Here is a 71845-nt window from a genome sequence, read left to right as displayed (position 1 = left end):
TCATTCACGTAGTCAGGAGACAGGCTCCGTCCCATACCTGGGGCCCCCAAGCTCGGGCACAAAACCAAGTTTTCAAGACCTTGCAAAAGGTTACCAGGACTGGGGCTAACCTGATCTCAGAGATATGATATTCCAAAAGGTAGGCACCACAACAGAAAGGACTTTCCTGCTGGACCCTGCCAGCTGACAACCAATTCTCCTCCTGCCAGATGGATACAACAGCTGTCCTAATTTAGGACAGCTAGAAACAACCAATAAGAGATGGTTCCTTAAATAATTGGTCCCAAGCTGTGAAAGACTTTAAAGGTGGCTACCAGCATCTTGAATTGTACCTGGAAACACAGTTGAAGCCAATGCAGCTTGTGGAGCAGTGAATAATCGGCACCATTAATATCCCACACCACTGCATTCTACATGTGTAGAATTCATTACAGTAATCCAGGCTTGAACTCAGAAGGGCATGACTGACTGAGAGCAAGCCTCCCTAGTCCAGGAGTGGGGGCAACTGAATGTTTTCTATTTTATTCGTGCTCTAACCACAGCTGCAGAGGAAGCAGAAGTCAAAAAAGCTCTTTGCAACTTGTCACACCTTGCCAACACAACACCACAAAAGATGTTATGTTGATTATGGAAAAGTAGTGTGTTTAAAGTGAAACTAAAATAATATATGGAAGAATGGGTAAGTTTGGCTTTGCTGCACAAATGAAGCTAGACTATTTAACAGAGTTCTGATAAGGAAATTTAGATAGCAAATAGTATCTTTCAAAATAGCCTAAAAGATGGGCAGATTTACAAATGGACATCACTGGCTGGATACCAAAGAAATAGAACTGAATATACTCAAAGGTGCTTTTTCAAGAGGCAACTGGATTGTCTGGTTTTCTTTGAAGCTTCTTGGATGAGAAGCGAAACCTCTTCAAAGAAAACCCAGAAAGTCCAGTTGCCTCTTGAAAAAAGTACCTTTGGGACCTAGATGACTGAGAATCTCCATACACAAAATTGATTATAACAGCAAGAAAAGAAGACCTTTATTCAATCAGCAAAAGCAGATACTGAGTTTCACTCAGATCAAGGAAACCATCTCACAAATTTACAACTTGAAAGGAATACAACCCCCTTCCCCAAATTATTAGATAGATACGACCTGAGTGATATTCAGTTATACAGTGAAGATAAAGAAGAACTTTGGACTGAAATTCATGACATTTTGCTTCAAAGGAAGGAGGAAATAGGAAACACATATTAAGCATCAATTTTATTTTATTAGATTTTTATCCCTTTATTATTTATAAATAACTCAAGGCTGCAAACATACCTAATGTCCTTTCCTCCTCATATTTTCCCCACAATAATAACCTTGTGAGGTTTGGGCTGAGAGTAATTGATCCAAGGTCATCTAGGCACATACATCAATGTACCTATTGTATAATTCCTAAATCCAGTACATTCAGAATAGCTTAACTGATTTTTTTTCAAACTTCTATAGCATTTTTCCTATTGTTAATTGTCATTAAATCACCTTTAATTGATTCATCTTTTGCAGGACTCCAGTTGAGAGACACAATGATAACTGAAGTCTTCTTGAATCATTACTCAGTGGCTGCCTGAGGCTTTGATCTAATAGATGCCTCACAGGGCAGGTTCTTTTCCTATTAAAAGTTGTCTCCTGACTAAAGCATACAAGCATAATTCTCATGGAATATTCAAGCAGCTGGGGACATCCTTTGGATACTTGCCCAGAGGTTTGCTATCAATTGAAAAGATTTAGGGGCTTCTAATTTGGGTTGGTTTTGAATTAACCCAAGTCTTAAAAAGAGAAAGCAGCTATCGTGAATGACAAACGTTTGCTTAGAAGAAAACATTACATTCCAAGCTGCAAATGCTAAAATAAAGATCTTCAGGCCAATTTCCAGTTTTCACCAGCAGAGGACAATTCATGCCTTTTAATTCCCCTTCAGTTCATACCCAAGAGAGACAACAGTTGGTAGAGGGGCATTATTGCAAAGAAAATTAGCGTGGGCATGTTCTGGCTTGGTATGGTGGCATCTGGAGAACGAGTTGTTTTTCAGGGCCAGTGGTATGTCCTGTAATTTGAGGAAGTGTAAACTCCCTGGGAATGTATAGTCAGAGATTTGGGAGTCTACCAAAGCAAATGAGAAATACGGCTGCTTGTGAGGAGTGAGGCATAACATTTTGGACACACATTTTGCCTCCGGCTACTCTACCTGGAAGTTCCTGAGGGAACTTCATTCAATTCTGCCAGGCAGGTTTCCTCAATCCCTCATTTTGATGTAGCTGAATCATGGATACAGCTGGATTAATCATTACACTGAATATACAATACTCTTCAATATGCACATTATGCACATTATTTAAAGGGTAAGCAGTGAATATACAATTCAGTGCTTACCCTTTAAATAATGTGCATATTGAAGAGTATATCAAGCAGTTGTTTTAAAATTTTCCACAACTTGGAAAAACCAGGATGACCGATAATTCTGCAAATGGATAGCATCAATTTTAGGACAGATTTTCTCAGTTTGGAACATTGCAGATTGTAGACTATAATCCCTATCCCTTCTCAGTCAATATAATTGTTCAGGATGGGAATGAGAGAAATTATAATTCAACATTTTTGAAGGCCATCAGGTTGGGGGAAAAATGCTTTACTGAACCAGAAATTAAAAATTACACAAATTACACAAAACATCTTTTTTTCCTTTCAGTTTTCTACTATGCTGACAAATAAAGGCAAATATACATGTCCCAGGATAATGTTACAGTATCCAATCTGGGTCGCTCACTGAGACCAGAGGATTCGTCTTCTGAGCTTTCAGACTCAAGCTGGAGCCCATCCTCAGGGAACTTCTCTGTCATTCTGGTGAGAGAGAGAAGTTCCCTGAGGATGGGCTCCAGCATGAGTCTGAAAGCTCGGAAGACGAAACCTCTGGTCCCAGTGGTCATCTCAGATTGGTTCCTACTGAACTGACTGCTCTTGACTTCTGTTAATGTAGTATTCTCTTTAGACTGCCCTGTCTCCATTTTGTGAAATAAAATATATTCAGAGAAAATGTTTCCCACAACACCTCAGATTAGTTACTTTTATATCACTTATGGTTGCACTTTGTTCACATATGTGCTACAATAAACATTGATAAAAAGACCTTTCTTATCATCACAACAGTTGTTGAACTGTTCAGCCTTATACATGCCCAGAGGTAAAGCTATCCGAGTTCAGTTGGCACATAAATTTCAATCATTGAGATATTTTTACAATTTAGATATAATTAAAAAATCCAAAGCTGGCCCTTGAGCCTAAGGCAGGTCTCCAAATGCAGCACCACCAACTCTTCATAGTTAATCTTCAATTTACTCCATTGGATGCTCATGGAGCAGGACTAGTCACAGGGACATAGTATACAAGGATGGGGAATATCTCCCAAGCACTCAGAGGATAGGATAGAGATTTACTACACTGTAGAGCTCACACAGCCATAGCTTAGCCATAAAGACGTCACACTATTATCTGTCTCTATCTGGGCTTCTAGTCTATGGCTAAAAGACCCATAATCATAATACATTCAGATAAGACAAACAAACTGATCAATGCTACCACCTTCTTGCCTAGCTTAGATAGTGTCCACCTCCAAGCTGGAGGCATGGTGGCCAACTCTGGATGAAGACATGGAGCAAATTTAATAGAATCTAGACAAAATCCAACTTTTAACACATCTCCTTAGAATTGTTGTTGTTGTAGAACATTAGATGTGTTTCAGTGTATTGTATATTCAGAACATTTGCTGTGTTGCTGTACAACCTCCACAAATTTGATAAAGAGAATGTGATAATCTTTAAAAAGGCCCAAAACATCAACATGTTATAGCAGCTTGTTGGCAATTTTTACAAACTGCTCTTTAATGTCACAAAATCATCCCAGAAGACACACCCAAGGTCCCAACATAAGATAAGTAGAGATACTGTAAATAATGACATTCACAAGTTTAATTTTAGGGACTGGCCTGTGACCCAATGGAGGGTTCTAAATTGTTTATTTGAAGTCAAAATCTGACCTGTTCAAAGGTGAAAAAGCTGTTTAGAGAGACTTTAGAGCAGGGGTCTCCAATCTTGGCAACTTTAAGACTTGTGGACTTCAACTCCCAGAATTCCTCAAAGCTGGCTGAGGAATTCTGGGACTTGAAGTCCACAAGCTTTGCTGGCTGAGGAATTCTGGGAGTTGAAGTCCACAAGTCTTAAAGTTGCAAGATTGGAGACCCCTGCTTTAGAGGATCTTCTAGTAAGAGACAAAATATCAGAAGAAAGTCCTGTATTTAATCAATGAAATTAAAATTGGAAGGGCAGAAGACATCAGGCTAAGCCCCTTATTATTTTTGTTCCTGTTGCATTGAAAACAAATCTTTAGAAGACAATGGAACACCTGGGAGGGAATGGAGAAGAGATCTCTGAACTTGCCATACCATTTCAATCCCAGTCTGAGGAAATGCTTGCCCCTACTCACAAAAGGAGAGGACACAAACAACAACAACTAAGTTTCTGAATGAGCAAGAAGGTAATTAAATTTATCCACTTATGGATCCATATCACAAATGGAAGCCAAAGCCTATCTTACAAGAGTAGACCAACAACACTCTTCCCCCCACCTTTTCCATCTTCACACATGTCTCTAGCCATGCAGATTGGTCAAATACTTAATAGTCCTGAAAGCTATAAATCACCTCTTAAGTATCTGCGTGACTGAATGGTGGTGTCAGTTTTCACACTGTATGCTTTTTCATTATTCTCAAGAAGTACACAGACTGGGACACCACCCTGGATTCTAAATAATGCATTACTACATCAATTATTACAGGTTTCAAGTGGAAACCCTGAGATCCTTCATAAAATGCATTCAGAAAGAGGACACTCTGATCTTGTTGGACTTAAAAAATATCTTCATGTCCTATTTGCTATAACACACAGGAAATTCTTAAGATTCAAACACCATGGTGCCCACTACCAGTACAAGGCCTTTTCATATGGTCTCTCATCACCACCAGGGGTGGGTTCTACTTATCTTTACTACTGGTTCACAACGGGAGCATGCACACATACTTCTGTGCATGCACAGATTGTCAGTTATGACATCCGGGTGGGTCCTGCCGCTTTTACTACTGGTTCTAAAGAACCAGACAGAACCGGGAGCAACCCACCACTGATCACCACCCAGAGAATTCATAAAAGCAATTACAACGATCATAAGCCATCTCACATCCCTGGGAATACATGTGTAGTCCTATTTGGATGACCTCTTTATCTAATGCCCATTGAACAAGGGAAGGATATATGGATCACAGTGCAGAACCTCAGGGATCTAGGGTTCTTGGTCAAGAAAGAGGAAAGCATCCTTCAACCAGTACATAACTTACAATACCTGGGCACAATTCTGGTCCCAGCAAGGTTTTTTTTTTTTGCTATCAAAGGTGTAAAATGAGACCATCCTATAATTAATTGCATTAGTTCAATGGACCAACCAATTGGAACTCAGGACTTGCCAGTCCCTGGGATCAGATAATTGACTGAAGGAATTGTATACTATGGTGGCACTTGCTTCATTGAACACCCCTCCCCTTCTGGAACCAAATACTGTAGTCTGTGATTCCAGATTCTCAGTCCCAATATAGTGTAGTTGAATGATCAGACACATAAGGATTGTAATTTCCAAAATTCCTAGCCAGCAAGACTCTTCCTCCATGCTGGGTGAGGATTCTGGGTATAAACAACTGGAAGATCAAGGCTGAAGAAGCTGCCAGATAAAACCAAGGTACCATTCACTGATGCTTTAAGCAGGATGCCCACCTGAACTCTATATGGAAACACAAATCTCATATGGTTCTCTTCCTTGTCGTAGAGAGAATTCAGAACCCCCAACCCCAATAGTCTGATCAGCTGCACCAGAAGGAAATAAGAGTGGCAGCAGAGAGCTGATCGTGGATGATCCAGCTCCTGTGGGACAAACTCTCCTCCAAGGATCATGTGCCAGTGTTAAAACTGTGAGCCTTGGGTGAGAGTGGCTTCCCACACAAAGCCTTCTCTGTTTCTAAAGCTCATGCTGGAAAGAATCCAATTTGCTTCAGAGGAAGGCAAGGGTAGAGGAGACTTGTAGAAGCTTTTAGCGTTTGGACATTTTAACCCTCTCACAAGGGAGGCTGTGGGAAATGAAAAGCCTTGCCTTGGCTGTAGTGGAGCCGGTAATGAGAAGCCCAGAGGTAAAAACCAATAAAAGGGCTTCTAAGAAAGTTTGAAATAAAGCAATTTGTGGTTGCTCCTCTTATGGAGCAGAGTCTACCAATCCAGACAGAGAGATCTGCAAAAGTAGTGATCTGGCATCAGACCCCCAGAAAGCCCATGGCTAGCTGCCAAGGCTTCATCCCAGTTGAATTTCATTTCACTTGTCTGAATTTCCAGAATCAATCTGTAAACATTATTGGGTTGGCACGCTGCATTAAGACATCACAGTAGTGTTCACAAATTATCCTAAGCCATATTTTGCTTGACATTGCTTCACATTTCATGTTAATCCAGTTTGGTGGATTTGCATAAGAACTAAGCTATAAACAAGTATTTGCAAACTACAAGACACAGGAACAAGCAAAGCCCTTAAATTATAAGGTAGCATATCACGTGGTTTCAGCCAGTAGAATTGGTTTGGTTTGACCTCTTAGCGTGTTGTATGAACACTTCACTCAAGCACTCGATGAGTGGATGGCATATAAATTTAATAAATAAATAAACCCAACCATTGTACTTCAGTCAGCAAAGCCTTGGCTAAGTTTTAACAAGAAACTAAGTCAAAATGTGCCGTGCTTGTTAGTGGCTCTGCATGACGCAAAATCTCTGCCAGTGAAGTGTGTAAACCTTCACGTGTTACGTGGACCCAGCCAACTGTGGCTTATTCAGTAATTTTCCAGGTGCAAGTAACCAGGAACAGGAGTTCAGTTCAAAATTCTTCAAGTTTATTCCATGCTACCTATACACAAGAACCTAATCTACTAACGGTGGAGGCAAATTGCTTCTAGATAAGAGTCAATGGACTTCAAGGTGGACTGGATTTAGGTCTCTTGAGGGAGTGGAAAGATTCCAGACCAATGACACATTTGACCCCACCCTCTGAATCAGCCTGGTCATCTCCTACATAAATAATAGTTAAGCCATTGTTCCCCTTTCCTTCAATTAGCAAAGCATATTTCCTTTCAGCACACATTTGGTTTTCATAGCATTCCAAAGACTGCAGAGAAACTTCTACTCCTCCTCCATGTCGGTTATTGTTCTTTTCCTAAAATCTCTAACTATGCATTGCTTGTACAGATACAGGAATCAAATTTTTCCAAACTTTAGCAATCAGTACATAGATAAAGTATTTTTTGTTTGCAAGAATCAAGCGGTGAAATGTGGCCATAGAAGCAACTCAGAAAAGGGTGAGAAAATCTCACTGGCAGGACAGCCTGGCTAATCTCAGAAGTTGCAGCAACATTATCAACCTGTTCCTGCGTTAGGCATGGAAGGTGAAAATCAGAGCAGGGAATCAACTGTACAAAAGCGAAATGTGGAGACAAAAGTTGAGTGATATCTCTCAGCAGGGTGGGCTTCTAAACTGTGAGAAGCCAAGCCAGAATGATTTGTTTAGGCTCTCCTGCAGTGAGAGGAGCTTAGAAGCTAAGTTTGCTTGGCTTCAGGGATGACTGGGACCACCTGCTCTTGTACACTCTCTTTACTGTTAATGGAATGGCTCTTTATTCTATTAAAGGCTCTAGGACACCGGTGTCAAACTTGTCATGTCACTTGCCATCATGTGATGTTTTGTGACGTTTTCCCCCTTTGTGGAGCTGGGGTGGGCATGGCCTGTGCATCTGGCCTGCGGGCCGCCACTTTGATTCCTGCCCTAGGACATGGAGCAAGCATGGGCTTCCCCCGATCCCAAGGTCAAGGGAATAGCCCAGCAAGAATGACCAGGAGTTAGGTAGTGTCTCCCTTTCCCTACACCTTGTCTCTGAGTTACTATGGAACTCAGTAGGATATTTACTAGAAAGTACCTTGAATATTTTCTCACACTGGTCCAGCAGCCACTGGTCCTTCTCTGTACTATTTGTATGTCCTTGTGAAAAGCTTAGGATTGAATTGGAAAAGGAAGAGCTCTTTTTGAATCACGTACATGTAGTCCTCGACTTACGACCACAACCGACTCCAAAATTTCCATTGCTAAGCATGACAGTTGTGAAGGGAGTTTTGCCCCATTTTATAACCTTTTTTGCCACAGTGGTTAAGTGAATCACTGCAGTTGTTAAGTGAAACATTTGGTCATTAAGCCAATCAGGCTTCCCCCCCCCCCCATTGACTTTGCTTGTCAGAAGCCAGCTGGGAAGGTTGTAAATGTTGATCACATGACCCCAGGGCAGTACAACTGTCATAAATACATGCCAGCTGCCAAGCGTCTCAATTTTGATCACATGACCATGGGGATGCTGTGATGGTGGTAAATGTGAAAACGGTCATGTTACTTTTTTCAGTGCCACTGTAACTTCGAATGGTCATTAAATGAATGGTTGTAAGTCGAGGACCACCTGTAGTCACTGTGGCCACCTTTGCATTTGATGAACAGACGCAGGAGACCTAAACCAGGAGTCGCCAACCATGGCAACTTTAAGACTTAAGACTTGTGGACTTCAACTCCCAGAATTCTGGGAGTTGAAGTCCACGAGCTTTGCTGGCTGAGGAATTCTGGGAGTTGAAGTCCACAAGTTTTAAAGTTGCCATGGTTGGAGACCCCTGACCTAAATAGTCCTTTGGGTTCCACCTCTGAAAAAGAAGATTGCGGGCTGATGAAGCATGCGCAGAGGTCCATCTAAAGGGGGCCAATATCCCCTTTAAACAGCAGGCCAGAGGCATTATTGGGGTTCCCCCTCCCAGCAATAGAATCCCCGCATCCTCCATCTCCGGCCTCTCCCGTCCTAGCTAGCCACCACTTGTCCTCTTGCCTCGAGGCACCTGCTCCGACAGCTGGTCAGCTCCCGAAGGCCGAGCCCGGCCGCATTCCTGGAGCCGAGGCCGGATGCAGCAGAGCCGTCGGGCTGAGCTCTCTCTCTCTCTCTCCCGTTCGAGGGCGGAGATTCTTCCACAAGACTCTGGCTGGAGTGCCGAGGGAAGCCCGCAGCTGCGGTGAGCGGCCAGGCATCCCTTTGCTCCCAACTCCAGGAAAGCAACGACGTCGAGCGCCTAGGGGGAAAAGTTAGCAAGCCCCGCTTTCCCACCGCTTTTGCAACGCCGCCGCAGCAGCAGCAGCAAGCTCCCCTCCTCGCACGCAAATCACGCCCGGCTTTAAATCGCGCCTTTCTTTTGCAAAAACAATCGAGCGATTCTCTCCGGCTGGAAGGAACCACCTCGGTCGCCGAGGGGTGTGCCCGGTTGGCTTCGGGGCGCCCTTTCCCCAACCGATGCTTCCCCGGATCGCTCCCAAGAAGCGGCTCCCCCCCCCCACCCCGCAAGAGCAGAGATAGGCTGGCCAGGCTCCGGCTCCTTTCCTCCCCAGGAATCAGAAGGAGGCGCCGAACCCCTCGCTTCTCACCCCCCCCACCCCTCTAAGCCGCTTTCCACCCACACCCCCCCCCGCCAACTTTTCCGCTGGCCCCTCCTTCCCGCCTCGTGAGGTCACTTTTCAGCTGTCGAGGCCAAGGCTTCTTTCGCTGAGTTTGCCACGGGAGGGGTAGGGGGGGCGGCTAAGGAGGGGGGGGGGGAACACACATATTTTCGACCCTCCGGGGAAAGGCTCCTTCTTTTCTTTTCGGCCGATCTCGGAGTCTCCGGCAGAGGTGGAGTCTGGGGGGGGGGATGTTGCTTTTGCGGAGCGATCGTGGCTGTGCACGGTGGTGGGAACCTTTTCCCAGACTGGTAAGTTTTAGCATGGAGGTTTCCCCTACCACCCCCCTTTCACCCCATCCCCAACTTTTGTTATGCTGGATTTCCATCGATGGGGACGCGAGTTCGGATGGCCGTTGATCAACCTGATCGGCGATCCCTTCCCTCTTCGCTGTCCTGCCAGGGACCGGGTTGCTTGTTTGGAGGAGAGAAGGAGTTCGGTGGGGAGGGGGGAGGGTTTTTGCATCATCCTCCGGAGGTTGTGGAGGGGGGGGTCTTTTGCCAAGTTGGACTTGGACACGTGACTGGAGGAAAGAAGAGGAGGAGGAGGAGGGGGGGTCTTTCCAAGTGGTGGAGGGCTCGGATTTGAGCCTGCCAAGTGGTGGAAGGAGCTTCTCCTGGACTCGGCGGAAAAGCATTCTTCGAGTTAAACTTTTAAAAGGAACCAAAGGCGTGTTTTTAAAACGAACAGTAAGAAACGTTCTCTTAATAATAAATAATGCAGTTTGTAACGTGGCTACGGTAACGGTTGCTTTGCAAAAGGTCCTCCGCGTCTTTTTTTTTTCTTTTTTTTTAACAGAACTTCGCTGCACACCCTAAACAGTTGAGAATTGCTTACTAATCCATCCCTTCCCAGCCTCCCAGCTGTTTCTTTTCCTCCCTGGCTGCGCGTTAAGGGAGCCGAGTGGCGTTTTTTTTTAAAGGGATGCTGGACTCTTTGATTCCAGAAGGGAGAGATGTCATTAAAAACTCAGCGCCCTCCTATTCCTATTTGGGATAGGAGCCGCGGGTGGAGAAAAGGAGACCTCTGAGTCTGCAGATGGTTTTTGTTTACAAGCACATGAAGCCCGCAGCCAAAATAAGAGGACCCATTTGGTTAAGCTGCAGGTCGAAACGTGGCACATGTGTATTTGAAAGTTCCCCAAAAGGAGGATGGATGGGTGTGAGATAGTGCCTTCCAGCTCAAAGGTCTCTCTTAGAAGTTTAAATACTGACTTAATAAACTGAGGCTCCTAGGTAAGGATCACAGATAATCTCATGCTTCCTATACTTTCAGACTGTCTTCTTCCTCATTCAATAAACTTTAATCTTTTGCTATCTACACATGGGTTTGGAGGTGCTTGCTTCCCTGGAAGGAAAAATGTTTGATTTGTGGGACCAATTGCTTAAAACTTATTTTGTGTCACCTTCTGTCAGGCTTGGGGTAATCTTGAAGACTTTAAGAAATCCTTTCCTTGCATGATTATGGATAGATATTTGTGGAGAAAAAGTAATTTTAAGACAGGAATAATCTGCTATGGTTCTATATGAAATATATGAGCCCTAAAACTTCAGAACTAGCCTTAGTTATTTGATTATCTTGCACAGGAGAAGTTATTCTAAGAGCCTCCTCGTAAATGCATTTCTGAGGGAGTGGGTTGTTTTAAAAATTGATAAATAAATAAATCTCTCTCTCTCTCTCTTTTTTTTTTTTTTGCTTTTTCCTGCTCCCCCCCCCCAAAAGTCTGATGCCATATTTTACAGAGCATTTTTATTTACAAAAGTGCGGCTGAAGTAGGATTAGGGTATCTTTATATAACCCTCTCAAAAGTTCCCTCAACTCCTGTGCTGAAAATGGATGTTTGTCTGAACTGATTGTTTGAGCAAACTGATTGTTTGTGTCAGAAATGCTAAAAATGGAAAGTAAATAGTTAAGTAAAAGTGAAGCTGTCAGCTGAAAAAGCTGAGTAGAAGTAGAGATGATCCTGCAGGGAAATAAGGGAATGTATTAGGGTCCTGTGGCGCTGTAGTATGCTGGATTATGGACATCTTAATTACAGGGTGTCTTAAATTGCCTACATTTCCTTGCCTTGCTCCCTTCTCTAAATAAGACCCATCTGAACAATGGTGGATACCGTCCTCCCCCCCGAAGCTGGGAAGAGAGCCCAGAAGTTCTGGCTCCCACTTTTACCTTCTGCTCCAATTAACAAAGCTTCCCCTTTTCCTGACAGAGCTGGGAATAGGACTCCGAACTTCTGGCTGATGACCAGATTTCAATAGCCGTTGAATTTAAATGTCCTTATAAACTTCCACGGGGATGAGAGGAGAGATTCCAGTTTGAATGCATAAAGGTTGGCTCGGATTTGCTGCGATCGTTGCCAGATTTGGTTAGAGGGCCGCAGAGTGGGGCGTTTTGTCATAACTAGCTGGGGTGGGGAGATTATTCACACTTGCATCACGGGGACCATTTAACTCTTGGGCAATGAAAGTAAGAAGGGAAGGATTTGGGAATTGGTGGGGGGTGAAGAAATAAGGTGGTTGGGCCCATGTGAACCTAGGTCCTAGGAGGAGTCACACTGGACTAGACCAAATGGTCCATCTAGCTCAGCACTTTCCTTTGGTGACGGGGACCCTCTCCCACCTTGTGTCTTTCATGCCTTAGGACAGGGGTGTCAAACTGGATTTCTTCAAGGGCCGGATCAGCATTTTAGTTCTCTGCTGGCTGCCCCCCCCCCCCCCCGCGCCCTGTTTTCAGCCTGGGCAGCCTCCTGCAGCACAGGCCCCCCCCTCCCCATTTTGCCTGCCAGAGGCACCACGGGCCGATCCTTTGCTATTTCCAGCCTACCCCCGTGGGTCAGTTTTAAGTACTCCATGGGCCGGATCTGGCCTGCGGGCCTTGAGTTTGACACCCCTGCCTTAAGACATAGGATCCTGGATTCCCAGCGACTTTTGCTGCAGGTAGTCCTCAACTTAAGATCACAGCTGAGTCCAAAGTTTCCATTGCTAAGCCAGACAGTTGTTAAAGAGAGTTTTGCCCCCTACTTTACAACCTTTCTTGCCATAGTTATTAAGTGAATCATTGCAGTTCTAAAGTTAGTAACATGGTTGTTAAGTGAATCTGGCTTCCCCATTGACTTTGCTTGTCAGAAGGTCACAAAAGGTGATCAAAAGGCCTCAGGAAACGGCATCCATCATAAATATGAGTCAGTCATATTTATATTCACATCATATTCATACGCCAAGCATCTGGATTTTGATTATGTGACCACAGGGGATAGATACTGCAATGGTCGTAAGTCTGAAAAATGGTCAGAAGTCACTTTTTAAATCATGGTTTTAACTTTGAACAGTCACTAAATAAACTCTTGTAAATCGAGGACTAACTATGAGCTGCAGTGCTTGGGAATTCCAGAAACACAAGCATGAAGGACTGCTGCATTTGGGCAACACTCTGAAGAAAGAAAGCTAGATAATTTGTCATCAATGTTTGCTGGAGAATTGACATTTTAGGTAAACCGCAGCATAAAAGTTTTGGTGTCATTTTATTTGTTTCTTTAAAATATTTTTATAAATGTCTTACAGCGAACTCTAGGCAGCTTCCAGTTCTGGACATTTTGACATTTCTGTGTTTCCTTTGTTATGTTTCAGTGTTATCCTCTCCTTTTTTAAAAAAAAAACCAGCTACCAATCCCAAGCAGAGCTGTATTAGGGATATAAAGAAGCCATACTCTTATCTCCCTCTGCCCCAGACATCCCTCATTTGTAGGGCTGTTGTCCAATACCCTGACCGGGGATAGGGAGAGGAAAGTGGCAAAGAAACATGACATACAGCTGCCTTGGGGGTAATGTCAGGGATGGGAAGAACCAGCATTAAGAATAATATCAAGTGCCTCATGCCAAGGCAGTTGCTTGTGGCTTCATCATATCCATTTCACCCTTTTGACATGTTGTCAGATAAATAGCAAAATCCCTACAGTGGAAATTCCAGATGCACCCAGCATCTTTGCTTCCCCTGAGTACTTCTAGGACTGTCAGAGGCACTGGGCAGAAAGAATGATGGACACAGCAGGAAACACATCCTAGACTAGAGCAAGGACCTCACCAAAATTCAGAGGGTCCACTTCCTGTGATTATTGTCAAATGATGGGTGGGGTGAAAATATCACCAATCTTTAGGCTCAGCAGGTTGCAGGACACCAAAAGAGAAAGGGAGACAGTGATGAGGCAGGCAGGACAGGGCTTAGGGGCATCTTTAAAGATAAGCCTCAGCCTCACATTCAGGTTTTCTTGAAAGCTTGACCTGAACAAACTCAAGAAAGTTTGGGGCTGGGTTCACACATCAAGCTAAGTTAATACAGGTAGTCCTTGACTTACGACCGCAATTAAGCCCCAAGTTTATGTTGCTAAGCAAGACAGTTGTTAAGTGAGTTTTGCTCCATTTTACAACCTCTCTTGCCAAAGTTAAGCAAATCACTGCAGTTGTTAAGTTAGTAACACGGTTGTTAAGCGAATCTGGCTTCTGCGCTGACATTGCTTGTAGGTCGCAAAAGGTGATCCCATAACTCTGGGATACTGCAACCATCATAAATAGGAGCCAGTTGCCAAGTGTCCAAATTTTAATTATGTTCATGTGAAAAATCATAAATTTTTTTCACTGCTGTTGTAACTTTGAACAGCCTCTAAATAAATGGTTGTTTTATGTCGAGCACTACATTACAAATTAAATTTACAATGGTGTGACATAATATGTCAGCCAGGTCTTGGTCCTAATTGTGCAACTTTGGGAAGAGGAGTTTGGTGGATTTGAGCCCTGTAGGATTCTCTTCCAGCCCTAACAAAATTCTCTCTCTAGGCTGCTTTTTCCATTTGGATGGCTCTGGCAAGCTGAGCTGTTTCCTGGCTCTTGAGCATGGATCCGACCTTGCTGCTACCGGTTGCTGTTACTCTTGACCCCCGGGGTTTTAATCAAGGGACAGCAGAGCCCACTGAGCCCGTCTTGGACCCTTGCAGTCTCCTTTCAGAAAGGCACTATGAAGTGGTGCCCTGCGTGGTTTGTGCTCTCTGCTGCATTTTTGGAGTGGCTTACTGCTGTTTTGGTGAGTAGAGGGGAAGGGGGCATTTTTGTTGCAAGCTCCTTTGCCACCTGCTCCTTAAATGATCCCCAGCTCCTCTTTCTTAGCCGCTCCCCCTTGGGTAATAAGGATTGCAAGCAGTGGTGAAATCCAAATTTTTTTATTACCGGTTCTGTGGGCGTGGCTTGGTGGGCATGGTGTGGCTTGGTGGGCGTGGCAGGGGAAGGATACTGCAAAATCTCCATTCCCACCCCACTCCTGGGGGAAGGATACTGCAAAATCCCCAGTCCCTCCCCACTCCTGGGGGAAGGATATTGCAAAATCTCCATTCCCACCCCACTCCTGGGGGAAGGATACTGCAAAATCCTCATTCCCTCCCCACTCCTGGGGGAAGGATATTGCAAAATCTCCATTCCTACCCCACTCTGGGGCCAGCCAGAGGTGGCATTTGCTGGTTCTCTGAACTACTCAAAATTTCCGCTACCAGTTCTCCAGAACGTGTCAGAACCTGCTGGATTTCACCCCTGATTGCATGGTTCAAACAAATACCTCTCTGTAGAGCAGGAGGGCAGACGGTTTGCATGGTGCTTCCAACAGGGAAAGTGTACATTTTCCTGTTGACTGAAACTTTTCTTTTATACATAGAAGCTCCAGCTGGATGTGTAATGCTTGGCTGTGTTGTGCAGCTCCAGGTTCAAAACAGTTCAAGAATTACAATTTTTGGAGCATTATTTTCATATTCTTGAGATGCACACATTATTACAAGTAATTGGCAAAATATTTTACCTAGCTTATCAGATAGATGGGTTGGGCATCAGATATTTAACCACAGCTTGGAAGATGACAAAGCAAAAATACTGTTTCCAGTGTCCAGTGATTTTCAATCACTGAAATTATTCTTACCTGCCCTGCCAGTGAACCTGTGAGTCTATGTTAGCAGAGTTGCTACCTGATTTCCATACCTGTTAGGACAACTCCCAGAATTCCCAGCAAGCATCACAAACAGCTGGGGGAGGAGTCTAAGGTTGTGCTTTTTCAGGCTGATTTCATGCCTTGCTCTCATAAGGAAGGGAAGCTTTAGGCTATGTCTTTAGGTTGTATGCCAGAATTTAGTGAAATGGAGACTGTTTTGCAGTTTCTGAAAAGTTTTTGTTGAAAAGTAAAAATGTGGGGTTGTTGGTGCTCTCTGAGCTTGGTTGTTTTCTTGCAGTTGTTTTATAGCCCAGCTAAGTAACATCATCAGTGCTAGAACAAACCCCACTTCCTTCTAGCACTGATGATGTTACCTAGTTTGGTCATGAAACATTTGCAAGAAAAAAAATTAAGCTCTGAGAGCTCCAAGGGCCCCACAATTCAACCCTGAGCCACAAATATTCTCTTTTGTTGGAGTGGAAGACCTGCTATGTTGCTTTTCAGTGTGCCCCGTATCCACCTTGAAAGGAGGGGTGCATTGTCTCACCAAGAAACCAGAAGAAGAGGGGGAACAGCTAATTCTTTACCTCTCAGAAAATGGTCATGAGAAGTTGCAGTTAGATACAAGTACATGGGAATGGGTGCAGATTAGTTAATGTAGCAAACTGAAGTGAAGCAAGAAAGACACAGAATGGACTGGGGTAGAAGAGGTAGTCTTTGTGTTTTCCATCAATTTCCATTAAATTTTATAATAAATGAAAATAAAGATAGTAGGGAAATGGAAAAGGGGAAAAAGAGAAGTGTGGGGTAGGGGAAAAAGAAGAACGAAGTGTTCACATCCAACTTTTTTCAGTGCAATAGAATAAAATTAATAGGGTTCAGCTTCAACTTTTTACTTTTACATACTTAGTGTACTAGTCATTCCTATAACAACAGAATTACATAATCAGCAAATCTCAAAAATCAATTTATTTTTTTTCTGTCCCAAGCACCAAGTTGTGAAGGAGTTTCCAAGCACAGTAGAAACAAATCTAGATGTTTTCTTTGATTAAAGCAGTAAATTTGACCACCTCTGCAAGCTCCATCTGTTTTTCCATCCTTTCTTCCACTGTGAGGATTGGAGGTAATTCTCACCTTGAAGAAAAACAAAACCATCTTTTTTTTTAAAAAAAAAAATCTGTTCTGGGTGCTAGTAGTTCATTTGGAGTGCATAGTGAGAGCAAAATATTGTCTTTTAGTCTTATTCTCTAGACCTATAACCCAGAAAAGAATCGCTAAAAAAAGGCTGTTGTTTTAAAGTCATCCATTACATTTTCCCCTTTTCAACCCATGCTAAATAACCAAGCTCCCGTGAGCACAGTGTCCTTCGTGTCTTTCAAATAACATCAAGTTCCAAAAATTGTTTTGTAGTAATAATGATAGCGGCAAGTCCACATTGCAAATTGCATGAAACCTTTGTTCTAAATAATTATGGCAAAAAGGCCGTTAAAAAAAAACCAGCTGATTTCTCTGGCCATTTTTCTTACTATTGAGAATTAACTGAACCATCGTGAGTATTTGAACATAATGTTTCTTCAGTTGCCCTCTTAACCTGCCCTCCTGTTCATAAAATGTGTATTCACTTGCCTTGGTAGTCTTATTTCCTTCTTTCCTGTCAATAGGGTATCGGTGTTTCAAGGCCATCATGTTTCTCTCTGGTCTCCTCTTCGGCTCCGCTGTGATCTTTCTGCTTTGCTATAAGGAGCGTATCTTGGACACCCAGCTCAGCTTGGAGGTCAGCGCTGGCATTGCCCTGGGCATAGGAGTCTTGTGCGGCTTGGTTACTATGCTGGTGCACTCCGTGGGGTTGTTTCTGACAGGGCTTCTGCTTGGCTTGCTGGTGGCCACTGCTGGGCTGGTAGCCACCGAGCCTTTCTACAAACTGCCCAACGGGTGGGTCCCTGCCGGGGCCTTGCTGGGTTTGTCCCTCTTAGGTGCTGTCTTGGCACTGCGCTGGCAGAAGGTCCTCACGGTAATCTCCACAGCCGTGTTTGGGGCTGCTGTTCTGACTCTCTGCTTGGACTACGCGGTGGAGAACCTGGCTTTGGGCCACCATGTCTATGACCGCCTGCGTCTGGCCCCTTCCTCCCTGCTCTGCTGGTGCGGCTGGGCAGTACTGGCTACGTGGCCTGCCCTTGCCTTGATGGGCATCCTGCTGCAGTGGAAAGTGACCGCTGAAGGCTTCTCCCACACAGACGGTGAGTGGAAATCTTGGATCTGACTGAAGGAGTAGGCCTAACTGAATAGGGATCTCCTAGGGCAGTGATGGCTAACCTTTTTACCTTCGCGTGCCAAAAGCGGGGGGAGGGGGGGGTCGCACACACGCATGCCCACACCCATAATTCAATGCACCCCGTGCTCCCCCTGCTTTTGGCATGCGATGGCACGGTGGGCCCGGTAGACCTGCTTTTTGCCCTCCTCAGGCTCCAGAGGCTTTCTTGGAGCCGGGGAGGGCAAAAAGGACCCCCCCCCGAGGCTGGAAACGGCCCATTTCCTGAATTCCGGTGGGACCAGAAGGCCTGTTTTTCACCCTCCCCAGGCTCCAGAATCTGTCTAGAAGCCTGGGGAGGGCGAAAACGGCCTCCCCCCCCCCGGTGGCCCTCCAGAGGCCGGAAAGAGCCAGTTACCCGACTTCTGGTGGGCCTGGAAGGCCCAAAAATCAGCATGCGCACTAGAGCTGAGCTCCAGATATGCCCACAGATATGGCTCCACATGCCACCTGTGGCACACGTGCCATAGGTTCGCCATCACGGTCCTAGTAAGTAACAGAGCGTCTCGTTTTTTTCTTGCTGTCCTTTCCCTCTTTTGCCCCTGAATATACCCCTCCGCCTATACAGGTAGTCCTTGACTTACAACCACAATTGAACCCCAAATTTCGATTGCTAAGCGAAACATTTGTTAAGTGAGCTTTGCCCCATTTTACGAGCTTCCTTGCCACCGTTGTTAAGCGAATCACTGCAGTTGTTAAATTAGTAACACGGTCGTTAAGTGAATCTGGCTTCTCCATTGACTTCGCTTGTCAGAAGGTCGCAAAAGGAGATCACATGACCCCAGGAGACTGCAGGCATCATAAATATGAGTCAGTTGCCAAGCGTCTGAATTTTGGTCATGTGGCCGTGGGAATGCTGCAATGGTCATAAGTGTGGAAAGTGGTCATAAGTCGCTTTTTAACTTAATGTTGTAACTTTGAATGGTCACTAAATGAACTGTTTGTTGTTAGTCGACTACCTTTATATTTGTATGTATATATTTTTATATTTTATGTATACATACAGTATATTTATGGCTTGTCATACATACCTACAGTGCCTGTGGCTCTTCGGTCACACTATGCAAACATGATATGCTATAATGCACTCATAGTTTGTTATCTGGCCCTTGCCCATGATATACAGTAACAAAAGTGAAAATTAGTACAGATAGTCCTCGAATTACAACCATTCATTTAGTGACCGTTCAAAGTTGCAAAGACACTGTAAAAAAAGACTTGCGACCATTTTTCACACTTACGACCATTACAGCGTCCCCATGGACATGTGATCAAAATTCAGATGCTTGGCAACTGGCACATATTTATGACAGTTGCAGTGTCCCAGGGTCATGGAATCACCATTTGTAACCTTCCCAGCCGGCTTCTGACAAGCAAAGTCAATGGGAGAAGCCAATGACCGCATTATTCACTTAACTGCAATGATTTACTTAAGTGTGGCAAGAAAGGTTGTAAAATGGGACAAAACTCACTTAACAACGCTCTTGCTTAGCAATAAAAACTTTGAGCTCAATTCTGGTCGTAAGTCGAGGATGACCTGTAAGGGCATGCATAGGGGAAGATTCTGTAAAGATGTTGAGGTTAACATTACGGTATTGTGGGGAGAGAAAGGTGAAATTGATATGTAGCTAATTGAAGGAGGGTGGGAAGAAATTGCTTCTGCCTTTTGTCCTGATCTATAAGGAAGATCAGGAGATTTTTAGGAATTTTATGTAGCATAATAACAAAAGAACAGATATTTTTAGCCTTTCTGCTCTTGAAAGAGATGGAGGATGGAAGGAGTAGGAGACAAGACAAACTCCAGAACTTATAAGTCAGAGGCCTTAGTCTGAATCAAAGCTTCTCTTCCAAGTGATCTTTTTCTCCCAGAATGGGGCTGGGCTAGGCTGGTTCCGTGTGGGATTTTAAGCTAAGTCTCCATCATCCAGTCTTACGTCTCTTTTCTGTGGCCCAGTGGTCCTGAATCGGCGCCAGAAACAATTGCAACTCTTACGGATTCGACAGCGGGAAGCCAAAAAGAGGCAGTGCCAAGCTCCACAGGAAGGCTCCTACCGGCACAAGGCCAGTGCCATCAAACGCTGTGCCGGAGACGTCCTTGCACCAGTGAGTAGCTGCGGCCAGTGGCTCCTCCGCCCCTTCATCCCTGAGCTTCTAGGAAGCCAATCCCACCATCTCAGCCAATGGAGCCTCCCAAGCTTTCTCCAGAATGGCTTTGGGATGCCAAAAATGATAACGGTGAACAATTTTTGTGCCTGTTTGGGAATCCCTTTCCTATGAAGAGTTGCTTGGCTCCTTCTTCATTGCCTTTGCAGCCCCTGAAGATTTACTTTCTCGCCCAGATTTTTATTTCATTTTTTCTATTTGTGCTTCAGTGTGCCCTCCATATATACAGATACATATTCATATATGCTGTATATATGTGCCCTCCATATATACAGATACATATCCATATATACAGATACATATCCATATATACAGATACATATTCATATATGTACATGCATGCATATACACACACGCCTTAGCTTTACGCAGAAGCTAATTTAACTGATAACTGTCTTACACCTATGTTTTATTATTAGCAGCATAAAATGTATCAAAAGCATTCCATATTTTCATTCATTTTATGTTGATATAATAAGACATGGGGGCTGGCTTTCAAGTATGACGTAAAGCCCTTGGAAAATATTCCTGATTTGAAGTGCAGCAAATCGGCTCTTAAATAATTTGTCAGTCAAGAGGGTTAATGTGCAAGATAGCTATTTTACCATCAAGTGTTTCGTAGGGAGAAAACATTTCTTTCCTTCTTTGATCCAAGGGCCTATGAATGGGAGGGTCCCTGTTCTCTTCATTCTGGGAAAATCACCATCCGAGAGCACCAAAGGGTTCCTGGCTATGCCCAGAGGACCTTCTGAATAGATTGATTAAATTCTCTCCTTGCTTGATTGGAAATATATCACCAATGCAATATAGTAATATTTGGATTCATAATGGAACCTTAAGAGTTAGAAGAGCCAAAAAGGCTCCGTCTGCTTAAAACTGCAAAACCTTTGTCTCTCATTCATATGTTTTGGGCAATGTGAGCCACCCAGACTAATGAGGAACCAGACTACCAAATTTTGAAATAAATAAACAGGCAATTGGTTGTAATACAGTCATATTAGAAGCATATTCCGCCACTCAGTGTCTAATCTCAGTTTAGATCCATCTGAGATTGATGGTGACTGCCACATGCAATGCGTGGCAAGAAAAAATTCTGACTTTTGTATTTTGTACTCAGGAGGCACTGGACTTCCCTGTTTTATTTAGCATTTGGGTGTTTATTGAATACTGAATGTTGGGACAGATCCCAGAATCAGATACAAAGAAACCAATTTTAAAACTTTAGGGCAATGTTCCGCAACCTGGCTTTCTCCATATGAATTGTGACCATTCAAAGTTTCAACGGCCCTGAAAAAAGTGACTTATGATCATTTTCCACACTTATGACCATTGTAGCATCCCCAGGGTCACATGATTAATATTCAGATACAACTGACTCATATTTATGACAGTTGCAGTGTCCTGGGGTCATGTGATCACATTTTTGTGACCTTCTGACAAGCAAAGTCAATGGGGAAGCCAGATTCACTTAACAACCATGTTACTAACTTAACAACTGCAGTGATTCACTTAACAAATGTGGCAAGAAAAGTTGTAAAATGGGGTAAAACTGATTTAACAAATTTCTCACTTAGCAACATAAATTTTGGGCTCAATTGTGGTCCTAAGTTGAGGACTACCTGTACAACTGGGGAAGTACCAGGATGGGAAGCCATCTTCATGGCAGAGGGAAGTCAGGATCCTTGATAGTTGGAAGTGACCACTTCAGTATGGTTCTTTTCTAAAGATTTGATCTGTGATACAGATGTTTTTGTAGCTGTGTTTTATATGTAAAGTTTGTAGGAAAGAGGTGCCCTAGCTGAAAATGCAGGAACATATATAGTACTATTTTATTTATTTTATTTTTTAGATATTTAACTCACCTTTATTACTTTATAAGTAACTCAAGGTGGCAAACACACACAATATTCCTTCCTCTTCCTATTTTTTCCACAACCACCACCCTGAGAGATAGGTTGGACTGAGAGAGAGGGACTGGCCCGAAATCACCCAACTGATTTTTCATGCAGGACTAAAACTCAGAGTCTCCTGGAAGGCCAGCATCTTAGACTACACCAAACTCGCTCTTGTTGCAACAATATAGATTTAATAAACAGACAAACAAATAATGAACAGCATTAAAAGAAGGAAAGGCCCTCTGAATGACCTTGGGCCAGTCCCTCTCTCAGCCCAACCTCCCTCACAGGAAGGTTGGAGGAGGAGGAAGGTGTATTGTGTATAATATGTTTGCCACCTTGAATACTTATAAATCAACAATGGCAGGATAAAAATCTAATAAATAATAAATAAAGTAAAGATAAGTCCTTGACTTACAACCATTTGTTTATTGACTGAAGTTATAGCAGCACTGAAAAAAGTCACAACTGTTGCAACCGCCCCATGATCACATGATCAACAGGCTTGGCAACTGGTTCATATTTATGACAGTTGCCATAATGAAACAAGCAAAATGTTAAAAAGTTATGATATTTATGTAGTTCCTTACCAAGTACATCTAAATTACATTAAACTAACCAAAATATCATTACAATCCCCAAGGCATGTCACAACGTTTGAGCACCCCTAATTCAATTTGGAAATCGAAAGTTGAAAAATTTGACACGCCCTATAAAATGCAATATCCCTGGGTCATATGATCCCCTTTTGTGACCATCTGACAAGGAAAGTCAAAGGGGAAGCCAAATTCACTTAACAACCATGTTACTAACTTAACAACTGCAGTGATTCGCATAACAACTGTGGCAAGAAAGGTCGTAAAATGGGGCAAAAGTTGCTTAGCAGCAGAAATTTTGGGCTCGATTGTGGTCGTAAGTCGAGGACTACCTGTAACCACGTTGTCCATCCTCTTGTTTTGCCTTCGTAGGTCCTTCCTCACATCAAAAGTGGCTAGAGTGAGGTGCTTTAAAAAATGTGAGCGAGTTCCTAATGCGACACCCCCCACACCCCTGCCGTAACCACTTATTGAAGAGAATGCATGATTTCCCTTTCCCCTGAGGTAATTTCATAATCTCTCATTTCCCGCTTGCTCCCCAAAGAGTTACATCCAGAGCCTGCGGGATCGTCAGCACTTGGGAACCGGCACCTCTTTGAGCAACCTCAGCACAAGCGCTCATACTACGGTGGATCTGGATTATGACTCGGGATCTACCGTCCCCCTCACCACGCCATAAGGTTGCCTCTGAAGGATGCGTGGGTATGTGTGTGTTTGTGATGTTGCTGCGTTGTCTTCCTCCCCTTCTGCTTTTAGCAGAGCCAGAGCACAAGCCGGCCCAGGGTTCTGAATACGTTCTCTCCTGTCTGCAAACATCTTTGGGTAGCCCACTATATTTTTTTTAAAAAAGATTGCTTTTCAAGTATTCAAACCAGATGGGTCTGTCTCCTCTCCTCTCTTTGGGAAGGGCCATGGCTGACTTAAATGAGGAGGAGAGAAACGATTTAAGGAACACACATTAATGTATTTCCACTTTATCGATGAAGGCAGTTTTCTTGAGAAGATCTTGACAGCTTCCCCCAAATTTTGCCGGAATAAATGGATTAATGTCTTGTCACCATCTCTGAAGCGGATTTTGTCTCTCTCTCAATGCTAAGCCATAGCTGGATCTTTCTCTGGATTGAGAAGGCAATCTGCTCTACTTTGCAGCAAATCTGAAGCAAGCATCTCTTGGCCTCGATAAACTGCCCTTTGTAGAAACTTAACTCAGGGGTAAAATACAACCATAATGGTAGCTTACAATGGTTTGTTGCAATAGAAACGCATGGCATACATGTTCTGATTTGTGGCGCTTCTCCTTCAAGATGTTGCCATTTTCTTGTATGTGTGCCGTACGAGAGATTTATTATATTTAGTTTATCCTTTCTCTAAGGGCAATTAAGGTTGTTTGTCTCAAGAAGGGAAAGCTGCTCCTTCTGTCTTCTCCTTAATCTAAGATCCAAGATGGACCCTTCAAAGCCATAGTCGGACATTCACCCTTGCCATAATTATGGTCACCTGTGGTGCCCGGAATAGTCTATAAAGGTCCCCAGCAATTTCAAAATGTAATACTGCATTAACAAAAAAAATTAAGTATTCACAAGATGTCAGCTTTCTCATTGAAATCTATTTGACCTTAAGGTTATGACTGAAACTATTTGAGACGCTCTCATTGATTGCACAAGATTGTATGCCAGAAATCACCTCTTGAAGATTGTTAACTCTAGCCAACAGGAAGAGTAGCAACATTCTTACTAGTCCAATCTTTCCATATTTCCTCCACAGACATGAACTTGCCATAATATCTATCTTACTGAATGGAAGGGGAATGGCACGATCATGTCTGTGGAGAGAATGGTCTTCTGTGGTCCTTCAGATATTGGATTTTGATCTAAATCACCATTGAAAACCTTTATGATGGTTGTGGTCTGTCATCTGGAGAGCCACAGGTTTCTTAATCTCTGTTGTGGTAAAGTCTGACCAGCAAGGTTATAAAATTTATGGGCGGAGCTTATATTTGCAGAACAGGCCACCTTCATGAGATGTTCACCTTCACTAAGTTGGTGATGATGACTAGAAATCAGCTGGGATGTAGCAAGAAAGTGATTGCACTTCCTCCACTCTTGTAACCCACAAAGGAATGAATGCCAAATAAAACTGTTATTATTATTTGGAGTGCCTTTTCTAGCATGTATAGAGCCATACACGCTTCGGAATGATTCCGAATTTAACTTGACAATGGTGCTTTTACGAACATGTACATAAGGATTAAAAATAAAAAGAATCCTAACCTTTGAACTCATAACTGGTTAAGCTAACTCACCTGATTTTCAAATCCTGATTTTTTTTTTAATCCAAATTCACTCTGTGTGCATAGGTTCAAATCCTGTTCAAGAAACCTTTTTGTTATTGTGATTGTTTCCTATGAAATGTTTGTTACTGTTTTATAACTGTTCCTGTTTATAAAACTTAACACAAATACACTTATGTTATGCAGTTTGTCTCCTTCACATCAGTTCTTGGTGTGTGTGTGTGTGTGTGAAGTAAGCTCATGTTTTGGAGGTCCCTACACAGACAAAAAGTTCTCACTGTTTCCACCCATCTCTGGTTTTCAGAAGGGGGAAATGTGCTGCTAAAATCTGCTAAAGCTTTGATCATCCTGGTGTCTCCTGGGACAACTGCAGCAAATGTCTTATTTAAAAAAAATACAATATAAGAAGGGCAGGACAAAGAGGCTACTTCTGCAGAGTTAAATAGGAATCTGTAGCTAAACTTTTGTACTTCATCTGCCTTTCTCCACTAATATTCAAGTGAATGGATGAAAGGAAGTGTTTGCAGCTCATAACACCTGCCTTATGTTGTACATCCCACTCAAAGCAGCATCTGGCTTTGGTCTTCATTGAATCTCAATACTCCATATGGAGTTCTCTTTGATCCCTCATTCAGCTCCTACTGGCACTGTTATATTAAAAAAACATTATTAACTTTTTTTTTTACTGGTAGTTCCCCATTTCCACAGTGCCACTCAGCTTTATCACTGTCATGCACAGAGGCTGTTCCATAGGAAGGTAAATAATTGGACAGTCTTAAACCAATTGACAGGGGGAAGCAGAATAGGAAATCAAGGGAACTTGAAAGATGTCACCATATGGAGGGGTTCTGAATGAAATGCCATCTGGACCCACGAGACTCTTGGGCCTTGGATTCCCCTGATAAGACAGAGGAGCTGATTCAATTGAAGCATTGTGGGATATTTAAATGGCTACCCTTTGCTTTCATAAGAGGCCCTCGGGATAAACAATATTTCTTCATACGTTGATTTAACTACTCTGAAACTACTCCAGTCTTGTCTCCAATCTGAATTGTGATATGGAACCATGCTCAATTTTACATTGCTGGTTCTAACTTCCCCAATCATCCTGAGTTTTCCCTTCTCCTTGTTTTGGGGAATTGCTGCTAAGAGAACATGTGTGTGTGTGCATGTATACAGGTCGTCCTCCACTTACAGCAGTTCATTTAGTGACTGTTCAAAGTTACAATAGCTCTGAAAAATGTGATTTATGACTGTTTTTTACAGTTACAACCTTTGCAATAATCAAAATTCAGATGCTTGGCAACTGGATCATACTTATGACCATTGCTGTGTCCCAAGGTCATGTGATCACTTTTTGTGACCTTCTGACAAGCAAGGTCAATGGGGAAGACAGATTCACTTAACAACCGTGTTACTAATTTACCAATGGCAGTGATTCACTTCACAACTATGGCAAGAAAAGTCCTAAAATGCGGCAAAGCTCACTTAACAAACAGAAATGTTGGGCTCAGTTGTGGTCATAAGTCAAGGACTACCTGTACATTTGTTTGCAGAAAATCTAGAATGTGGGCAGGAGCCAATAATGCCCATTATGAAACTGCAGTGAAATAGATTCTAGTCACTTCTCAATTATAAAACTAGATTACAAAAACTAAGGACAAAGTAGTACCCACCAGCCTAAAACTTAAGCTGGTTAGACATTCTCTCCAGTGGTGAAATCTAATTTTTTTTATTACCGGTTCCGTGGGCGTGGCTTGGTGGGTATGGCAGGGGAAGGATACTGCAAAATCTCCATTCCCTCCCCATTCCAGGTGAAGGATACTTAAAAATCTCCATTCCCACCCCACTCTGGGACCAGCCAGAGGTGGCATTTGCCAGTTCTCCAAACTACTCAAAATGTCCGCTACCGGTTCTCCGAATTACTCAAAATGTCCACTACCGGTTCTCCAGAACGTGTCAGAACCTGCTGGATTTCACCCCTGATTCTCTCCCACTTGCCAGGTGTTCTGCTTATAATGCTGCAGGATCTGGTCAACAGCCAGCTCTTTACCCTTGCAAAAATGTTTGTCTCATCGTGTATTAAATTTGAAGCAGGCTTCAGGATTCCTTGCTATAATCCTCATGTCTGTTTGCAATGTGGAGCAGATACACATCTGTAATGTTTTTACATGCATGTCCCTAAGCTCAATGTTTCAGAAACTTTTGGAATGCACCAACGTAAGTGCAAAAAAGAAACATTATTTATATTATTTATAAAACTGTTAACATAAAATGTTTAATTTATAAAACTTATTAATAAAACTAGACTTTCTTCCAGACTAAGGCAACCAGTAATTTCAATGTCTATCTCAGGGGTATCAAACTCAAGGCCTGTGGGCTGGATCCGGCCAGCAGTGTGGTTAGATCTGGCCGTGGGGCCACCCTGGAAAGAGCAAAGGACCGGCCCGCAGTTCCTCTGTCAGCGAAAACGGAACTTGAGAGGGCTGTGTGCAGCCCTCCCAGGCTCCATTTTTGCTGGCAGAGTGCTAGCAAAACAAACTATTATAAAAAGTGGCATTTGATCACAAAGCAAGGAGGCATCGAGAAATGTTTCCCCTTTTGTATTTAAGCATCCAAGAAGGAACAGGAAAGGAGAAAGGGAAAGAAAAAGAAAAAGAAGGAAAGATGGGAAGAGAGCAAGGAAACAAAAGAAGGGAAGATGACAAGGAAGAAAAAGAATGAAGAGGGAAGGGAAAAAAAGGGAAAAGAAGGAAGGGAATGGAGGGAGGGAGGGAGGGAAGGAAGGAAGGAGATTATAATGAGAAGGAGGGAGGGTCAATGGATCCTCCCAGCCCCACCTGGGCCACCACAGGTGCCCCTGGCACAAGTGATGTCGAGCTGTCCACTCCCACCCTGTCCACGCCGACCCAGCCCCCCGAGGTCAAACACAACCCTGATGTGGCCCTCAATGAAATCGAGTTTGACACCCCTGATCTATGTGATGGAAATGTGATTGAGCCAATTGTAGTTAATGAAAATTATTAAATTATGGAGTTGGAAGGAATCACAAGGATCACATAACTCAGTTTGGTACAGTGGTTTAGGTGCTGGCTTAGAAACCAGGAGACTGTGAGTTTTAGTTCCAACTTAGGCATCAAAGCCGCCCGGGTGATTTTAGACCACTTACTCTTTCTCACAGTTTGGCCAACTTCAGGATTGACACCCAATACACTTCGCAGGGTGGTTGTTGTGGAGAGAATAGGAGGAGGAAGGAATCTTAGTGATGTTCTCCACCTTGAGAGAACATAATAAAGGCCAGATAAGAAGGTTTATCACCACCATCCCAAGCAACTGTTTACCTGTCTCCTGTTTACCAGGAGAAGTTAATTTACTATCAGGGCAGTGGATTATTGAATTAGGAGGCTGCTTCCTTTGTGGAAATGCAGATTAGGAGTCCTGAGTTAGATTTATTTCGCCTGCCATACCAACATTCTCATTTCAATTTTGGAATAATATGAAAAGTGAAGATTCAAACAAGCAGAAGCACATGGGCTTCTCTCAAAAAATCAGCCATTATGGCTTTCAGCCACATTGGGAGAACCAAATGGGACATTTTCTTTCCAACTGCTTTAATTCATGACAGGCTCAAGTTACTTTGGAATCGTGGGAACAACGTGCCTTTCCAATGAGCAAGGCCACCTCAGCCCTTGGGGAAAGGCACCAGATTGGAGATGACCTATTGCATGTGCTAGTATCTTCCTCTCCCAATATGGTGCCTTCTCAATTTCTTAGAAAGTAGGAATAGATCTGATGCATTCATTCAGCGCAGCTCCTTGACTGGAGTGCCTATCGAGTTTCTTTTAAGTCCAGCCAGCTGGCTGAGATGGCAGGAGAAAGGAAGCGGTAAATGAGACAGACACTTCTGGACTAGGGCCCTTCCACATAGTTTGTACCCTTCCTCTGAAGCTTGTGATTGCCTGCTCATTGTTCTTCAGGAGCTGAGCCAAATTACTTCTTGCTATAATGTAAGCATAACTACTGTGAAACCGCTTTCCACTTGAAAATTTGGAGCTTAGGGATGGGTCATGAAAGAATAATTGATCCACTGGGTTCTCTTGCCTCAGCATTCCTCCTAATCCCTGTGTTTTAGCTGGTGTAGCGGGTCCTCCAAGTGGAATGCTGGCTCGGCGGCTACACATCTTCCCCTCAATAGTTAATCAAAATTGCAAAGATAAACCAGAGGAGATTCTGTCAGTTTTCCCCATTGGCAGCATGACATGAAGGTGTCAAAGTACCAGACTATCTGGCTTCATTTCTTTTATTTCTCTTTATGTAGTATGCGTTGGTAGGAGGGAGTGGGCGGGATTGAAGTTTGTGGCTGTAGAATCTACAATGTTTTGACTGTTGTTCATTGTTCTCGGTGATGCAAAGCTGGCAGCAAAGGGAGGGGGGGTAGAAACAGTGGCATTGTGAGCAACATGGCACTAAAGGGGAATTCTGTACTGTGACTTTTTGCAAAATGAGATCAGAACTATATTACAGAAATTGCAAGCTGACCTTCGCTTCTTTCTGAGAAAACCGATAATGAATCCCACCTCCTTTCTGGCAGGGTTAGCGTTTTCTTCTGAATGGGTAACAGAAGACTATTGTGAGTGTTTTAAGGCAGATTGGCATTGACTGTTGCTCATGCTAGCCCAGCCAATTATTTTCAATGGATAATTTCAATCGTAGCGGATCATGAAAGTGGAATAATGGTCCACAACTATGTTCAGGCCTGTTTGTAGCCAAGCCTCTTTGAGATAAGCTGACTACATTTCCTCCCTCTTCGTCTGCAAAAAAGTAAAATGGAGAGGAAAGGATTGTTCATTGTTAAATTTCTGTAACTTTTTCCCCCCATTTCGAAATATGCGCCTGGGATCTTCTGCTTCCGATACTAAAATAACAGTTTTGAACCACAACCAGTGCAAAGGAGAAGAAGGGACGGCTTGTGCTGCTCTGCCTTAGGCAACCAAACATTTGGCCTAGTTGTACCCAGCTAAACAAAACCAGAAAGAAAAATAATTTCCTTGTCAGAAGAAAAAAGCATAAATACATATAGAACAATATTCTTTTTTTTTTATTGGAAACCCGGTACACTTTGTATAACTGGAAGCAACATTCTAGTCTTCAGTCATCCTGCTGGATATGTGAGATTAAATTATTACCATGGAATCTGCAGTTTGCCCTAACAGTGATGTTTGTGTGTTTGTATGTATGTGTGCATGCATTGCAAGAAATATACTCCTGTACCTCAGGATATTCCATACATTTTCCTTGTGATTTCAGCTTTAATATTTTGCTGTTCTTCTGACAGAGGTACAAGTAACAGTGAATCATCAATACTCTAAAACTCTGCAGCTCTATTTGACTAAACACAGCCATAGAACAAGGAATGATACTTCTAAAATGCCCTTAAAGTTCCCTTTAAAAAAAACAAAACACCTCTGATGTTGAATTATTATTCTACAGACTGACTTCTTAGCTATAGTCTCCAAGGTCTCCTGAATCCTGAAACTGGGCTAGTTCCTTCTGCAGCTATGTTGCCTCCGAGATCATCCAGATATTTTTTTAAAATCCAGCATTTTATTTATTTATTTATTTATTTTTTAAAAAAGGTAGATATGTCTGCAATGAAGAAGCTCAGCGGAAACAGAGTTTCCACAAAATCAGTGGTTTTCTTTGCTCCTCTACCCAAGTTGATCCCATTCAGAAGACTTGCTCTTGTGCATCACCTGTAGGTGTCGCTGTGGGGTCTCTTAAAAAAAACAACAGCACATCTCAATTGCTCAGAGAAGGGCCTGCCCTGTCTCTGAAAGTTGTAAGCCAGAGCTTCGCCCTAAACATCAGCAGTTCATCCAGCGCTCAGCTGTGCTTAGCGGGTAGCCTCTCTCTACCCGAAGCTGGTCATTGAGTCTCCAGTAGTTCTGTCCCTTGAAAAAATAGACCTTGCCGTTCTCCCAGGTTAGTGCAGCATCCAGATGCGAAGGAGCCCCGGTGAAGAGGGAGGAGATCTTTCTAGGGGTATTAGCAAAATGGCTCCCCAGTTCATCCCATTGCCAGTACTCCGTATCCTGTGAAAAGAGATTAAGAAGGAATTAACGCCCTTCCTATCACTGTAGCTCCTTAGTCTGAATGCCAAGAACTACCTATCCTAAGCACAACACATATTTTGGAGCCTGCGCAATAATGGAGCCTGCCCAATTTTCTTTGCTGTGGTCGTTAAGCAAACACTGCAGTTGTTAGACAAATATAGTGGTCATTAAGCAAACCATAGGTGCTGTTTTGCAGAAAACCTGGAAATAAGTGCTATTGTTTGGCAAGAACCATCACAAACACAGTCCCATGACCGCAGGCCACTGCAAACAGCCGTAAATGCAGCTATGTTACCAAGTTCCTGAACTTCAGTCACATGACTATGAGCCCAACTGTTGGAACTTCAAATCCAGATCACTAAGTGACCAGTTGTACATCAAAGACTACCTTTGTATCCCCTGTATTCAGAGAACTAGAGAATAAGGAGCATAAGTTGCAAGGATGAACTACAAAAACTATCTGAACCACAAAGAAAGAACCTTCAAAGAAAAAACAAGAAGTCCAGTTGCTTCCAGAAAAAAGCATCTTTGGGACAACCATGACCTGGATGCCTGGGAATCTCTACAAATTACTATCTTAACCACAATGAAGAAAACAGGTTTTTTTGACCAAAACAATGTCATATCCTAGCATATCCCAATAAATCAGGCTTATCTCTGTCTCATGTATCTCCGAACTTGTATTTTCCATTTTAGGAAGCTTTTTGATTGAAAATGACTTCTAGCTTAATGCTTCCCAGAAGTTTAAACCCTCATGGTTTGTATTTTTACCTTAAATAAGAATATCTTCTTATTTACTGGCCAATAGAGAGCAGCATCTATCTTGGCGGGGATACGAGTGAGAGGTTTAGGGTAACCGTAGTCCAGCTTGAATCCCCGATAACGCCATACTTTAGTGCCTGGTAACCAAGATGGAATGAATACAGATTAAAAACAGACAGTAAAATACAGTTTATAATCATTAATAGCAACTACAGAATCTATGGTCAAACCCCTGGTAGCAACTTTGTCTTCTAAAATTATTTACCCATTGTTGTGCCTATATAACAGCAAGGACAGCTTTATATCATTTCAGCAATGGCTGAGGGAAGCCACTAGTGTGAAAATGCCCGATCCTGGAGGCAATTACATTATTTTATAATTACTTTGGAAGCCTTGTGAAGAGAAAAAAAGGCATCATCAGAATGGAGGTAGAACTAAGTTTGGAAAAATATGTTTTTATTTATTATAAAATGAATGTGCTGCCCATCTTGCCAAGAGATGACTTTGAGCAGCTTACAGCAAAGATGTATCACTTTCTTTATAAAAAGGGATCAAGTTAGAGAATTTGAGGAAGGGGAGAGGGGTCATTTCAATGCACAGACCTTTGAAGAAGTAAGTGCGCCCCGTACGGGGAGAGTACACAGCGGCATCCAACCATCCAGGCAGTCCCTTCCACAATGCTGAGATCTTCAATGGAGGATTGGTACCGAAATCAGTCACCATCCACACATAATCACCATGGAAAGCATACGTCTTATCATGTGGTCCTAAATAGTAGGAGAGAAGAATTAAAAATCAATAATTGGACTCTAGTTGTTTTTTCTTATTTCTGAAAGGACACAGAACATTATTATTATCTCTTTTATTCATTAAACATGAAACTCAGTCAACTGAACATTTAAAAATGTGTCATAAATACAATTGACTGGTGCTAATGGTTGATACGGGTTGCTGCCAGCGTCTTAGGTATCAACCAAGTATTTTCTTAAAAGTATCTTCTTAAATTCCTCCTCCTCCTCCTCCTCCTCCTCCTCCTCCTCCTCCTCCTCCTCCTCCTCCTCCTCTTCCTCTTCCTCTTCCTCTTCTTCCTCTTCCTCTTCCTCTTCTTCTTCTTCTTCTTCTTCTTCTTCTTCTTCTTCTTCTTCTTCTTCTTCTTCTTCTTCTTCTTCTTCTTCTTCTTCTTCTTCTTCTTCTTCTTCCCCTTCTTCCCCTTCTTCCCCTTCTTCTTCCCCTTCTTCTTCCCCTTCTCTTCCTCTCTCCCCTCCTCCTCCTCCTCCTGCAAGAGTTAAAGCAGGAAGAGAGATCCAGAGATCCATGTGCCTCTTTAAGTGTTCATGGGTCTTCTTCAGGTCCTGGATTAAGATGGATGAATGGGTCACCTAAGTTGTAGACAGATGGCTTTAATCACTTGAACAACTGCTGTTTCATGGATGGTATCATTTGTACTCATGTTGTTGTTTTTCAATTCTGTGTCATCACTCAGAATGATTTAGGGTACGATGGCCACAACACACATTCAGGATTCCCTTTAATAATCCACAGCAATTATTTGTCTAACTAACCCATAAATCTCAACTCTGCTGGGCTTCTTCTATGCCTCCCCCTCAAGCATCTTAATGGGATGGCAGGCTTCCCAAGTTTTGTATTCTTTATCATTTTTTTCTGCTGCTGAGTTCAAACTTGGCTTTTTGGCAAGTGGTGGAAGAATAAGCTTGGCTCTAGAAACCAGGATGAGCAAGATGGCTTACCCAACATGATAGCATCCAAATCATCTCTGCAGGGGTCAGGGACTTTGCTAGGTTTCAGGGCAGCGGCAGGGGCTGTAGGGAGGGCAGGGGAGGTCTCGGGTGCAGTTGTTGACAGGGTCTTCTTACCTGATTAAAAAATTAATTTGAATTGTGAGTCAAGCCTAAAAGAACAGGGAAAATAATTGGGATGAAAAGAAAAAAAAAAAAGGGGGGGAGAAATTTGTCAATTTATTTGGCTAACTACTGATCTCTTGCTACAAGTAGTCTCAATTTACGAACATTCATTTAGCGACCGTTCAAAGTGATGACGGCACTGAAAAAAGTGACTTATGATCAGCCTTCGCACTTATCACCAGCACAGTGTCCTGTAGTCATAACTCAGATGCTTGGCAATTATTGCACATTTATGACTATCACAGTATCCCATGGTCATGTGACTGCTATTTGCGACCTTCCCAGCCTGCTTTCAACAAGCAAAGTCAATTGGGGGGGGGAGCCGGATTTGCTTAATAACTGTGATGCACTTAACGACGGCAGCAAAAAAGAAATAAAATCAGGTGTGACTCACTTAACAACCACCTCGCTTAGAGACAGAACCCAATTGTCATTGTAAGTTGAGGACTACTGTATTATATTGATTCCAGACTTGCTTTCTTAAAGTCAAAAGCTTATTCAGAAATACATCAGGAAGAAGTCCAGACCAATTTTGTCAACAGTCTTGGCTTCCTCTGCACATGATTTCAAAACCACTGGATCAGATCCCTTCATGACTGTCATTGTGGGAAACAGAACTCCTTGTTGCTAGGGGATGGACTAACCGGAGAAGACACGCCAACAGCCAAGAGGTCAAGTGGGAGGGTGAGAGGAAAAGGAAAGGGAAAAAAGACAGTATCAGAATTCAAGCACAATGGAAAATAAACAGGGAGTTTACCCTCCAGAAGGAGCCTTCCTTTTGGAAGACATAAAGTAAAAGTTCATTATTTGTCAAGGGAGCTCTCCCTCTTCCCTATATAGTCAGAACTTTTTGTTTTACATAAAACTGGCTTGGACATATTAGGTGTAACAGGAATAATAAGTCTACAGCTCATATGCTTCCCAGATTAAATTAACATGGGATTCAATGCAGTTATTTCAAATATTTCTATATGCTATTCTTTAAAAATTCATAGCGGTTAAAACTTAAAAGTGGACTCATAGTGAAATAATGCACTATCAAAAATTACACACACACTATATATATACTGTATGTGCACATATGTACATACATAGATACATACATACTGTGTTTCCCCGAAAATAAGACCCTGTCTTATATTTTTTTGAACCCCAAAATAAGCGCTTGGCCTTATTTTCAGGGAGGTCTTATTATTTTGGGGCACATGGAGCTCCTCTTGCCGTCTTACCTGATTTCCAGCTCTGCGTTTAACTATTTTTGGGGAGGGCTTATTTTCGGAGGGAGGCTTATTTTAGCGCATGCCCTCAAAAGCCCGATTGGGCTTATTATCAGGGGATGTCTTATTTTCAGGGAAACAGTACATACATACATACATACATACATACATTACACATATACATATTACACATACGTATACTACATATATACCCACTATGTCCATACCCATGACTTAATTATCCTGCTTTTGTTTCAACTCCAGCAAGCTTATCATAAGCCGACCCAGAGTCAAAAACCAGCCCAAATTGTCTGTTCCCAGAAGCTTCCCCAGAAGTTCCCAGAACTTTCATAGGAATTCCAGCTGCTGGGGCTACACAATCACAGACAAAGAAAGAGGGCAGAGCAGCTGAGCATGTTAAGAATGACCTTTGAGGGTCGGGCCAAAGGCCAGGATGACAGTTCTGTCCAATTGCATGCAATTGGGCAGACAGATTCCCAAGGGTGTGTGCTGGGCTGCTGAGTTCCTTACCGTAAAGGGCCTGGATGCCTTCAATGTCATCCTGATGCAGGCGAAAGAAGGACCGATAGCCATTGTAAGAAGGAGCCATGAGTGCGGTCGGGTACCGAGAATGACCCAGGCCAAGCGCATGGCCAATCTCGTGGGCTGCTATGATGCGGAGGTTAATCCCACGGGAAGTCCCTTCTGTCCAATACTCATCAGAATCAAAGTGAACTGTTCCTAATTCTGGGATATCTGCATGGGCCAATACGTGACCTGAGAGAGAGAAAGGATTGAGTGTTACTAATTTGCAATTTAGGCTTACACTTGTGAAATTTTGTTCTAAAGATGAGTGTCTTATCCTACCAATTCTTCTGCTCAACACAGAGCCCCATTTCCTCCTCCTCCTCCTCCTCCTCCTCCTCCTCCTCCTCCTCCTCCAGAAGCACCAGTCATCCTATGATGCCCTGCTGCTTGAAGCATGGATGCCACCAAATGTGGCAGGAGAGACATACACATATAATTCAGTGGTGAAATCCAAATTATTTTACTACTGGTTCTGTGGGCGTGGCTTGGTAGGCGTAGTGTGGCTTGGTGGGCGTGGCAGGGGAAGAATACTGCAAAATCCCCACTCCTGGGGGAAGGATATTGCAAAATCTCCATTCTCACCCCACTCTGGGGCCAACGAGGTGGTATTTGCCAGTTCTTCGAACTACTCAAAATTTCCGCTACCATTTCTCCAGAACCTGTCAGAACCTGCTGGATTTCACCCCTGATATAATTGTTTAACCATCATCTGATGCATTGCCTTCTAAATGGTTGAAGACTGAGATTAGTGTAAGCCTTATGATACAGATTTAATGTGAAAATAAGGACATTATAGTTGTTTAAAATTTTTATAGAGAAAACGGAAAAGGGCAGCTGTCTATTCTTTTTCATAAAAACACAGCATTTTTAAAAGACAGGTTAAAAACTACACAAACAGGTTGAGTAGTATTTTCAAGAAGAGTCTATAACTGCTCCAACTTCTTTGCTGATAACAGGGATGTCAAACTCAAGGCCTGTGGACCGCTTGCAAACCACGGGGTGCTTAAATCTGGAAATATCAAAGGACCGGCCCGTGGTGCCTCTGCCAGCCAAAAGGGTCACAGGGGGGGCTGCGTGTGGCCCCTCCGCAGCCCATTTTTGGCCTCCACAGCTTCCTGCAATACTCTGCAGGCCAAAAATGGGCCACCCAGGGGCCTCGCAGGGCCTCCGCGCAATCTGTTTTAGGCTGGGAGAGTGCTGCAGGAGGCCATGAAGGCCAAAAATGAGGCACAGGGAAGGCGCAGGATGCTGCAGAGTTCTGCAGGAGGCGTCCGTCCCGTTTTGGCCGGCAGGGTGCTGTAGGAGGCATCCAACCAGTCTCCCCCCTGCTCCCCGGCCCCCCCGCTGGCCCGCGGAGGAGTACTACAATGCTGATCTGGCCCTCAAAGAAATCCAGTTTGACATCCCTGGCTTATAGGATAAAAAATGATTCTATTATGAGTATTTCTCACTCTACACTATTGAAAAGGTTTCTTGTAATGTAACAACTAGACTAAGAGTTGTTCAACTTCACGTACAACCATGAATGTTATTAGGATCATCTTGAGGCTTTCACTGTCGCTCTTTTCTCTTTTGCCTCACAAAGTTGTCATAAGAACAAAATGGAGGTAAAGCATGTAAACTCCTGAGATTCTTTGGAACAAGTGTTATGAAAGAGATAAGCTTTTGGTCAAGGCAGCTTTTTTGTGATCTGGAGAAATTCAAATGGGGGCCTTGAAGTCTACCAAATCCAGTGCAGAGGGTCTTGTCAAAGTTCCCTCTGGGCAATTTATCAGATTGAGCAAGGTGCAAAAATACATCCTTCTCAAATTTACCACATTATGAGATGACCAGTCGATGAAATTTAGAGATTTTGGCCAAATCTCTCTGAAAGTGTCAGCCCTTCAGTTAGGTCATGTCAAGAAACAAACCATACAAAGATAACTGGAACATCACTTTTCTGTTGAAGGATATAGTTGCCAAAAATTTAAAACCTGCTAGGTTTTCTCTGTATATATACACCAAAAGAATCAAGGCAGGGTTATTTAGACATTTTTCTCATATTTCTCAATTTTCCAGGACTGAATTGGTGTTCTCCTCCCTTAAGGTTCTTCCATTCCTTTAACAACGTTATTATCATATTCATTTACAGGAGGGGACTTTAAAACCTCAATTTAAGTTATCTTGATTTAAAATCAATGCATCTTCATGAGTACTAAGGCTGGTACTAATTGTACATTCCATTTATAACGCATCTTGGAACTTAAGATGGTACAAACAGTTTGTTATCATTTTACTATATGATTTCCCCTTTTGTTCTGTGAGATAAACATTTGCAAATACACCCAGTGAGTTCCATAGTTGAGGGGTATTCAAATCCAAGTATTCCCAGTCCTAGTTCCAATCATACTTGCTTACAATACCCTAAGAGGTAAAGGTAAAGGTTCCCCTCGCACATATGTGCTAGTTGTTCCCGACTCTAGGGGCTGGTGCTCATCTCCGTTTCAAAGCCGAAGAGCCAGTGCTGTCAGAAGACGTCTTCGTGGTCATGTGGCCAGCATGACTAAATGCCAAAGGCACATGGAACGCTGTTACCTTCCCACCAAAGGAAGGTAACATTTTCTACTTGCATTTTTTACGTGCTTTGAAACTGCTAGGTTGGCAGAAGCTGGGACAAGTAACGGGAGCTCACCCAATTACATGGCACTAGGGATTCAAACCGCTGAACTGCCACCTTTCGATTGACAAGCTCAGCGTCTTAGCCACTGAGCCACCACGTCTCTCATACAATACCCTAGTTCTATCAATAAAGCAAAATCAGGCTTGTGGTCTATCATATCCTTGCCAGCTGCTTTACCCCGTTTCTGCTAACATTGTTCTCATTCAAACTCCAGCGAACTCCCCCTACCCCTTCCCCAGCCCTGCTTGGGTCCATACCGGGTCCATCGAAGGGCCGTGAGCAGATCCAAGGAGAAATACCATGGAAGGAGAGGCGGATGTCCGCACGGCCAGTCCGCACCTCCTGGAAAGTGAGCTGGGTCACATCACTCCAGTACTTGAATGCTGTCTGGATAGCAGTGCGTGTGGCAGGGATCCCCAAATCTTTGCTGTAACTGTAGATCCTGTAAGTTAGATGCTTCTTGTGCCAACGACCTGTAGAAGGAGGCACAGAACTAGAGGAATCAATGATTGAGCACTGGCTCCCCTACAGAAATAAGGCAGGATGAAGGTTGGGAGAATCCCAGCCTTTGTGTGAATCCTAAAAACAAACACAAGAAGGGGAAATCACTACTTTTAAAGTTTGTGTAACAGCACTCTCTCCCTCTCCCTCTCCCTCTCCCTCTCCCTCTCCCTCTCCCTCTCCCTCTCCCTCTCTCTCTCTCTCTCTCCTTCCCTCCCTCCCTCTCCGTCTCCCTCTCTTCTCTCCCTCTCTCTCTCCTTCCCTCCCTCCCTCCCTCTCCCTCTCCTTCTCTCCCTCTTTTTTTGAGAACTTAAACCTAAATGGAAATCCTGAAACAGAAAATCTAGAATCCAGTATACTGCCAAGAGTCACAGATAGCTTAAACTCTACAATATTTTATCATAGTCCTATGTTTTCTGGAATTATCTTTAATTAAGCCTCCAGTGCTATGCACTTTTATTCTGGAATACAGGTAGTTCTTCACTTAACAACCAGAATTGGGACCAGAATTTCCATGGTTAAACAAGGCAGTTAAGTGACTTGTGCCTGATTGTATGACTTCTTTTGCCACAGTTGTTAAGCAAATCACTGCAAATCTTAAGTGACTCACATGGACGTTAAGCAAATCCAGCTTCCCCCATTGACTTTATTTGTCTGAAGTCATCTGGAAAGAAATGGGACACTGCAACCATCATAAATATATGCCATGCGTGGCAGGTTGCCAATCATCTGAATTTTGATAATGTAACTGTGGGGATGCTACAGTGGTTGTAACAGCGATGGCTGGTTGTAAGTCATTTTTTTCTGTGATAACTTTGAACAGATGCTAAAGTTTATCTGATTCGTTTAGCAGCTAAACGAATAATTGTAAGTCAAGGACTACCAGTACAAGAACCAATTTTACTGAACCTTGCTGTCAAAGACCAGCAAATTTATTATCACATAAGCTTTTATGGATTTCAGTCTATTTCATCAAGATAGCTGAAATATAATTCCGAGAAGAAGTTTAAAAAATGTACATAGCTGTATAGGAGGGGAAGGAGAGATAAGAGACAGAGATACAAAATTCCTTCAGACAACATGTAAGGAGTCTTCCTTTGGCCTTTTATACCGTAGAAATAACCAAGTGTTTTGAGTGTATTTTTTAAAAAAACTGTATGCCATACATCTGAGATACTCAAAAACCTATCTGATTATAAAGGTGTTAGTCTTTAGGGCAGGGGTATGTAACCTTGGCAACTTCAAGGCCAACTTCAACTGATGCTGGCTGGGGAATTCTGGGAGTTGAAGTCCACCAGTCTTAAAATCGCCAAGGTTGGACATCACTGCTTAAGTCCCAAAGGTGCTTTTTCAAGAGGCAACTGGTCTTTCTGGGTTTTCTTTGAAGACGTTTCGCTTCCCATCCAAGAAGCTTCTTGGATGAAAAGTGAAATTTCTTCAAGAAAAAACCAGAAAGTCCAGTTGCCTCTTGAAAAAGCACCTTTGGGACAGCCATGACTTGCATGATTGAGAATCTCCATAGACATCCCTGCTTTAGGGTATCACTTTGTTATCCTGGCTGCAAAAGACCAACATGGTCGTAGGAACTGATACTCATGTTTTCCCGAAAATAAGACCAGATTGTATTTTTTGGGGACCCCAAAATAAGCACTAGGGCTTATTTTCAGGGGGTGTCTTATTTTTTCCCCCATGTACGGAAGGCCCACTTCTTCTGCTTGCTCGCGGCTGCAACAGAGCAGTAGACAGAGCGACGTGCCTGTCCTTGCAGCCACAAGGCGGGGCTGAAGTTGCCCCACATGCCCCACACCAACTTACCTCAGAGCCTCCTCAGCCAGACCATCCATGCCCCAACACCTGCCTTACCTTACGGCCATGGTACACCACTCAGCCTCATGCTCTGTTGCGGCCGCGAGCAAGCAGAAGTGGCGGCCATGTGGGCTCCTGCTGCACATAGCTGCAGGTGCTGCCTCCATGAGGCAAGTGTCGGGGTGTGAATGCCCTGGCTGTGGGAGCCCTGAGGTAACTGGTGCGGGGCGCATGGGGTAGCCACAGCAACACGAGCAACCAGATAGAATGGGTGGGCAGCTGGCAGCTTAGGCTCTTAAGTAGGACTTATTTTAGGGGTAGGCCTTATATTAGATGCATACATAAAATCATGCTAGGTGTTATTTTTGGGATAGGTCTTATTTTTGGGGAAACGTGGTACTTGGAAATATACCCTATACCTGTGATGGCGAACCTATGGCACAGGTGGCATGCGTAGCCATATCAGTGGGCACACCAGCTCAGCTCTGGCGCGCATGCGCGTGCCAGCCAGCTGATTTTCAGGCCTTCTGGGCCCACCAGAAGTAGGGAAACAGGCTCTGGAGGCTGGGGACAGCAAAAACCGTCACTTCCTGTCCCACTGGGAGTTGGGAAATGGGCCGTTTCAGTCCTCCGGAGGGCCTCTAAGGGAGTGGGAAAGACTGTTCTCGCCCTTCCCAGATGCATAGAGAGGATCTGGAGCCAGGTGAGAAAGAAAAACGGGCCTATCGGGCCATGGCGTGCCAGGAGCGGTGGGGGGAGGTTGCATGTGCATGCACAGGGCAGGGCGCATAGAATTATGAGTGTGGGCACGCACACTTGTGAATCTCCCCCCCCCTTCCTGGCACGCGATGTCAAAAAGGTTAGCCATCACTGCCCTATACTAAATAAATTTATTGGACTTATTTTTTCAGTCAGCATGAGTAAAACTGGATTTCCAGGCCATTACAACCACAACCATTACAAGCTGGCCCTAATTTCTACTTTAGGTCAGAGCTACATGCCCATTCCTTTCATACTAAGCATGGGTGGAGTGAGTAGACTAATTCATTAATCTTGGCTTTGTGCATCTCTTTGCTCAAACATATCTGCTCAAAGTAGATTCAAAGATACTTCCAGGCAAATCCAAAATCAGCCTTTTGAGACAGGCCTAGTTAAAGACCAGACACCGCAGGAATGCCAGAAAAGCAACTTCATTTTTGTTTGATACACTAACAAAAATCTTGAAAGTCTGCTCAAACTCTTCACTGCTCTTTTTTAAGGACAAAAGAAACTCAAGGTAGATTTTTCTGAATCTCTTTCTCACCTTTCTACTATCTCGGGGCAGAGCAACTGTTTTTCTTCCCCTTCTTAAATTCTTCTTCATCTGGGGATCTTTAAAAAGGAAGACATCCAAATTCTGGAGAGTTTCTCCATGGTCAATTATCTTTCACTGCAATGTGCAACTGCTTTATATTTGCATGGTGAGTTAATAGTTTTGCCTGGCTATGATGGAGACTATCGAAAAACGCCTTGGCTATAAGCTAATTAGGGAAGTGGAAAAGACTTCATGGAAAAAGATAGGGGAAATATTTTTTTCTCCATATTAGAGCCAGAAAATTACCTAGACTTGTCCATGAAGTCTCTGCAAACTCAGCATGACACACTTTTGATCACTGGCACTGATGATGTCACCTATTCTGGTTAAGGAAACTTGTGCAAGAAACCAACTAAGCTCAGAGAGTTCCAAAGACCCCTCATTTCATCCCTGAGCTACAAATGTTCTCCTTTATTGTTTTTTATCAGTTTACATGGAGGAAATTTACAGCAAGTAAAAGTCTTACAATTGAAATGATTGCCTGCTAGTTCTCAACTTACAACCATAATTGAGCCCAAATTTCTGTTGCTACTGTTGAGTTAAGTGGTAAAGAGTTAAGAGTTTTGTCCCATTTTACCACCTTTCTTGTCACCGTTGTTAAGTGAATCACTGCAGTTGTTAAGTTAGTAACATGGTTGTTAAGTGAACCTGGCTTCCCCATTGACTTTACTTGTTAGAAGGTCACAAAAGGTGATCACCTGACCCCGGGACACTGCAACCGTCATAAATATGAACCAATTCATATTGAGGAGCCTTGGTGGTGCAGCAGACTAAAGTGCTGTTAAAGTAGCACTTAGCTGCCAGCTGCCTGCAATTACTGCGAGTTTAAATCTCACCAGGCTCAAGGTTGACTCAGCCTTCCATCCTTCCGAGGTAGGTAAAATGAGGACCCGGATTGTGGGGGCAATAAACTGACTTTGTATAAAAAAGAACACCGCTTGGGGGGGGCCCAAGCAGGTATATACAAAAGTATGACGGCTATTGCTTAACGCATTGTAAGCCACCCTGAGTCTCCGGAGAAGGGCGACATATAAATCAAACCAATAAATAATTGCTAAGTAGACAATTGATTTTTTTTTTTACTTTGGTCTCAGTATTCCATCTCTAAAATGAAAATAAATCTTTAAAAACTGCAAAATGTCTTTCCTAATCTGATCTTTTCTAACTCAGCTCTAATATTTTTAAGAAAATGGGGAGAAAATATACTTGCAGGAATAGGAATATTCTTTATTGGCCAAGTGTGGTTCGACACACAAAGAATTTGTCTCCGGTGCATAAGCTTTTAGTGTACATTAAAAAGAACCCAAAATGGTAAGTAATAGATCATAAATCATAAGGTACAATCCTAAATCACAAGATACAAACAACATGTGATAAATCATAAGATACCAATAGGAGAAGACAGTATGAAAGATGAGAAAAATGAGTAGATGTAGCTGCCATCATAACTGAGAAGGGAAGGCATCATCATGAAAAATGCTTTAATCCATCAATTACAGATTTTACTAGTTTTACTGGGTGCCTTTGATAATCCTCTTAGAGACTTTCCAGCTCTTTGCTGATGATTATAATATTTAGAGAACATACAGAAGTGTCACAAGCCTCTTAATTCTTATTTTCTCCAAACTGAAAAGAACTTTTACATCCACCAGAATCCTTTGGCAAGTGATGGCTTGGGAAAGAGGCCAAGTCTTATCTCCCTTGCCTTAAGTAAGATAAGAAATAGTAGTAGTCTCCCACTTTATCAGCCCCAAGAAGACTTACCAATGAGATAAATCCTTCTTTGAACTGAACTGAAAAATTGAATCAAGTCTTGTCAAGAAATAAAAAAGGGGGGCCATTGATTTCATTCCCTAGCAAACCACATAGATTCCTACCTTACTCATATAATACTGGTTTGTCCCTGCAAAGCGTGGATATACAGGTAGCCCTCGGCTTGCAACCACAATCGGGGCCAGGATTTTTGTTGTTGAGCAGGACAGTTGTTAAATGAGTTGTGCATGTTTTGCAACCTTTTCTGCCACGGTTGTTAAGTGAATCACTACAATTGTGAAGTAAATCAGGTGTTCATTAAGTGAATCTGGCTTCTCCCACTGACTTTGCTTGCCCAAAGCTGAGAAGGCAGCAAATGGGGTCACGTGAACCCACGATCCTGCGACTTTTGTAAATATTTGCCAGTTTCCAAGCACCCAAACTTTGATTACGTGACTGTGTGGATGATGCAATGGTTGTAAGCACGAGAAGTGGTTTGTAAGTTATTTTTTTCAATACCATTTTAACTTCGAACGGTCACTAAACAAATGTTTGTGAGGACTCCCTGCCATATTAGGTACACCTCCTTCATAGGTGTTTTGAGGGCAAGATTGTACAGGTAGTTCTCGTCTTAACAACAGTTCATTTAGTGACTGTTCAAAGTTACAACGGCACCAAAAAAGCAACTTATGACTGCTTTTGATAATTATGACTTTTGCAGCACCTCCATTGTCACGTGATCAAAATTCAGATGCTTGGCAATTGTTTCACACTTACGACCTTTGCAGTGTCCTGGGGTCATGTGACCCCTTTTGCCACCTTTGCCACAAGCAAAGTCAATGGGGAAGCCAGGTTCACTTAACAACGGTGGCAAGAAAGGTTGCAAAATGGGGCAAAACTCACTTAACAAATTTTTCACTTAGGAATATAAATGTTGGGCTCAATTGGGGCCATAAGTCAAGGACTACCTGTATACAGTATAGAAAGCCATGCTCCATTAAAAGCCCCGATAACAAAAACTTGCAGTGGAGAACAGAACCTTGATTCCAACACACTTTTCTATCCTTCCTTTATGGAGTTTTAACAATCTCCCAATTAACCACCCAGTATTCTATGTTCACTGAGCATGCTCAGACTACACTGCTCTATCTTTCAGGATTTGTCTGTGTATTACAATTTATATGCCACTCAGTCCAACAAGGCTCAAAGCAGCTGGCAAAAGAAAACACCAATACCCTTGAGTAATGTTCTTAAGCCAAATAGAAATAAAGCAACAGTGCCCTGAGGAATACACATACATACACACAAACACACAATCCCCAGCAGGAGTGCCGCTTGTCACCAATCTACTCTGAGATTCTTTGGAAGGACCACGTTTTAATGATTTTCTGAAAAACCAGCGGAATGGGAGCCAATCTAATCTGGGGAGGCACGTCCTTCAAAGAAAAGGGACAGCAACAAAGGAAGATGTTCCCTCACTTGAGGGTATCTGGCTCAGGTTCCCCCCCCCCTACTTTGGCAGACCTTGTAACTCCCTTTTGATAGTTCCCTTTTGTGATAGGTGATAGTTCCCTTTTGTGTGTGAATGTGCCATTCGGGCTACATAAGAGCATCTGAAAAAAAGGTGTGATTTCTCTATTATGCAAATCCCAACATCAGAGAGGCTTTCGATTCGAACACAGGGCCCTGCAGCAGAATTCCCAAGGATGAGATCTGCATCTCAGGGCAACTGAAGTCCCTTTCTTGCACCCTTTAATAAGCCTTCACCCTTTCCCCACACCCAGGCCTTCTGCAGGAACTAGATCTGCCCAAATGCCAGCCACCAGGCCTCCAGGAAGCAAGTTGAGGTATGCTCACCCAAGAGGCGATATTTGAGGGTCCTTTCATTGAAGGGGTCATCCACACCACAGCGAGGCTGCCTCATCTGGGAGAGGGTTGCCATATCCACCTGCCCAGTTGTTGGCAGTCCTGAAGCAAGCTGAAAAGCTCTGTTGAATCAGAAACAGGAGGGAGGAAAGAATACACACAGTGATTGGCATTGTCCAACACATGGACTCTGGTTTACTTAAAAAACCAAGTTCCCCAGGTTGCAGGACACTCAACTCATGCCCCCCCCTCCTAGTAGCCTAAAATGTGCTGGGCTTCTCCGTGGTTCCCTTGTGCTCCCCACCCAAGTGAGACTGCTGACAGGACAACCCAAAGTTTTTAGTGTGTTTTCCTGAAATATATTTCTGATTTAATATCCCTCAGCTCTTTATTTTACCTCAAAGCAACCTCGATCTCCTCTTCTGTGAACTTATGTGAGAATCGTTCTAGCGGCTGCTGTAAGTATCCAAATTGCAGCAGGAAATCCTGAAACAGGGAAATAAAATTTAAAGGTAAGCTCACCCCCAACATTACTGGAACACAGACAGTCCTAGTAAACTGGGTGTAGAAATACAGAGCCAAAGGTGCTTTTTCAAAAGGCAACTGGACTTTATTTTGTTTTTCCCTGAAGACGTTTCTCTTTTTATCCTAGAAACGTCTTCGGTTCTTCAATCAATCAGAACAGAAGAAGCTTCTTGGATGAGAAGTGAAACGTCTTCAAGCAGGGGTGGATTCTAACCGGCTTTACTACCGGTTCTCTTTGTGTGCGTGCTTTGCGTGCGATCGCCGCGCATGCTCGGTTCGCTCGCTGGCACACCAAACTTGCGCTTCGCACAAGCGCGTTGCGAATCTGCCCAGCTGAGGTGCGGCAATCTGCTCTGCCGCACCTCTCAGCTGGGCGAAAAAAGAAGAAATATAAGGTCAGAATAACACAGGGGCGGGTGGGAGGGCCCAGCTCCCGAAAACAGAGAACCGGTTCGGTGATGTCATATCGTCACTGCTACCGGCCCTCACGAACCGGGCCGAACCGGGAGGAACCCACCACTGTCTTCAAGGAAAAACAAAAGAAAGTCTAGTTGCATTTTGAAAAAAGCACCCTTGGGATAACCATGACCTGGATGACTGAGAATCTCCATAGACAAATACAGAGCCAGTTTGGTGAAGTGGCAAAGGTGCTGACCTAGAAACCAGGACACTATGAGTTCTAGTCCCACTTTAGGCATGACAGCCAGCTGGGTGACTTTGGGCCAGTCATTCTCTCTCAGCCTAACCCACCTCACAGGATTGTTGTGGGGAGCATAGGAGGAGGAAGGAGTAATATGTATGTTCTTTACCTTGAGTTACTGATAAAGTAATAAAGGTGGGATAAAATTCTAATAAATAAAGGTGACCTTGATGAAGATAGGCAGGAGCCATTACTGAGGCAAAAGGGGCTGAAACATTTTTAAAGGCCAGAACAAGAAGATAAGAGTTAGAAATAGCTCAAGTGTACGCCTCCCTAGTCCTTTATAAAGACAATAAAATATAAAGAGGAGGAGGAAGCTGGACACAATCAGACTTGTGAGAGTGTGCCGTTATAACCAATCTCAACTTCTTTTGGAGTGATTTTTGGATCCGATCCACCTAAACGGGTTGACATTGAGTAACCTCCGTGAGATCCTGTGGTAATTTCTCTCTGTGCTAATCAATGCTAGATTTTGCAGGCCACAGACCTTCCTTTTTCTGAACCTATTTGGATCCCCCTGCTGTCTTTAAGTGAATGGAGATAGCAAAATAGCACAAATGCTAGGAGTTTCTCATGCAGATGCACATTTTAGAGGATCCTCAATAGCCACTTTGTTCTTCCAAAGCATTATGTCTCTTTCACAGATACATTCACACTGGTGTAACTGTTGCTACATTTTGTGGCATGCACACATTATTATAAATAGCACACTGCTGTTTCCTTGATCCGTCCATGATCGGACCAGATTCTTTTGCTGTGAGCCAAAATTGCAGCCTTGGTTGTACAGTACCGCAAAACTCCTCAATCTGCCATTTCAGCTCATTACAAGTGAGTCAGCCATTCATTTTGCTACAAGAACAAAGTCCGTGATAAATTGAGTCAACATGGATTAAACCAGGCAGATGAAACCTGAGATTTATTAAAAGCCAGGAAGATAGATGCAAGTCTGAGACGGAAGTGAAGATAGATACAACTAAAATAAAAATAAAGACTGGCTGAATTCACCCATTATTGTAAGCCAAAACAAATGAACCAGTAATGGTTTATTACAATATGTGAACCTTATCAATGCAATCTTTATCCACCCAGTTTAATATATTAATTTTTGTCCTTGGATCAAGGCCTAGGCAATGATTAGATAGATAGATAGATAGATAGATAGATAGATAGATAGATAGATAGATAGATAGATAGATAGAAAGGTAGGTAGGTAGGTAGGTAGATAGATAGATAGATAGATAGATAGATAGATAGATAGATAGATAGATAGATAGATAGACAGACAGACAGACAGACAGACAGATAGATAGACAGACAGATAGATAGATATAAACATAGATAGATATAAAGATAGATAAGAAGATAGACAGAGAGAGAGACAGACAGACAGATATAATAGACAGAGAAAGAAAGAAAGAGAGAGAGAGAGAGAGAGAGAGAGAGAGAGAGAGAGAGAGAGAGAGAGAGAGAGAGAAACAGACAGATACCCTTGAAAAGCCTTTTCCCAATCTTTCCTGCAGGACCAGAAAGAAACATTTCTGACCAGCCATGTTGGCAGAACATTTAAGTATGGCTAACTCAATCACATCTTGTTCACTTAATCTTGTTTTCTAGTTAACACAAAGCATGCTGACTTATTCATAACAACACAAGCAGGCTTTGTACATACACCCCTACTAGAGTTAGACTTAGCTTTTTTGCCAGAAAAAGTTCTACTCCCCGTGTTTTGTAAACATAGTTTTAAAAAGCTCTGGAATAAAAGCATCTCAATTTGGAAAAAGGATGAATAGGCGATTGAAGTCCGAGGAGAGGATGAAAAGCCTGGGGAGATACAGGTTAGGTAAGGTCAGCCCAGGTTAGGCCAGAGAGTGAGCCCTTCCCACCCTTCTTGTCTCCTCCTGACAAGGAGACTCCTCGTACAGAGGCTTTTGCTCTTCCGTCAAAGGGGGAGGGGGCTCTGGGCTCAACCTACCAGGGCTTCTTCCTCTTCCATGTTGTTGAGAGCAGCCCCCTTGGCCGAGAGGACCCAGGCGAAGAGCTGGAAGAGCAGAGTCAGCCACGGGAGCTTCATGTCTGGTTTCCTCACACGCCAAGCCAGAGGCAGATCTTCAGCACTGCTCCCCAAGAAGGTCCACAGAGCACTTCAATAACTTCTTCCCGCTCTGGATTTCAGGCCAAGCAAATCAGAACCTCGTTCTCCACCGTCTCTCTTCCTCTACAGCCCAAGTTTTGCTCTGCCCTCCTTGATCCCTCAATCCATGGTATCTTCCCTCCCCTTTCCAAAGTTTATAAATCGGCCAAACAGTGGAGTGAGTCACTTCCAACAGAAACATGTTGCAACCACAATAACCCCCCTTTTTGTGGCAGAATATTAACTCTTTGAAGAATAAACTTTCTCTTAAAGTGACAGCTCCTTGTATGGGGACCTTCTTCAAACTGGTCAGCCTGATGACCTTTGGGTTCCATGATCTGTACAACAGTGTGTGGTTCAGATGCCTGAATGAGGCCCAGGTTGTTTTCACTGACAACGCTTAGTAGCTAGAATAAAAGAAAATATCTGGAAAAAAATTGCTTTAATTACACAGCTTGTTTTAATCAAATCCAGAGATTCTGTTCAGTTGGAGAAATATAGCAATACGAGAAACAAAGCCCACGCAAAAGCCTGCCTAGGCATAGAAGGCCAATTCAAGCTTTTCCTTGATTCTTGCTTCCTTCCTCTTGTTATGAATCCCGCCCTAAACGAAGAGCAAAGCTAATCAACTTTCAGCTTTATTCTCACCTGGAAAATGTGCATGTTCTCATCGTGCTAAGAAATATTAGCTTGCGTCAAATATCAAGAGTTGCCCAAGTCATAAGTAGCATTTAATGCAGGGATAGGCAATCTTCTGGCAGTCCAGGTGGCATTTGACACTTTGAAAGAGGAACGCTGAAGGCTGAATATGGCCATTCAATACATGAATTAATGTATTAATGATTTGACATTCTGGGGGTATTTTTTAACAGTGATGAGCAAATCTTAATGTTTAGCCTACAGTTCCTATGTGTTTCCCAACGCAAAATGATAGCAAACTGCTGCCAGGTTTCAGTCATATGGTCTCTGGGAACTCTGAGGATCTCACACACATAATATAAAACAAACTTCAGTGCTGCCTGTGGTCTTAGGGCCACCTACATCCCAACCATGATTTAGCATGCTGTATATAGCAGACTCTGACCTCCAGATGTTACTGAACCACAATTCCCTGCATCTTGTACTTGGAACATGTTAATTAGGACTGATGGAAGTTGAAGAAAATGTCTTACTCCACCAATGATTCAATGCTCCGAACTCAAGTTCTTCTATAGACGTTGGACAGTGTGCATACATATGTAAGTGTGTGTTTAGAACATAGAATAACATAAACATAGAATAACAGGGTTGGAAGGGACTTTGGAGTCCTTTCAGCTCGAGCTCGAGTGGGAGAACTTACATCATTCCAGACAAATAGTTCTCCAGTCTCTTTATTGAAAACCACCAGTGATGAAGCACCAACAACTTCTGAAGGCAAGTCCTTCCACTGATAAATTGGTTCTCACTATCAGGAAAATTTTCCTTAGTTCCAGGTTGGATCTCTCTTTGATAAATTTCCATCCATTACTTCTTGTCCTGCCCTCAGGTGCCTTGGAGAATAGGTCAACTCCCTCTTCTCCAGGACAGTCCCTCAAGTACTGGAAGACAGCTAACATGTTACCCTTAGTTCTTCTCTTTATTAGACTAGGTACACCTAGTTTCCCCAACCACTTATATCTGGAACCCTTATCTGTTTCTCTTCTGTAAACTCTCTCTAGGATCTCAGCAACTTTTTTTGTGGGACATTATCAATAAATTTAAAACAATTAAAAGCCATACATACAGATACAATAGGTCTGTCCCTTGGAATTAAATATAATCCATTTATTTCATAGTAAATCTTTCCAAGAAAACTGCAGGGACTTATCCAGGCAATCTTTGAGAACCAGACACAATTGAACAGAAGGAAGAAAAATAGCACTGCAACTAGCATGAGCTGAATATTACTTTCTTTTGATTCCAGGAGTGTAAAGGCAATTGATACAATAATCTGGCTCCCTAAATAATTTGATTCAATCGTGAACAAATGTTTCCTTTAATGCAACTCAATGTCCCTTTCTGATTTCTAAGCAGATTGTCCCTCTCATGTCCCAAAAGGATATGTTCACAGCAAAACTTAAAAAAGAAAAAAGAAAAAAAGAACAGGCAATAATCCCAGATTCCATTTTTTTCCCAGCAATTGCAAGGAAGAAGAAAAACAATCCAGGATAAAGCATCAACAGAGCCCTATCTGTTTTTCCCATCCTTCATGCCAAATCACTGACATTTAACTTTATCTTAGGGATTTCATGAGTTTTTTTTTTCCCCCTACAAACCTACTGTACAGACATACATATTTAGGGAGATCTGTGAATCAACTGCCAGCACACCAATTGACACAAACGAATGTCAAAGGGACACATTTCATTGCTGTCAGATAATGTGACTGATCATGAGTCAAAAAGGATACATATTTCTGTGCAATGATTCAACTACTGCTGTGCAAAGTGTTTGTGAGGCTTGGTTTTCATGATGCAAGCCCATCCTTCATGCAGGTTGACATCCTTCATTCAAGTTGCAAAACAATATGTGAAACCATCCTTTCAATTCTAGGCACACTATCTTCAACTTCTCAAAACTGTGGAAATACCCAATTTGAGTGATGATTAATTATGTGCTATCAAGCCATGGTCAACTCTTTGAGATCACATAGATTTTCTCCACGATAATTTGTTTCCAAGCCGGTCCTTCAAGATTCACTACAACACCCTCCCCCATTCAGTTACCACTGTAACTGAATCTATCTGCTGATTGGCTTCTTCTTCTCTTTCCTTCCATCTTTCCCAGCATTAAAGCTTTTTTCAGATCTTTGCATAATGTGTCCAAAATAGGAGAATCTGATCTTGGTCATCTGTGTTGGAACTCTGAATTGGATTGTTCAATGATCTTTTTGTTTGTTTTCAGTGAAGGAAAAACCAGTGATAAAAATGTTATTTCAGTATTCTCCTTCTCTCTTCCATCTCTCTTCACATTAATATTAAAATAATTTGAACGGTGGATATTAGGCATCTATTTTATAAACCATTTATCATTTCCCATCATAAGGTGGCCTCTCCTCTTAATTCCCTCCACAGAAACCAACTTGACTGGCAAAAGTGTTCCTGTAGCATTTTCGACAGAGTTGCCCAGTGCATCTAACAGGTGAACTTAGAAAAGACAGAACAATTACAGATGGTGCACAATGCTCTGGCCAGGGTTGTTCTATTTCGTGCTAGCTTTTGAAGGGCATCCTGGACAATTTGAAACAAATAAATAAAATTTCTAATTCACTTTCCATATAGGCTTCCCATTTCCAAGAATTTTCTCCAGTCTCTAACTAATCAAAAGTTATCTGCTGGCACAATTAGTAGCCCCCAATATTTAGTTAAGCAAATCTTATTTATCAGTTTTTTAAAAACCTATTGTTACTCTATTCAGAAAATTTATTAAAGGCATTGTTAGCCACCTAGAGTTGTCCTGATAAGTGGGCAGTCAGGAAGGAAGGGGAAGGGGAAGGGGAGAGAGGGAGGGAGGAAGGAAGGAAAACAGGCACTGTCTAGGCTGCAGTGCATCTCAGCCTGCTTGAACTTTTAGTCAGCTGACCTCAAGGATTGCTTTCTAAACCATCCAATTATATAAATACCTAGTTTGCTCTTAGAACATACCACTCAATATGAGTAATTTGCGACGGAGAGAAAAAAATACTATTTGTTCTCTTGCTGTTTTATTTTGCGTGTGCATCGTTCTCTGCTCTTTGGAAATTTTAAAAGGTGACCTCAAACTACCTTAGACCACACAACTACTTAGCAGCTTCTGACCAGAGGTGGGTTTCAGCAAGTTTTGACCAGTTCTGGAGAACCGGTAGCGGAAATTTTGAGTAGTTCGGAGAACTGGTAGTAAAAATTCTGACTGCCCCACCCCCGACTATTCTCTGCTTCCCAAGTCCCAACTGATCGGGAAGAAATGGGGATTTTGCAGAAATCTTCCCCTGGAGTGGGGAGGGAATGGAGATTTTACAGTATCCTTCCCCTGCCACGCCCACCAAGCCATGCCATGCCCACCAAGCCACACCCACAGAACCGGTAGTAAAAATTTTTGAAACCCACCACTGCTTCTCACCACTTGGAATGCAGTTGTTCTTCCCCAAGAAACTGGATGGGGTTGGCCCTTTGTTGAGGCCCAAGAACTTGACTTGCTATCTCATGGACTCGGTGCAATTTTTAAGTGTTTATGCAAAGCAAATTTTGGAAAGGAAACTATTGAGATGCATTAATAAAGTAAAGTACACAATTTCCATCCTTGTGCCACATGAACGGATTCAGCAGCCAGTGCTTTGGGAGCTGGATAATATGGGCAAATTAGGTACACAAATAACCATTATTTGCAATGAAGAATTAGAGTCACCATGTAGGAGTGTAAGTAGACAACTACAAACAATAAATACAGAGGTGCAAATTGTCGCTTGAGATCATATATTACTGCATAGCTAATTCTTCCCATCCACAGTGTGGCTGGATAGAGACACAGACAGAGTGCTGAATTTTACATTTAGCAGGAGCAGTTCCTGTTCTTTAATTAACATTTGGCTTTGAACTTCAGAACTGGTCAGAGTTGGCCTTCAGATCAATAGCGGCCAACGCTGGTCCAAACCCTTGTGGTTAGATATATGTGTCACAGCAGACCAAGGACAGTTTAAGAGTCCTCATCCAACCCAGGCCAGCAGCCATTCCAGAACATGGGGAATGACAATGATATGCAGTGGACAGACAGCTAAGGAAGTATGAAAGAGCTACCTGCCTCAGGGAAGCAACTCAGGATGATGTTAGAGTCAGAGTAACCACCCCACACCTCTCACTTTTATATGCCGCTTGATTGTAGGATCAAATATTTTTCAGAATCGCAAAGCCTGAGAACGGCATCAAGATACTGCGGCAGATACCCGTGGGGAGAGGGTGGGGCAACCCAGCTTGCATCACATTGCCACAGGCGTACCATTGCCATTACCACACAACGTTTCCAACAAAAATAGTCCATGGGCCTGGGAAGGATTAAAATCCATGGAAGAGTTTCCGAACAAGCTCCACCACATTCTGAGGTGCATTCGTTTATGTGTTTTCTCTTATCTCAGCAAGCCGACCGTATGTAGAATTTTAATACCGAGCAGCAGATCGATATGTCACCTAGTCTTATTTTCTTTATCTCTTCCCTAATCTTAACAACCTGCTTCAAATGAACATCTGGCTGTTGAAGTAAGATAATTCTAACCCCCCCCCTTTCTGAAGCCTCTAAAGGTGGTTGAACTCCAACTGCAAAATCTCTCATTTAAGGGCTTTGCTGGCAGAAGCTGGACACAGCATGTTAGCAGTATCTGGAAACTATGTTCCTTACACCCTTCCAAAGAACTGAATAATGGAGAAGCAGATATAATTGTATGGGCGAAAACTCTGTGTGTGTGGGATTCTTATTTGTGCAGGCTTTTCAATTATGCTTTGAAGCTTGAGTAGATATAAAATGAATTAAGAACGCAAAATGTGGACTAGTCTATGCCACTATTAGGTGAATATAGAGCTGGTTTAACAGTCAACCCCCAAGTGTATGTGAAATAGCTCTGCACCAACAGGAAAGATAGGTTGGTTAGCACACAGCAGGGCTTGTCGTAGGGACCTCAACAACTATTTACAAGTGATTTGGATGAGGAGTTGGGAAAGATGATTGTCACCTTTGCAGATGGCACAAAGATGATAGGTAATAAAAGAGGTGAAGATCTCAACAAGCTAGAGCAGTGATGGCTAACCTTTTTGTCGTCGCGTGCCAAAAGTGGGGGGAGCGTGGGGAGAGGGTCGTGCACATGTGTGCTCACACCCATAATTCAATGCGCCATCCCCCCCCACGGCACCCCCTGCTTTTGGCACATGATGGCACAGTGGGCCAGGTAGGCCTGTTTTTCGTCCTCCCCAGGCTCCAGAGGCTTTCTTGGAGCCTGGGGAGGGTGAAAACAGCCTTCCCCACCCCCCTGGAGGCCCTCCGGAGACTGGACACTCCCCATTTCCCGAGTTCCGGTGAGACCAGAAGGGCCATTTTTCACCCTCCCCAGGCTTCAGAGACTTTCTAGGAGCCTGGGGAGGGTGAAAACGGCCTTCCCCACCCCCTGGAGGTCCTCCAGAGGATGGAAACAGTGTGTTTCCTGACTTCCGTTGGGCCCAGAAGGCCTGAAAAGCAATTGGCTGGCGTGCGCATGCGCGCTGGAGCTGAGCTAGGACAATGCTCATGTGCCCACAGATATGGCTCCATGTGCCACCTGTGGCATGCCTGCCATAGGTTTGCCATCACGGAGCTAGAGCAACACAATTAATTTCAACAGGTAAAAATTCAGTTTTTCAGTAGAGTATGAAAAATGAAAGGCATAACTACGGGACAGGGGAGATGATCCTGGGCAGGTGAATATGAGGGCAGCAGTGTGATATAGCTGCAAAAACAGCAGATGCAGTCCTAAACTGCATCCAAAGTAGAGTGTCCAGACCAAAAGAAGTAATAGGTTCTCTCTATTCTGCATTGGTCACAATATGCCTGCATTGGTCAGAATGCTAAATCCAGTTCTGAGCATTGCATTTTAGGAAAAGCACTGATAAGTAGAATAAAGTAACCAAGATGATAAAGCAACTGGAAGAGACTTGGATGAAAAAAAAAATGAGGAATGGAGGCCTTGGTATGGTTAGCCAGAGAAGAGAAGACTTGATGGCAGGCCTCTTACAGGTAGTCCTTGACTTACAACAGTTTACTTAGTGACTGTTTGAAGTTACAACAAAAAGTGACTTATGACCATTTTTTACACTTATGACCACTGTAGCAGCCACATGGTCCTATGATATCCATTCGGATGCTTGACAACTGACTCACATTTATGATGGTTGCAGTGTCCTGGGGTCATGTGATCACATTTTTGTGACCTTCAAGGTCACAAAGCAAAGTCAATGGGGAAACCAGATTCACTTAAACAGCCATGTTACTAACTCAACAACTGCAATGGTTCACTTAACAAACGTGGCAAGCAAAGTCATAAAATGGGGAAAACTCGCTCAACACATTTCTCACTTAGCAACATAAATTTTGGGCTCAATTGTGGTAGTACGTTGAGGACCACCTGTAGTTTCCAAAGTGTAAATGATAGGTAGACCTATTCAGTTTTAATTTTTGAAGACAAGACAAGACAAGACAAGACACAATAGGTTTAAATTAGCAGGAAACAGAATTCAATTGGTTGTCAGGAAAGCATTAATTTTAATACTAAACTTCTAATTCTCCTCCTCTTCCTTTTCTGTTTTATAATCCCTACCTTTCATTGTTTAAAATGAATGTTTGATGTTGTAAGCAGTCCAGAATCACCTTACAGTGAGGTGGGCAGGAAGCAAATTTAATAAATAGCAAACATTAAAAATAGTAGGGGGAAAAAAACCTCAACAGCAAAGAGATTGTTACATTTAAATATTTTTTAAAAACACCCCTGAAAAGTAGTTAATGATACCTCTTCCTTTTTCTTGGTAGTAAGAGGTATTTAACAATGGAGCAAATTGCTTGAGAGGTAATGGATTCTCTGTCATCGGAAATATTTAAAGACAGCCTGGATGGCCATATGCTGAAGAGAGAAGATTCCTGGGTTAGGCAAAGGGCTGACTAGATAATTTTCAAGGTCACCTCCTGCCCTTACATTCTCTTATTCCGCCCTGTGTAATCTGAATTCATAGCATGCCTCCAGCAATGGGACAGAACATTACTGAACAGTGCTGATGCAGGAAATAACTAACTGTGACTTGTGGGATGTTACGAAAGTAGAAGCTGAAATTTATACCAAAGATTCCTGAGTAATATAGAGAAATGACCACTCTCCTTCTCTCTTTCTCAACCACATTGAGTCCCATATCTCTCTCTGAATGATGGGCAGATTTCAAGCCCTCAGTTAGGAATTTGGCCCATTCTGGTTGCAAGGACGAGGTGTTCCTACCAGTGGTGGAATGTAAAATTTGTTACTACCGGTTCTGTGGGCGTGGCTTGGTGGGGGGGGTGGTAATGTGACTGGGTGGGCGCGGCCAACTTTTTTTTTTTTTTACTTTTGAAAGCATTTTTTTCTACAACATCTTTGGCCAAAGAGGTTGTAGAAAAAATGCTTTTAAATGCCTCTGACGATCCCAGCTGAGCTGCGCAATCATCAGAGGCTTTTTTTTTTACTTTTAAAAGCATTTTTTCGACCGAAGAGGTTGTAGAAAAAATGCTTTTAAAAGTTAAAAAAAAAGCCTCTGATGACCGCGTGGCTCAGCTGGGCATAGGGGGGGCACAGGGATTTTTGCTACCATCCTCGCTGCCATCGCTACCGGATTGGGTGATCCAGTCCAAACCAGGAGCATTTCACCCCGGTTCTTACAAAGAATTTCCCACATATCTGCGTGACTGTGCCTATTCATTGGCAGGGTTCCATTCCTGAAGGTGTCCTAATTTTGCTGGTCTCTCCAAAAATGACATTTTAAGAACTTAATCTGACCTTTCTTGTTCTTTCCAATTTTGTGGACAGTTGCCATTTGGATATGAAAACCACTTTGCCGTAGGTCAAGGATGGACAACTTCATTTAAGTCAGGGGATGCAGAAAGCCTTCTGAGGACTTAATGAGGAGTTGAAAAATGTTGGTCCCATGTTTTGCTCAATTTTGAAGCTGGGAGGGCTAAACATGAGGATGGGAGGCTTTTATATCAGAGAGATCTTGAGTCTGGTGAGAGTGGAGTAAAGACAAGAGTGGAATGGGAATGGACAAGAGAGTTCCACCATTTAAAGTGTGAGGAATAAAAGACCTACATAAAGCAAAAATCACAATGTTGTAACTGCCAATGTTGCTGCTGAAGGTCAATGGTGGAAGCACAGAATGTTCCAGAGGCAATCAAAGGGATGATCAAAGCCACATTAGGCCTAGAGACCACAGGTTGCTCAATCCTGCCTTAGAAAGGGGGACCAACCAGATAAAACTCTTTTCCAAGGTTATGCTAGCGTCAGGCACAAAGGGTCAGGATCACATGTAAATTCCAATTCAGAAGGTTTATTACTCAAGCCCCTGCACAAGAATATGGTCAACTAATGGTCAGTACTAAATTGCCGCTAGATAAGAGTCAATGGAATTCAAAGGAGGCTGGACTATTTGTGAACATGTAATGATTCTAGGCTGAGTCCGCTCTTGACTCCACCCCCAGTCTAGGCCTGCTCTCCTTCTATATCTGGTCTATGACCAAAATAAAAATATGATTCACTCTTCCCCAAGGTGGGGTAAAAGCCCAGTTTGGAAGCATGGGAATGCTGCAGTTTGAGCAGATACAAAATAAACAGTGATTGGATGGCTAGGCAGAGAGACAGAACTGACAAAGTGTCCCAAGCTTTATATTACTCTGATTTCCTGTATCCCAATTAACTTAACCTTAAACTTTTGTACCTTTTGTACATAATGGCTTGAAGTAGTATATGGTTATAGAGCGAGGAAGCAAAGTAGAGAGGATTGAAAACGGCTGAATCTAATTCCATGTGTACACCTTAACATTAAAATTGTCTGGTTTTATGCGAAGATTAGCCCTGAGGTTCTCTTGGGGAAATGTTTCCACAACCCTGAGACCTTGGGCACTTGCAGGGATTTGTATGAGTCAGAATTTCTTCTGCCACCCTGCACATCAGGCAAATAGCAATTAAAAAAAAACTTTTTCACAGTAGTCTTGCACATTGAAAACATGATCTTTTAATTATTCCGTCACACTTGAACCCTTGCATCAGCCCAACAGTCACTTTTCCGCGAGATGGGCAGCCATATAAATGTGATTATTAAATAAATCAATCAAATAAAAGTCAAGACTGGGCCAAATTGCAAGCAAAGAGCTAAGGCATATCCATGGTAAAGGAAGATGGCTCTGCTTTTGCCACTGACTATAGAAGTTTAACCTTCCCCTACAAAGGACAAACTAGTGAATCAAAAATGCTTCCTTTGTGGCTTTCAACCTCTTTCCAAAATGGGTGACGGTGGCAAGAATCCCACATGTTTCTTGCGGGATAAAACAGGAGGCTGGTGACAAAAGGATGAGGAAGTGCTGCCAGGAACCGTGTGTGGCCCAACCATCCAGAAATACTCCAAGACCATTATGCTAAGCAAAAAAAGAAGAAAGTGAATCAGAGGTCTGACATGGAGAAGAAAGTACAAAATGTGCTGACTTCATCAAGAAGAAGAAAAAAGAAGAAGAACTATTTATATCCCTGGGCAGTTGGAACTGTCACTTGGATAAATCACCCACCACAATGCCACTTCAACCATTCATGACCGTTTGGCTCCCAGGAGAGGACTATTTTATTCAAGAAGGACTCTTTCTTCTATCACTGCTGGGTTAGAACATTAATGATGCATAGAATTTTCGGCAGGGAACCAGGGATCTTTTAATTATAGAAGTGATGGTTTGGAAGTGGTCAATAAGAAATGATGGATCTTATACAAAAGCAAACCATGTAACTTACTGCAACCCTCCCTCAAATATTAGCCAATAATGTATATATTCATGGATTTATTTATTGCACTAGGCTGGTCAAACTCCAACTGATTTACAGGTATATGTAATAAAAAAAAGCAGTAAGAATAGTATAAAAAGAATGTAATAAGAACATGTAGTTGTGGTACAATAAGCAATGCAATTAAACTAATTCTGGTGTTTGTGTCTTCACAATCAATCCTGAATGGTTCTCTGAAACAGCTACGTCTCGATCAGGGGTTTGCAACCTTAAACACTCAAAGAGCCATTTGGACCCATTTCCCACAGAAAAGAAAACACCAGGAGCCACAAAACCTGGGTGGGTGTGGCCAACTTGACGTCACTCACTCCCACCCAGTCACATGACACGACCCGTCACGCCTACCCAGGTTTTGTGGCTCCCAGTGTTTTCTGTGGGAAACAAATTCTCTGTCTCTGTCTCTGTCTCTGTCTATCTGTCTCTGTCTGTCTGGCTGTCTGTCTAGCTGTCTCTCCTCTCTCCTAGGCCAGGCAAGGAGTGACTGGAAGTGGAAGGCGAGGGGTGAGGCCAGCCAGTGGTGGGCTCAGCCAATAGGGAGCCACAGCAGGGGAACGAAAGAGCCACATGCAGCTCCGGAACCGTGGGTTGCTGACACCCGGTCTAGATCAATTTGAGGAGGCCATTGGTCAGGGGATATCTTTGCCTCAGAGGCTGTTCCACAGGAGGAGGAGAGCCCCCAGAGATGATACCTATTGTCAACCCCCATCATGGCCTCCTGGGAGGCTTTAGCAGGCATTCTCCTCTGAGATGTGGAAAAACCAGTATATTAGATACCCGACTGTATTTAGAGCTGGTGGGAACCAGTGTCTTGAATTAGAACATAGACATCTGAATAACAGAGTTGGAAGGGACTTTGGAGATCTTCTAGTCCAACCCCCTGCTCAGGCAGGAAACCCTATATAATTTCAGACAAATGGTTGTCCAATCTCTTCTTAAAACATTACATAATATTCTGAATAAATATCAAAACATAACATTCTGAACATAGATAAACTGAAATATTCAAAAAGACTGAAATTATACCAATTCTATAACCTGCACAGAGAAATAAAGAACAGGAATGTCAAACCACTAGAACAAATGACATTGTACAACTTCCTGTCTATACGTGTGATCTATTTCTACAAAAAAAAAAAAAAAAGGTGGCCCTCCTAGCCCTAACCTAACCCTCTGCTGTGGTTAGTGACACTAGTTTTCCAACCTCTTTGATACTCCTTCCAATTTAACAGAAGCTGTTGCGGTGATGGGAATTCTGTTCCTTTTCAGTCTCTTTCCACAGATTTCTGCTCTTCCAGATCTTTTCTATGTCCAACATAGAGAAAGGCTGTTCTGCATATTTGACAAAGGGCAATCACGTCTGATGATGAGAACTGGCTACTGGGGCCAGCAGTTTGGATTGCATGTCACCACCCCACAGAAACCTCCAAGAGAGTGGCTTACGAGAAACAGAAAGCAGAAAATAGCTTATTTCTATCCAGTACTTCAAGTGGACAACGGGTCACCCACTGATGGGATTCAAATAATTTAACAACCGGTTCTCTGCCCTCATGATATCTTCCAACAACCAGGTCACCAAACTGCTCAGAAAGTTAATAACCGGTTCTCCCGAAGTGGTGCAAATTGGCTGAATCCCACCACTGGGGTCACCCATATTATTGACTATGGAGACACCCAAGACTGGACTCCAGAAAGTATAAAGATTCCTGCACTGGGCAGATGGGTAGACAAAGGTTAGTAAATAATAAATAAATAATTAGTAAATAAGGTTAGTTAATAGCCTGGCTAGGTGGCTCAGTGGCTAAGATGCGGAGCTTGTCGATCAGAAAGGTCGGCAGTTCGGCAGTTCGAATCCCTAGTATAGGTCTCCTGCGTGAGCAGGGGGTTGGACTAGATGACCTCCAAGGTCCCTTCCAACTCTGCTACTGTTAGAGACTGTTAGAAAGTCCCATCCAACTCTTTAATTTTATGAGCCTATGATTCTAAAATATATGCATTTTCTTTGGATTCAGGAAGTGGTGTTTTCATCAGGTTTTTCTTTATTTGAAGAGTTTTTAAATAAACATTGAAGGATACTGGCTATACCTATGCATAGTTTCTGATTACTGTAATTAGAGAGGGATTTGGAAATTGAAAGCTAGCTCGTGACAAGAACTTGGCACTATAGGAAAGAGTTCAGATACACACACTGGAATGGGGTCAGCTCTCCTGTTAGAGAGAGGGAGTCCACTGAAAGTGAGTGTGGGTTTCTTTATTTCTTAAGGAGGCCTTGGTTTCACCCCCTCCTCAAGAAGCCCTGACTGGATACCACCATACTGGATATGCTTCATCCAGTATCTAAGCTCCCTTTTGGAGAAAAGATGATGGAGAAGATGGTTGCTCAATAACTTCAGAGGACCTTGGATGAAGCAGACTGTCTGGATCTTTTTCAGTCAGAACTCAGACCAGGGTATGGGAAGGAAGCCGCATTGGTTGTGTTTTTGGATCTGTGGCATGGGGAAAATGAAGGTTATGCACCCAACCTTGCCTTTCTTTTACCTTTTGGTGGCTTTTGATACCATTGACCAAGGTATCCTTCTGGATTAACCCAGAGAATTGAGGGCAGGTGACATAGTATTGTGCTGGTTTACCTCCTTTCTCCATAAAAGTGTTGGGTAGCTCATCTATTGCCATGGAGTGAGGTACGGTCAACATGCTGATGATACCCAATTGTAGTTCTCTGTCTCTGGTGACTTAAGTGATGCTGTGGATGTCTTACTCCAGGGTCTGGAGGTTGTGAGGTTCTGGATGGGAAACAACCTGGCAAGACTGAGTGGCTTTGGGGTTTGGGGCCTTCAGGTTCTATGCAGAGGTGGGTTTCAGCAGGTTCTGACCAGTTCTGGAGAACCGGTAGTGGAAATTTTGAGTAGTTCGGAGAACCGATAAATACCACCTCTGACTGACCCCATCCCCATCTATTCTCTGCCTCCTGAGTCCCAGCTGATCGGGAGGAAATGGGGATTTTGCAATATCCTTCCCCTGCCACGCCCACCAAGCCATGCCATGCCCACCAAGCCACACCCACAGAACCGGTAGTAAAAAAATTTGAAACCCACTGCTGGTTCTTTGACGATGCCCTCTTTGGTGCTGGATGGGGTTACACTGCCCCAAGCAAACCCCATGTGCAACCTGGAGTCTTCCTGGATTCACAATGCCTGCTCAATAAGTAGGTTGTGGCTACGAGGGCCTTTGCCCAACTTCATACTATGTGCTAGTTGCACCCATTCCTAGATCGAGGAGCCCTGTTCACTCATGCCCTGGTCACCTCTTGGTTGGACTATTGTAAGATGCTTAATGTGGGGCTTCCCTTGAAGAGCATCTGGAAACTTCAGCTGGTGCAAAATGCAGCAGCACAGGCAGTTATGTGTGTTTCTAATACAACACATGTTACATCTCTGCTTTGCAAGCTGCATTGATATCACTCTGTTTCTGAATCTAATTCAAGATGCTATTTTTGATCTTTAAAACCATACATGTTACAGGATTGGGTTATCTGAGAGCCCACCTCTCTCTAGGTACACCTACCTGTCCCACCAAATTGAGTACAGGTAGTCCTCAACTTACAACCCCAATTGAGCCCAACATTTCCGTTGGTAAGTGAGAAATTTGTTACTTGAGTTTTGCCCCATTTTATGATTTTTCTTGCCACATTTGTTCAGTGAATCACTGCAGTTGTTACATTAGTAACACCGTTGTTAAGTGAATCTGGCTTCCCCATTGACTTTGCTTGTCAGAAGTTCGCAAAAGGTTATCACATGACCCCGGGACACTGCAACAATCATAAATATGAACCAGTTGTCAAGCATCCGAAGGTAAATCACATGACCATGGGGATGCTGCAATGGTAATAAATGTGAAAAACAGTCATAAGTCACTTTTTTCCCTGTGCTGTTATAACTTCAAATGGTCAAGTTGTAAGCGAACTGTTGTAAGTCGAGGACTACCTGTTGTGAGGACGTGCTACAAGTTATGCCATTGAGGGAGATACATGTGGCGGGCTTTTTCAGTTGTGGTGCCTGCATTGTGAAATATTTCCTCCCCTGGCACCATCACTCTTGATTTTCTCAAGGTCCCTCAAGACTTGCTTGTGCCACCTGGCCTGGGGATCCCAGGGACCCCATGAACTAGTGAGGTGTCTTCATCATTATATTCAGCTATTATTTCTTTTTTAGCATTGGTTTTATACTTGTAACACTTGTTAAAAGAATAATTGTTGGTAATTATTAATTGCTTTTTAGCTTTGTTGTATGGCACCAGTTGTCACTTGTCTTGTGAGATGGGTGGCTATCTCAATTTAAAAAAAAAATAAACAAACAAAAACAAAATCAATTTGCTTCCAAGACTGATTTCTGTTCACACGAATTGCCCTTGGTCCTTGCAATGATTGGGTTAGGGTTAGGGTTAGGGCTAATAAAACAATGCCTAGTATTAAGGGCTGATTAAATCTTGCTGATCTATTCTTCCTCTATCTGCCTTGAAGGAACAATCAGATCCAAACAGCTTTTTTCTAGACACTTTTCCCCAAGAAAACTTTAACAGAAGCTCAAATGAAGGTCATATCACCACGTTCCCCCTTCATCAGAAAATTTTCTGTTCTTCTTATCTTATCTAAACTTTCTTCCTGCCAAGGGAAGAGTTGCTCTTGTCATTGGCATTGGCGCCTGTCCTTCAAGGAGAGCCTTTGTGCCTTGAACAGCGATGTGACAAGGATCTTAAGCGAGTGGCAGGCAGAGGACATAACTTGCAAGGCGTCTCCAGTTCAGAAAGGGAAGCAGCAGAGTACAGGTAGTCCTTGACTTACAACGGTTCATTTAGTGATTGTTCAAAGTTACAACGGGATTGAAAAAAGGGACTTGTGACCATTTTTCATACTTATGACCATTATATATCCCCATGGTCATGTGATTTACATTCAGATGCTTGGAAACTGGTTCATATTTATGACGGTTGCAGTGCCCCAGGGTCGATGTGACCGTCTTTTGCGAGCTTCTGATAAGCCAAGTCAATGGAAGACAGGTTCACTTAACAACTGTGTTACTAACTTAGCAACTACAGTGATTCACTTAACAACTGTGGCAAGAAAAGTCGCAAAATGGGGCAAAACTCACTTAACAAATGTTTCACTTAACAATAGAAACGTTGGGCTCAATTGTGGTTGTACATCAAGGACTACCTGTAGCAGATGAAGGGAAAGCCATTGTGTCTTAAGTTTCAGGAGAGCTGAAATATTGTGGGAAATGTATTTTATTATTATTTATTAAATTTCTATACTGCCCATCTCACCTAAGTGACTCTAAGCTGTTTATAACATTATAATATAAACAGTTTAATAAAACCATAGGTTAAAAACAAAATTAAGAACAAGTTAAAACTTATAAGTAAAAGAAGAAGTCAAAGTTAAAAAATTGAAAAGGCTAAAAAGTTAACAAGGCAGCAGAGAGCGTCTTCAAGCCATCAGCCACCCTCCTCGGGCTGCATCATACCCTCAGACTCCCATGCTAATTGGCAAAACAAAGTCTCAAAACTCGTCCATAAAACCAGAACAGCGGGGGTTCACCTCACCTTTGGGGATAAGATGTCCCCCTGGGGAGGGACAGCAGCTGAGAAGGCCTTCTTCCTAGATCTCGCTAGTCAAAATTCCTTGACTGACAGGATATGTAGCAAGTCCTCCCTGCCTGACCAGGTGGGATGGGTTGATGTAATTGGGATGAGACAATTCCTCAGATATCCTGGTCCCCTGCCATAAGGGCTTTAAAAGGAATATTGAACTATCGATCAAATATTGAGCTAAGAGTCCAAGCAGGTCCTAACCATTTGGGGAAAAAAAAGATACTATAGTGTAACTTCTCAAGATGGATGTGACCTTGCTAGATTAGGTTGATACATCTTGTTAAACCACCGTTAAACAAATGTGCCACAATGAGCTGAGTTCACACATTATGGTAAATCATAAAAGATGGTTTATCAAAAAAAAAAAAAATGGCTGGCTTCAAAAACTCAGGAAACTACAATTTAGCACACACAATATTATGGTTCAGCTTCAGTTAATCTTTAGGAACTGCTGTTTTATAATACCGCCCACTCATCCCTTCAGCAAAATAAAACTTGCATTAGGAATTTGTCATGACAGCAGTGGCTGGAAGTTGCTATATATCACAGTGGACAACATGGAAAGCCAGGCAACCATCTTTCTTTTCAAAATATTCCACTAGGTTTGTATTCCAGCACCAGATGTTTTCAAAGAGGAAGAGTTCATTAAACTAAGGTCTCTTTCCAAAGTGGCTTTTTCCTCTCTAGCATGAGTAGTTTGCTTGATGGATGAGGCAAGGGAAAAGAGAAGGAGGAAGGTCTGTTTAATATCTTTGCGGCTTGGGTTATTTGTAAAAGTGATGAAGGCAGGATATAACTGACTGACTGACTGACTGACTGACTGAATAAATAAATAAATAAATAACAGATAGTCCTCAATTTACGAGCACAATTGAGCTCAAAATTTCTATCTCTAAGCAAGAGAATCATTAAGTGAGTTTTGCCCCATTTTATGACTTTGCTTGCCACAGTTGTTAAGTGAATCACTGCAGTTGTTCAGTTAGTAACACAGTTTTTAAGCGAATACGGCTTCCCCATTGATTTTGCTCGTCAGACGGTCACAAAAGGTGATCACGTGATCCCTGGACACTGCAACCGTCATAAATACATGGCAGTTGCCAAGCGGCCGAATTTTGATCATGTGACGATGGAGATGCTGCAATGGTTGTAAGTGTGAAAAACGGTCATAAGTCACTTTTTCAGGGCCGTTGTAACTTTGAATGTCCACTAAGCCAATGATTGTAAGTCAAGGACTAGCTGTACATTAAAAGCGCTGGTATGTATTTGAGAGAGGGAGAGATAACAGACAGGCCATTCTGGGAAATATTATGTCTGGCATATTCATAACTTAGTGTGTACATGTGAGTAGGCTTCTGATGCATGAATGTGGGATGAATGCACATGCAGAGAGAGAGATTTTGTTTTAATTTCATTTCTCGCAACATAAGCAGATGTACATCCTGGGAGTGAATCATTCAAGGCTAGAGAGGAAATCTCTATCACGTAACGTTATCAAGGGAAACCTCACATTCCCAGCTAAGATCTTATTTCTCATTCAATCATACTTTCCTTAGTTAATAGGAAGGATGTGGGCAATTTAACTGGTGCATTTGCCAGATAGCAGAGAGCTGTGGAGCCAAACTCTACTCCCTAACTATAGATATGCCAAAAACCGAAATGCACCTGATCGCAGAGCCTCCAATTCATGACCAAAGTCTTGAGTATTTAATAGCTGTAAAGAAGAAAGGAACTCATCCTTCACAGTTGTTGGGCACACCCAAGATAAAGCAGTTATGTTGACTTCTCCCCTTTTTCACACTCTTTACACTTGCCAGGGACAAGCAGAGGAGAAAGAAAACAGATGTGACACCAGTTCCAAGGGAGGCTAGAGCTACAGCCTGATTACCAGGAGGAACATGGACAAATTTGGCAGATGACGCCCAAGAACAGGAATTCCCAAAATTTTGGATCCTGCTAATGTATTTGGAACAGTATAGCAATAGCAATAGCACTTAGACTTACATAATGCTTCGTAAGGCTTTACATCCCTCTCTAAGCAGTTTATAGTGGCAACATATTGCCCCCAACAATCTGGCTCCTAATTTTACTGACCTCAGAAGGATGAAAGGCTGAGTCAACCATGAGCTGCTCAGGATCGAACTCCTGGCAGTGAGCAGAGTTAGCCTGAAATTTGGCATTTTAACCACTGCTCATAAGCAATTCTTATTCCCAAAGATGGGAAGATGTTCATTCGAAAATGGCTGCTCTAGTGATAAGCACAGCATCATTCATCACAGTAGCAAACTAGTAGCAAAGAATCGATTTGCACTTTGCAAACTAGGATCTGTCTGAACCTCAAAACACAAAGCTACTCATCCATTGCCCATCTGCTCTGTTTTCACCATGCTTTTGTGGCACATTCTCCTCCTTGCCCAGCAGCTCCACTCTTCCTTGAAACAGGAAGTAGTTGGCCTAGCTTAGTCATGCCCAACTTTGTCCAGATGGACTTGGGAAGGTCTCCAGATATGAATATGGCGTCCTCAGATAAAGAGGCAGTGGAACGTTCCATGGCACCAACTACTCTTTGAAAGCTTAGTCCCAAAGACACAAACCAAGTCATTGTTGGTCTGGAAAGATACCATGTGGCTGTTCATCCAAGCTGTTTGCCATCCATATAGCTCCTGTTGGAAGAAATTCTTGATCTGATCTGAGCCAGTTTTTCCAAAGACGACAGGACAATTGCTTGAAGCAAAGGTGAAGTTTATTGGAGAGCAAGACAGACCATCACAGCAATTGAAGGTCTCTAGGAAATTACTGCTTGAAGTGCTTACTTTTATAGAAAAGTCTTCCTATTGTCCCTAGAAAATGCACGAACTTGGCCTGCTTTTTAGGGATCACTGTGAAGCAGACCCAGTCCAGTAGAGAGAAAAGTGTGGTTTGATTCTCTGTGGACCTTTTTTTGGAGTCTTTACCTTTTGTGAGTCAAGGTGGCGACCTCGATGTGAGGAGTTTGCACGAGGAAATCTATTATTGGAATGAGCAACTTGTCACATCTAGAAAAGATTTTCTTATTAAGTTGCTGATACTTTCCAATTTCATCTATGAAAGGATTGGCTTTGTCAGTTTCAGTCTAGGTCAGGGGTGTCAAACTCAATTTCATTGAGGGCCGCATCAGGGTTGTGTTTGACCTAAGGGTGGCCGGGGGTGGCCAGGGTGGGCATAGCCAGCTCGACGTCACTCGTGTCAGGGGTGCCTGTGGTGGCCCGAGCACTCTGCCAGCAAAAATGGGCTGCTGAGCTCCGTTTTCGGCTACCATGCCTCCTGCAATCCTCTGCCAGTGAAAACGGAGCTCGGGAGGGATGCATGCGGCCCTCCCGAGCTCTGTTTTCAATGGCAGAAGCACTGTGGGCTGGTCTGTCACTGTTTCCAGGACAGCCCCGTGGGCCGGATCTAAACATTCTGCGGGCCGGATCCAGCCCCCTTTGACACCCTTGGTCTGGGTGTTAAAAAGCTTAAGCAGACATTCATTTTACTGTCTGGGGTTAAAGGTGACATGGGGAGGAGCTCTGGCCTTCCTAGACCCTTTAGGAATAACAAAATCAAACTACAACAGGTAGTTCTTGACTTATAATCTTTTGTGTAGTGACTATTCAAAGTTACAATGATGCTGAAAAAAGTGACTTATGACCATTTTTCACAATTATGACCATTGCAGCATCCCCATGGTCACGGATCAAAACCCATACGCTTGACAGCTCGCTTATATTTATGATGGTTGCAGTGTCATGTGATCCCCTTTTGTGACGTTCTGACAAGCAAAGTCAATGGGGTAGCCAGATTCACTTAACCATTGTGTTACTAATATAACAACTGCAGTGATTCACTTAACAACAGTGACAAGAAAGGTTGTAAAACAGGGCAAAACCTGCTTAAAAACTGTCTTGCTTAGCAACAGAAATTTTGGGCTCAATTGTAGTCGTATGTTGAGGACTATCTGTCCTCAGGGGATTCAGGGAAAGAACACATAGCACGCCTGACTTTGCTGACACGTGTGGCATAGTCATGCCTATTGTGTGTCATTGCCTGCCCATGGAGGCCCTAGTCCAGTTCACCCAAAAGTTGCCTCTTGTGGAACATGCAACTGGAAAACAAAGAAAGAATTGTTTTCGTTGTGCAGTCAAAAACTACACAACCCAAAGCCTTTAGTTCTTACTGGAACATCTTGTTTGTGAGGAATAGCAGCCAAGTCAGAGCAGGCAGAAGAAAACAAATGTCCACATGGTAATTCATAATCTGGAACAGATAGATTTCAGGAAGAGCTGAAGTCATTGGTATCTCCAGGAATTACTCACCCAAGTAAAGAACAGGTTTTACCAGGCCATGGCTTTCCTAACTGTGATTTATTGGTTTGGCTGAGTTAGCAGAATTTATCAAATTATAAATCACAAGGTAGAAACCCAGGACACATCTTCCATGAACTCAAAATGAGTTAATCTCAGAGTGGTTTAGCATGTTGTGTGAATGCAACCAGCATGTTAAACTTCTGGGTTTCGGAATGTATAATGCAAGCAGCAGAGTGTGCGAATGATAAAAACAGAAATAAAGAGAACACCACAAGTTTTGGAGCCTGTGCTGGGAGAATTCAAAGTTATTCCTTCTCCATCAACTTTCCCCCAGGACACAAAGGGAGGTTTTTGTCTAGCAAGTGTTTAGCTGATAAATTGGTTTGTCTGTTAAATATTGAGTGGACTTTGTCTCTTTTTATTTATGTGTATTTTAATATATACTGGAATAGTTTAGTTATAATTCCATAATTATTGGTGGCAGTTGCATTGAGTGCCAAAAAAATCTTAACATAAACTGTAAAGCCCAGGCTGAAATATTATCCTATAATAAGAAGCTGGAAACATAAGGATTTAGGAACAAAGTTGTTTAGCTCAAAGATAACAATCCCCACTTATTCATTTCTGACACACAGAGAGGATTATGGTGGACAGGGTATATATTAAAAGTTTCTGCTGACATAATTATTTTTATATCATTTTATTATGATGATAATATTAAAAGCATCCATGGACAGAAATCACAGGCTGAATGTGGATTTTATTTGTAGGAGGCTATCCTTTGCAGATGGCTATCTTAATTTAACATATCAGAACTTTTGATTTTTGTGCTAAAGCCTAGTCTCTTAGGTGTGTTAAAATGAAGTGGTGAATTAAAGATTACTAGATTTGACCTGCAAAATCTGGACAAGCAATAGATGGCAGAGCAAGACCTTTTTGATATGTTTGCTGCCATCTAGTGGTCATGTACATTTAGCTAAATCAGTGTTTCTCAAACTTTCTGCAATTCTGGACAACTAAATAAATGTCCAGAAAAATATGGGGACAACCCAATCACACAGACATTCTGTACTTAGTTTATGGGCATCCCATCTTCTTGATATTTAATGGATATTTAAAACATTTAGCCAAACATTCAATCCAAACTATAACCCTACTCAAGGCTAAAAATAAAACATCTCCAAAATTCAGGTAGTCCAAATAGCCAGCGCCATTCCACTTTCTGCTGTACACCAAACCTGGTTGCAATTTGTTTATTGTTTACTTTTTGCAAATAAACTGGTTGGTAGTGTGTATCTGTGTGTTTGTGTCTGTGAATATGTGTGGCAAGGGGCTGATGAAGGCTCCGATTTTGCCAGTTGGCTGGCAGTGAATGGGAGGGCTGTGATAGTGGACCAGTGCTCCACAAACCACAATTACTGCCCTAAACAAAAGATTCCCACATAGTAGCAAAAGAGTTTCACCCATAACAATGGCTCCAGCTCACATCACTGGTGATTCTCTGCTCAGTTGTGGCTTCCTACCAGCGTCTGCTGGATGTGCGTATGTGCAATCCCAGTATCACAGCAGAGCGGTAGCCCTCTTGGGCAACAGGAATCTTAGCAAGCATCCTTTTATGTCAGTCATCCCTGCTAGGCTTCATGTATGGCACAGAGTGTTGGGATTCTTGCAATAGTTGTGTGAAATACAATCATAAGCCACTTTTTTCAGCGCCCTTGTAACTTCAAACGGTCACTAAATGAATGGTTGCAAGTTGAGGCCTACCTGTATAAGGATGTATATTTCTTTCTCTCTTGCCTTTGGGAGTGAGCTGCTCCATTTCTTTTTCTTATCAGATACATCCTGAGTTCTTTTCCAATGACTGTAGTAATCATTCTTTAGACAGATCAGAACTTTGTTGGCATGAGGAGGGGTTAGTCATGTCCAATTCACCATGGAAACATCCACCACGTATTCATTTGCCTGTCCTTGCCAGCCACAAACATTTTAATTAGTCACAGACATTGTTGCTTACAAATACTGTTGCTAATACATACACACACACACACACACACGCAAGCACTGGGAAAGCCTGGAAGATTGTTAACCTTTGTGAATTCATAGCAGCACATCTGGAACGCATTAGGCCCTCCAAAAGAACTGAGCTGAACAGAAAGCAGAGGACGTGTCGGCTTTGGGAGGCCCTTTGTCAGAAGGGCTGTTTTACCTCACTGAAAATTCCTTTCCCTTGCAAAGGAGGTGAAGCAAAGTTACTAGCCTACAAGATGTTTGATCCCCTTAGTCCACCCACCCATGCCTTTGTTAGTCATTTGTGGCACGCTTGATGGCCTGAACGGAGGAGAGACGAAGTTTTTTTTCTTTATCATTTCTTTACCCTTACATTCTTTATCACTTCATAATTTCTTTACAGAGCAGTTGGAGGCAATATTCGTCTATGAGCTTATTTTTGTGGGGTTAAGTAGCAGCTTGCTTACTCTGCTTTGAGAAGTCACTGACTACCGATG

General features: G+C 42.8%; 2 protein-coding genes across 2 annotated transcripts; one reads left to right on the top strand and one right to left on the bottom strand.

Moving 5' to 3' along the window:
- Positions 1-14574: 14574 nt before the first annotated feature.
- LOC139310588 (transmembrane protein 198-like) lies at positions 14575-23481 on the top strand. Its single transcript, XM_070934772.1, has 4 exons — positions 14575-14761; positions 17311-17886; positions 19912-20060; positions 23156-23481. The coding sequence occupies exons 1-4, from the start codon at positions 14575-14577 to the stop codon at positions 23288-23290; spliced, it is 1047 nt and encodes a 348-aa protein (XP_070790873.1). The 3' UTR covers positions 23291-23481.
- A 6534-nt stretch (positions 23482-30015) lies between these two features.
- On the bottom strand, positions 30016-48907 carry MMP19 (matrix metallopeptidase 19). The gene is made up of 9 exons (XM_070934771.1): positions 48639-48907; positions 45839-45927; positions 45433-45563; positions 38420-38635; positions 35447-35692; positions 33525-33650; positions 32379-32543; positions 31786-31913; positions 30016-30993 (listed from the first exon to the last, which is right to left on the bottom strand). Exons 1-9 carry the CDS (start codon positions 48735-48737, stop codon positions 30766-30768), a joined length of 1428 nt encoding a protein of 475 aa, XP_070790872.1. The 5' UTR covers positions 48738-48907; the 3' UTR covers positions 30016-30765.
- Between the last annotated feature and the right edge of the window lie 22938 nt (positions 48908-71845).

The sequence above is a fragment of the Pituophis catenifer genome, unplaced genomic scaffold (genome assembly GCF_029215685.1).
Source record: "Pituophis catenifer annectens isolate HBS135680 unplaced genomic scaffold, rPitCat1.0.hap2 SCAF_2, whole genome shotgun sequence".
NCBI lineage: Eukaryota > Metazoa > Chordata > Lepidosauria > Squamata > Colubridae > Pituophis > Pituophis catenifer.
This window is presented reverse-complemented; position numbering and strand designations above follow the sequence as displayed.

What these genes read in the sequence shown, in the direction of transcription:
- LOC139310588 (XM_070934772.1), top strand. Translation starts at nt 14,575, where the DNA reads ATGGATCCGACCTTGCTGCTACCGGTTGCTGTTACTCTTGACCCCCGG. An exon ending in AGTGGCTTACTGCTGTTTTG is followed by an intron (nt 14,762 to 17,310) that starts GTGAGTAGAGGG and finishes TCCTGTCAATAG; the next exon opens with GGTATCGGTGTTTCAAGGCC. An exon ending in AGGCTTCTCCCACACAGACG is followed by an intron (nt 17,887 to 19,911) that starts GTGAGTGGAAAT and finishes TCTGTGGCCCAG; the next exon opens with TGGTCCTGAATCGGCGCCAG.
- MMP19 (XM_070934771.1), bottom strand. Translation starts at nt 48,737, where the DNA reads ATGAAGCTCCCGTGGCTGACTCTGCTCTTCCAGCTCTTCGCCTGGGTC. An exon ending in AGGCATCCAGGCCCTTTACG is followed by an intron (nt 33,651 to 35,446) that starts GTAAGGAACTCA and finishes TTTTTTAATCAG; the next exon opens with GTAAGAAGACCCTGTCAACA. An exon ending in AGAAGATATTCTTATTTAAG is followed by an intron (nt 30,994 to 31,785) that starts GTAAAAATACAA and finishes CTCTTTTCACAG; the next exon opens with GATACGGAGTACTGGCAATG.